At 35.3% G+C, this 72,089-nt stretch overlaps 1 protein-coding gene and 1 long non-coding RNA gene across 3 annotated transcripts; one reads left to right on the forward strand and one right to left on the reverse strand.

The window, feature by feature from the left end:
- Nucleotides 1-1,244: 1,244 nt before the first annotated feature.
- On the forward strand, nt 1,245-36,566 carry LOC127880892 (cationic amino acid transporter 3-like). 2 transcript variants are annotated; one of them, XM_052428369.1, is made up of 8 exons: nt 1,245-1,694; nt 18,706-18,826; nt 25,575-25,694; nt 26,370-26,565; nt 28,580-28,703; nt 29,636-29,773; nt 33,897-35,070; nt 35,580-36,566. In XM_052428369.1, the coding sequence occupies exons 1-8, from the start codon at nt 1,686-1,688 to the stop codon at nt 35,669-35,671; spliced, it is 1,974 nt and encodes a 657-aa protein (XP_052284329.1). In that variant the 5' UTR covers nt 1,245-1,685; the 3' UTR covers nt 35,672-36,566. The 2 variants fall into 2 exon arrangements, with proteins under 2 accessions (XP_052284329.1, XP_052284328.1); XM_052428368.1 differs by lacking the exon at nt 1,245-1,694 and adding an exon at nt 8,443-9,057.
- Nucleotides 26,422-52,221, reverse strand: LOC127880895 (uncharacterized). The gene is made up of 3 exons (XR_008049806.1): nt 52,141-52,221; nt 29,038-29,107; nt 26,422-26,538 (listed from the first exon to the last, which is right to left on the reverse strand). It is a non-coding gene; the product is annotated as an uncharacterized LOC127880895 (long non-coding RNA).
- Between the last annotated feature and the right edge of the window lie 19,868 nt (nt 52,222-72,089).

The raw sequence follows: 72,089 nt of genomic DNA on the forward strand, positions 1-72,089 counted from the left end.
GTAAAGTGTGGTTCCAGACTAGCCTGTGTAATCTGCACAGGCTAATCAGGGACGACCTTTGGGAATATTTCATTTAAAAGAAGTCAGTTATAAACAAACAATTCGGTCTAGATGGAACGATTTGTTTCGATAAGCCGGTGTTAGCTGCTCAGGCTAATCTGGACGACGATTGCATTTAATGCACATGAATTAAGCCTGGTTTCGTGGAGCGCGATGATGATACGTTGTGAATGATATAATTAGATTGAAACATAATTTTCATGTGATTCTTAGACTTGTGTGTTAATACACATTTTATGAAGGATTCTGTTACAGACCTTCTTCCCCAAACACGTGTTTACTATACGATCTGCAAAACATTCGTAGAGCCCTTAAATGGTCATAAGGGTTTGCAACCAGAACACGCCTACATAAACGCTTAGTACGCTTTCTACACCCCACTCCCTATGCATAGGCCGCAGAAAGTAGGTCCCCAAGCGGCTCCATCCTGGTCTTTTTGCTTCAGTTGTCTCCACTTGTATCCCAACCACTTGGTGTCAGCCTCCAGATCTCGTCACTAAGTCTTTCTAGTCCGTCCTCTGTTTCTTTTGCCTTATGGGTTCCCGGTGAGCGCTTCTCTAGTTATGTTTAAGAGTGGCTTTAGGAGCACTTTTCCTATCCATTTTCAACAGCTACTTGTTGCTTGAATGTATGCTCTCAGCGACATGTCCTGGTTGCTTATTTTATAAAGCGGATTTGAGTATCTTTCGCAGACATGAATTTATGAAAGTATGTAATTTGTAACTAAGTTGGTCATTTAGTTTTGAGCTCCCTAAAGTAGATCTGACTTGGCGCTTTACTTAAACAAATTACGTTATTCAGACTTTGATTTGTAGAGTCAGGTCCAATGAGGTCCAGACATTCTTTAGTTGTAGGAACGCTGTCCTTGCCCTTCCTATTCGCTCTTTCATATATTCAATGCAATAGTATGTGTTATATATATTGTGTTATATATTTATTTATCCTACAGCTAAATGATTTATAGAACAAATACGACTCATAAAAAAAGATAAGGTTTTCTCCACGGTTATTTTTAGATAAGGTTTTCTCCACGGTTATTTTTAGAACATGTATATAGGGACTACTTTTTTGGCCTTTCACCCCTGATTGCGTCATTCAGGTCATTGGGTACGCAGTCGTTTAACGAGTTAACGAGTGTGTGTGTGCTTACGATGGATTATTTAGAGGATAATACACGGCTGAAATGGGCCGAGCAGTGATAATCGGCCCGCAGGTGGCATAACCCTTGTTTGCGACCTGGGGCCGATTATCACTGCCCGGCCCGGCTCAGCCGTGTATTAACGTCTATAATATATATCTTACTGTTATACTAAATTATAGATGGGCACAGGTTTTGAGTCATACTATAATACTATTTTGGTTCTTCACTAAAATTTATGAAGAACCAGCTTTCCGTACTTTTATTTTCATTCAATGGATTACGCAATTTATGACGTATCTCGTGTGACGTAATTTAAATGACGAAACTAGCTAGACGCTTTGGATTTAAGGACAACATGAATTCGGACTTGGAGGGTTTTAATTTAACAAATATTTTTTAAGCATCGAACGATTATTGTGTGTGTTTACGATGGATTATTATCATATTATGAATGTGAATAACAGTGTTGGGATATAAAACTGGAATGAAACTGGTGAGACTCCATTTTCGATTTCGTTAAAATGTCGAATGTACTCGAATAACGCGATGTTTTGTTGAACAATTGATGGATTAAATTTAAGAAAAGTGTCAGTGAATTGTTCTTTAACTTTTTGAAGGAAATCGATATTGAATTAAATTGGTATTTCTTTGATGAATAAGTCGTTCCTTTGTCAGTCGATCAAAGAATGTCTATCCACAAAGAATTGCCTGCTTACATTCAGTGCTTTAAAATGGAAAAGATGGATTGCGATGAAGAAATGTGTTCAGAATTTTAACTCGTCATGGAAGCAAATTAAACTTTACGAAAATAAACATGGTTATTACACAACTTCGGTGAGTAGAACAATAACCAGTAGATGTTTTACTTTGTATGTCAGTAAGTTAAAAGTGTGTAAAAAGAAGAGTTGTTTACAGACTAAAATTAACAATATCGGCGGGTATAAATGCTGAATCATGCTTCACGCATGTGTCTTGAAGTAAATACTGGTAGTACTTACCTGAAAATAGAGATGTATCTGTTCCAAGATCCCTCAGGCCAGGAACGTAGACACACAACACATAGGATGATAAACGATACAAAAGTAGACGTCCGTCTAGTAATATGGCTGCAGTATGACTGTCGTATCTGCATTGGTTTCCGGTAAATCGATTAGCCTCCGCCGTACTGTTCCGGTTACACACCAGTAAATTTACCACACTCCCCCCCATTTTATCCAACGGGAAAGAGACATAGAATCCTTTTCAGTCTTGATAACGTGTTACTTCATCAAAAATTTGGCCTACACTAAAGTTCCGGGCCCTGGTGATACTTTATATTGTATTCAATTCTGCAATGCTCCATTAATTGTCCACTAGAACAGACTAGAGGAATAAACTGTGCCCAGCATATAGTTTTTCTTTAAACTTATATTTAACAACGGAGTTTTTCCAAACTTTCACTTCCATTCATTGTCTATACACTTCAGTTGTGTTTCCTTTCTGTTTAAATTAATGTCCTAAACATTAAAATATTAAAACTCCATATTCAAAATTCGATAATTGGCCAAAAAAATGTCATATTACATTATGCTTTTTCTAGCCCAAACAGTTGAGTGGAATTCCTCAAGGTTAGCTGGCACACGTCCCTGACCTCGCTATCCCGATATGACGCAATAACGTTGGCGACGTCCCCTAAAAAGGATGGAGTGCACATCCGAGCCCCAGCTGGTCGAAAGTATGGTGAGTCAGTTTCTATCAACAGCCTGTTCACCGGGACCCTCCGGACTGCTTGTTTCTGCGCCTCCGTGAAAAGCCGGGCTTGTCCTGAGTAACTGAAGAAACAATTAGGGAATGCCTTACACCAGCTGACCACTACCTCTTGCGCGCCGGTGAAACAATGCAGCACCACTTTCTGCGTCCGAGCAACATTGGGCTTTAACAATTCAAGACATTCCAGATAGAGCACTCCGGACTGCCGATCCTCCCCATCTCGAATACGAAGGATGATTGGTTGACAAGGGGATGACAACTCTAGTATCCTTGTCAGAACTTCCTCCTGTAACCCCCAAGTATCTGCTGGCTCGGTTCGGTCCAACCCAACTTCTCCCAGTGCCACTACTCGTTCATTCCTCAGGAGCTGCTTTAAATGACGGTAGAGCTCAGGGTTGAATCTTGCCGCTTTCCGGGGATGTAATCCTACCGCGACACCAAACCTAGCCTGAGCCGGGAAAGATGTCGGGTAGGTCTCGTGGTCACAATAGATCAAGACACCTCCTACCGCATCCACTTCAACTTGGGGTATGATCCCTACATCTGCATCCAGAACTGTCCAGATATCAGAGTAATATGGCATACCCATCTTCACTAGAGACCGGTCCAGGTGAAAATGGGAATCGAAGGCCGAAATCCTGGTCGTTACTGGTCGCACTGGCGCCTGGGAAGTGTTCCCCCTAGCCAACGAGAGGTTTGCCTGTCAAGATACTACCAGATACTCCCTGACAGACATGTTCCGTACTTTAGAAACAGCATGAGCCGTTCCACTTCCTGCAGGTTCAGTCACCGCCACAACCGGGGGTGTCGGGGTACTTTGATGCTCCACGTCGGGTATTTGAACATGTAACCCAGCCACAGCCGGGGCGGTACTAGAGGTACCCTGATTGTCCAGGTTGAAGAAGTAAACTTGTCGATCCCTTGGAATGTGTTTCAGCAGACCAACAAGGACACGCCAATGGGCAAGAAGAGCCTGCGAGTTCAGACGTTGAATGTCGAAGTCCACTTCCGGCCATCCTGATTGACGGGCGAACTCAGACAACCGCTGTCTATCTACTTCAGATAGAGATACTTCCGCGTTGATTCCCAAATCATGATTCTGGGCAAAGTCTAGCAGGATACCAAGCCTATCGTCTTCGACGAGCTGTAGAGCGAGCCATCTAAGCCCTCGCAACCGAGCTACCTGCCAAGCCGGATCTGCCAAATTACCTAGCTGAAATCGCTCAAGAAGGTGCCTCAAGTAGACATGTCGGCTTAAATGGCGAGACTCTGATGTACATCCCATCAACGGACAACGGGACGTACGTTTCTCTAGCGTGGTCTGTTCCATACGACTTCCTAGTCTGGTCAACACCGATGGTTTTAGTACTTTCCTTGCCGGAATGCACTCTCGCAAAGCTGATGTTGGTTCTACTGGTTCCTCCCTCATTTGATGACTCCTTTTCCGTGGCTCCCTCGCAACATAGGAACTATTGGTAAACACCTGTGTTGAGATTACACATGGTGCCAGGTTCCCAGCCTCGACCGGGACCCTAGTTACCCCAGTATTAGAGACTCCAACCAAGGTCGGGGTCCCTTCCACCGGAGCACGTCCTCCTGTATCAGAGTCGCTTGAAACAGAAATTACTTCTGTCTTGATCAGTGGGGTGTCTTCACACTGCCCCACTTCATCAACGACGGAGAACTGTCCCACTTCGTCCAACGCAGTGAAGACAGAAGAAGTTGACGGGTCATCTTCTTCCTGCGCTATAACCGAAAGGACTTCGGTTTCCATGGGCAGCACTTCGTCGTCCCCAGAAGCCTTCTCTATCTTGATCTCTCCCAGCGAAACAGTTGCCGGGACTTTTAATGCCGTAGCGGGTAAGGCTGGAAACCCGGACTGTAGACCCGAGAAGGTACTCAGCCGTCCAGCTGTCTGCAACACCTTACCACCTCTTGGACGTGCATTCAGTGACAATCCTAGACCCTTTTTCTTGGCCGCAGGTTTGCCGAATGCCTTCGAAACAAATTCCGTCGAGCATATGACATCCGCTCTGTAGCGTAGATCAGCAACAAAACGGTACTTCTGCTGCTTCACTGCAATATCATATTGCCCTTTCAGTAGCTCATGACGCTTGTCTTGCTCCAACCTTGAGGAGTGGACTTTGCCCATGGCATACACCAGCTCTCTTGCCATGCCATACTGGAGTCGGCCTTCTGCGTTAGCCTGTTCTATCTCCTGTACCACCCGGGCAGTCTTCTCCATATACTCCCTCCACCCTCTTTTAGGACTATCAGTTGCCGAGCCGGAGTCAGACATGCTAAAACAAATAACCACTTTTTCAAGTATTTCAGCCCAAAGTGTGAGTTACATTTTTACGCAATTTGGACACTTCATCCTCACACCTTCCTCCTCACTCACATTGACACATCTCCCATGAAACCAAATATCTCACCAATCGCACTTGGTCATAAAACTGTCATCTGGCTGTCTACACACATACAATATAAGGTTTCATCACTGTCAACACCTAATTGTCCAGTCAGTCGGTCAATTTCTTAACTTGCCCCTTTTGGGGATTAATTTTGACCACATTCTTATGCATTATGATGTACAGATAAGGAGATATTAGCCGTGTCACCATTCCCGGTCCGTCCCATTTAACCGATAGTTTGTATTATTTCACTCTCTAGTGCGCGATATCCAGCATATAGCCCGGATCACCCACAGATAGTTTGTGTTATTTCGCTTTCTAGTTTGAAGTATCCAGCATATAGACCGGATCACCCACCTTGTTCATACCCTCCTCCGTATTGACTATACCCGGATCCCATACTTCCCTAGTCTTGTCATGTCCTTTATCCCATGCTTTTGTTAAGAGGATCACATCATGTACGTCCTCCAAATCAAGATCCAGGTGATACTCGTTACACTCACCCACGATGGTTTTCCTGGCCAAAACATCATGATTGCCATTCTTTGCACCTGCCCTATGATGAACCATCTTTGTCTCGAACACCATGCTAATTTGCTCTTTAAGAAATAAGTCTTCTCTGGGAGTGTTCAGTGTGATGATGAGTTTGTCCATCTGCACTTGTCCCCCTTCCGGAGCCTTCTGTTACTCAGTGGCCTGACTGGCTGACTCACTGACCCTCGCTTGGTCTTCACAAGCAGCCTTTGTCTGAGCCTTGTATCCACTGACTACCTCCTGATGGTCTGCTGCATGTTCTTCAGCCTTCTCCTGCAAACTGGTCTGATGCTGGGTCAGGATCTCAGCTTCGTATTTATCATGGTACGCAGCCAACTGGGCAAGACTAGCATCTGACATGTGACCAGCTTCATCTACCGGTCTCTCGTATTCCTCCTTCTGTCTATCGGCTTCAACCTGCATCTGATGAACCAACATGTCCAACTCTCTTCTCTCCAGAATTGTGTGGTTGTGTTGTTCATTCATCTTTCTGTAATTTTCCTCACTTTGTGGCAGTCTCGTTTGCAGTTGGTTATTTTCTCGTTCCTTATTCTGGAAGTCATTGCCCTACTTTTCCAGGTTCTCCTTCTCCACTTTCATTTTGTTCTCATACTCCTTCAGTCTCGACTCCCTCTTAGAAATCGCCTCAGACTTCTCTGCTTTCAAACGCTTGAAGATTGCACGAGCTTTCGCCAACTGTTTTGAACGGGCTTTCTCCAACTTTTCAATGCGTTCCTTCAGTTGAGTGTTCTCCTGACCGAGTGACTGTGCCTCTGACCTTAATCTTAAGATTTCTCCCTCTTTTCTCTAGTTCTCTTCATGAACTTGCTGCTTCGCCTCTGCGATGGCTATTTGTCTGTCTGTCTCCAACCGTTCAATTCATTTCTTCAGCTGCATGTTTTCGTGACCAAGTGATTGTGCCTGTGACCTTGATCTTAAGATTTCTCCATCTTTTCTCTCCATCTCCTCATGCACTTGCTGCTTCATCTCTGCAATAGTTATCTGTCTGTCTTTCTTTAACTGTTCTATCATCCCCCGTGCCTGTTGTACCTGCTGCTGTAATTTACTCTCGAGGGAACTCTGCAGTTTTTGAAACTGGGCTTGCAGCTCCCTCAATTCTTGGTCAACGCGTGCTTTATCGGTGAGCATAGCCGTCTGCTGTTCTTTGCTCTCTTTCAGGAGTTCTATAATCTCTACTTTGTCCTCTATTTTCTGGTTGACTCTTACCACCAGGTCTGTCTTTGCCTGCTGTTCCATGGCTATCTGTTTTTTTCATCTCCGAGAAACGTCGGGAAGCTCGGTCTTGACACTGAATCATCGTCGACTTTAACTTATCTCGTTCTTGTACCACTTCTTTGTATACGGCCATCAGGTCCCTCTTAGAGACGTTGTTCAGGTCCCATCCCAATCTTATTCATCTCTGACTGTAGATCAGATGAGAGGCTGTCCTGCATGTGACTGAAGCTCATGTTGGTGCGGAATGAGCCCTTGTTTGTCGCAGGGCTGATGGATGAAGTGCTGGAACCAGAGGCCTGAGACGTGACATTACCTGCCCTTGTCTGATTGTTGGGTGAATGAACAGGTATATCAATCTGCTGCTTCACAGGTACTCTGGCCGGGGCTGACTTCCACAGACTGGTTAGCCGTAACATAGCCAGGCGAATGAAAACTGCTGAACTTGTTACTGTCTTCAGGGACTGCTTTTGTTTTCGGCGTGCTCTCTGCGAGTGGGAGGTCACCCTCTTTGATCTCGTCTTCTAACAATAACTGTGATTGATTTCTACCAGCATTATTTTCTGGAACCATTTCGCCCAGAGCTGCCGGTTGAACATTTGTGCCTGCCGGTGCAAATCCCTGGTTTGCTACACCAGCTTGTACTCCAATTCCTTGGTGCCCCTGCATACTGGTGAAGGGCAGGAACTGTCCCTGGGCCGGATACCAATGTGGATAAGGGTACCGCATGTATGTAAATGCAATTTGTGGCGGTCCTTGCAGCCATGGTGGGAACTGCATTGGTTGCCCAGGGTGTGGCTGTTGGATTTGTGGGTACGGACCAGTTGGTTGCACAGATGGGTACTGGTAAGGAAATGGTTGTTGTGATTGTGAAATTGATCGTGTCTGTACTTGAGTTGGTTGCACTGACGGGTACTGATGAGGAAATGGTGTTTGTACAATTTGCTGCAACGGTTTCATTTCCTCAAAATAAGCTGAACCTAAATCAATAGTTCTCTCAGCCATGGTCTGTCACTTAATGTCAATTTACTGACCAAGTCTAGTATAAGTATTTCACATAAAGTACAACACACACACTTATTTGCAATTTAAATGCAATGATATGTGAAACTAATACAAACAAGTATTAATCTAACTATTCCTGGCTCACAAAAACTTTAATTTTAATATTTATCACACTCACACCCCACCATACAATCAATAAATACTCTTTCTCCACCCAATCAAAAATGGGAGCAAATGAGCACAAGTGTAATAAAATAAATTAATGGCCATCACAACTCAAATAACATATACTAGAAAATGTAACACCCAGTATTTGGTACCGGGTGTTTGTTCTTTAGTGATTGTGATTATTAATAGGACCAAGTATAAATATTGTTCAATAGTGTGTGGTTATCTAAATGACTCCAGTGTAATGATATTAAATTGTTGAAGGGACTAGGTTTCAATCACGCAACAATACTAAATAGTAAATCTTTTTCTCAACCTGATTAAAATGGACACACAAAAATGGTATCAAATAGACATAAATGTAATAAAACAAATGGCCATAACACCAAAAATGTATGTATCAAAAATATAACACCCAGTATTTAATGCCGGGTATTATAGCCGTAGATAACTCTCAGTATTGATAGAGACCCAGTATGTATAGTATTTACTGGTATGCAATTCTTTTACTGACTTCAGGATAATAGGCAACTATTACAGGACATGGATTGGGTTTATACCTATAACCTCAACTCAACCAGACACTGCCGGTAAAGTATGATGCAGGTTATGCGCAATCCCCAGCGATGCCGGAGAACCGATAGTCCCTCTGCTCACTGCGACTGCGCGATCCCCAGCGATGCCGGAGAACCGATAGTCCCTCGCTCACTGCGACTGCCCGACCGCAATGCACGTCTCCTCTGTACCCTCAAGGTCAGATACCTCCGGGTGCAGGAACTCGTGCACTGGCTAGGCTAGGCTAGAACACAACTAATGTAGAAACAAAGACATTAAATGATTTTTCTCCAAAAACAATTAATGGCAAAGTTTTTAATCAACCTGATAGCACTAGCTTGAAAAGAAACTGAAATATTTTTCAGTGTATTTGGTTTACTGTACTAAATAATTTACTAATTGCTTTAGAGAAAATACGGTATTGCTACAGGTGCGCTCTTTAGGAAGTAGAAAGCTTTACGGTAAACCAAAATATGCTTGTAATATATCCAGTCGCTCAGAAAATTTACAGTTTCAACTATGCATACACCAGTAATGATACTAATATGTGATGAAGCAATAAAGCAAGTTGACAATATTTGTAATATTCTTACAATGAAATGAAAATGACACTATTTCCTAAGTATTTATCTTTTGTTTAAAAAAAATACAGGTTGAAATAAACTGCAATTGCTATTGCACTCTAATATCAACTAGCGCAACTAATTACAATTATAAGTTACACTAAATATCAATGAACAATAGATGCAATTGCTGGAATTCCAATCACCGGAAAGTAAACAATGGAACGATTTCCGTTTCCGGTTAGCTCATGGCAACAACCAAAGAAACATGGGGTATCCCGAGCTATTTATAGATGGTTGTTAAATCCGGGAAATTAAAAAACTCCCAGTAAAATATCAATAATTCTAATGAAAATACGTCTCAAAAGAATAAATCTTCAAACTTTCAGATAAACTAAAGATTAACAAGATGGACGGACAATTTTCCGCGAAAGCCTAAATAACAAAAATATCACAAATATCAAAATATTGTTGCACTTTCATAAAATGCAAAACTAAACGTCACCATTGTGCAGTTTCTGCACAATCTTGACAACAAAATGAGTCATACCACAGCGGAAACAATTATAAAATCAAACCACAAAGGCGGGTATGTTCCCGCAAAGGTTCAATTTTTGGAACTGCGAAAGTTGCAAAAATTATTGCTCGCAGCGCCAGTGAAGTAAATACTGATAGTACTTACCTGAAAATAGAGATGTATCTGTTCCAAGATCCCTCAGGCCAGGAACGTAGACACACAACACATAGGATGATAAACGATACAAAAGTAGACGTCCGTCTAGTAATATGGCTGCAGTATGACTGTCGATTATCTGCATTTGTTTCCGGTCAATCGATTAGCCTCCGCCGTACTGTTCCGGTTACACACCAGTAAATTTACCACAGTCTACACATTTTGTAAATTTCAAAATGGCAGCCATGTTTGTTTTTGGTATTTTACAGTGGTTAAACAAGAATTGTAGTTTGAACACAACCGTCTGTGTTCTACTTGAGTGTCTTACATTTGGAACGCTGATTAAAATTGAATCGAGGAGTATAGCGATATTTTGTCTCGTTTCTCTTCTTTTGCGTGGAATTCTTAAGGACTATTTCGAGTTCCGTAAACGGGAAAGATCACAATGAATATTACTACGCATTGTTAGATTCAGTAAATTTAATTCAATTTAAGACTACTATTTTAATTGCATCAGGAATAACTTAAATAAAAATATATAGTAGGATAAATAGAATACTATGTTAGTGTGATTGTGCACTAAAGTTTATCTCACTCGTCTCAGAAAGGCTTACAAGGCTCGGCAAGCCTCGCCATGTAAACCTTTCTTCACTCGTGGGATCAACTTAAGTACACAATCACACTAACATAGTATTCTCTATACCCCCATTACCATTGGTAACGGGGGCTATATAGGAGCCACTTTGTCGGTCGGTCTGTCTGTCCCGAAAATTTCATCCGATCTTCACTAATCTCGGTCAGAAGTTGTATCTAGATGATGTCTAGGTTAAGTTTGAATATGGGTCAGGCCGGGTCAAAAACTAAGTCACAGGGTCACTTAGTGCGTTTTAAACCGAAAGTTTGTACGGACCATAACTAAGTCATTTATCGTTAGATTTTAAAATGACTTGGTACATTAATTTTGTTCATCATTATGGGGCGGTGTGTCATGCGAAAGAAGTACGTCGATATCTCCAAGGTCAAGGTCACACTTAGATTTTTAAATGACATGGTACATTTGTTCACCATCATGTGACGGTGTGTCATGCGAAAGAAGTACGTCGATATCTCCAAGGTCAAGGTCACACTTGGAATTGCCCATAAATGAGCTTGTCCGGGCCATAACTTTGTCATTTATTGTGAGACTTTAAAATCATTTGGCACATTTGTTCACCATCATTGGACGGTGTGTCATGCAAAAGAATTACGTCGATATCTCCAAGGTAAAGGTTACACTTTGAGTTCAAAGGTCAAAAATGGCCATAAATGAGCTTGTCCGGGCCATAACTATGTCGTTGATTGTGAGATTGTACAATCATTTGGCACATATGTTCACCATCATTGGACGGTGTGTCATAGGAAAGAAGTACGTCGATATCTCCAATGTCAAGGTCACACGTTGAGTTCAAAGGTCAACAACGGCCATAAATGAGCCTATCCGGGCCATAACTATGTTGTTCATTGTGAGATTTTAAAATCATTTGGCACATTTGTTCACCACAATGGACGGTGTGTCATGCGAAAGAATAACGTCGATATCTCCAAGGTCAAGTTCTCACTTTGAGTTCAAAGGTCAAAAATGGCCATAATGATCATGTCCGGGCCATAACTATGTAATTCATTGTGAGATTTTAAAATTACTTGGTACATTTGTTCACAATTATTGGACGGTGTGTTATGCGAAAGAATTACGTCGATATCTGCAACGTCAAGGTCACACTTTGAGTTAAAAGGTCAAAAATGGCCATAAATGATCTTGTACGGGCCTTGACTAAATCATTCATTGTAAGATTTTAAAATTTCTCGGTACATTTGTTCACAATCATTGGACGGTGTGTCATGCGATAGAATTACGTCGATATCTCCAAGGTCAAGGTCACACTTTGAGTTCAAAGGGCAAAAATGGCCATACATAATCTTGTCCGGGCTATAACTATATCATTCATTGTGAGATTTTAAAACTTCTCGGTACATGTGTACACAATCATTGGACGGTGTTTTATGCGAAAGAATTATGTTGATATCTCCAAGGTCAAGGTCACATGAGGAGTTCAAAACCAAAAAATGGCCATAAATGAGATTTTCCGGACCATAACTATGTCATTCTTTGTGAGATTTAAAAATGACTCTGTACATTAATTTTGTTCACAGTCATTGGATGGCGTGTCATGCAAAAGAAGTCAAGAGGTCAAAATGGCCATAAATGATAATGACATAATTATTCTTAAAAATCGCCATAAATTAGCTTCTCTTGTTTTGTGAACACAGCATGCAAAATATTCTGTGTCAATTCAGCATGTGGGGGTATACGTCACGTCTGTGACAAAGCTCTAGTTATTATGTATTTTTCGCCAAACGACGTAACATAACTGTATGACACTGGCGTCACTTCTTTGGTATTTATTTACATTGATCCTAGATGAAGGCTATGGTCGAAACATGTTTAGTATTAAAAAATAAATAAACAAAAATAACCTGTCTGTACAGATTTGGTTATTTTATCAAGATAACAATGCAATTGTGCTTTTACATACGAGACGGGGTGTTTGAAATCCGAACGAAAACCCTCAATACTAAGGTAAAACGTCGAGGTCAGACGGTCAAAATGCACACCGATTATCATTGCTCTATATCTGAATCAAATCGGTATGTAAGGGGAGCTCAAGTTACACCTGTCTGTTAGTCAGAACTTCAACCGCACATACGCTCACAATATTCAGTGTTCTCCACACAATCTTATAGCATCTATACATTTTTATTCGGACTTGCTCATTAATATTCATACTGTTAATCAGGTTTGTCGCTTGCATCGTCGACTTCTATTTCTCAAAGATCAATGTTCCAATTCGGTTGTCACAATTGGTCGCAAGGAGTATGTTGTCGCCATCATTAGTCTGTAATGTATTGGGAGATTTTCAATTTACAAGGCACAGACATTTCATCACAGGATGGTGTGTCGCATGCAATGAATGTTACACATCTCCGCATCATTATTCAAAAACGGGCAGGCATAAAATCTCATAGGTAGTTATCTGAAATAATGCTGCGTTATAGAATATTCGTTCTATTTCGCCAAACATTAACATAAAGCATCTGACACACAGCCACAAGTATTGGACCATGTTGATGGCATTAACTAATCGCCACAGTATTGAATACTTTCAAATAATCTTCGTATCATGCAAGGGCAAACGCCCTTTAATATTATTAGTCTGATACACTTTCTTCAATAAAAACGTTATTGCATTTATTTAATGTTCTTGTTAAGAGAGCAACTTCGTTGGTATCGAAGGGTTTTATTTGATACTTAATTAGTATGTTATTTGCCTTTAAGAGGGAGTGCAATGAACATTTACAATAACTCTTCTGCCGAAACGTATTCTGGTGCATTGGTCATTTGTAATATCATCGTTTGATATATACATTTTATTTGTATATTATAGATAGATTCTGGTTAAAAGATTAATCGGATAAAAGAACATGAATGTGACACTGTACTTAACAGTTTCGGTGTTGTGTTCATTCAGAACACGAAGTAAATAGAGGTAAAATACTGGGTTCCACAAGGGATCTTTCTTTCGGACTTAGTGTGTGTCTGTATACATTAATTTGTAATATTACTGCAATATTATTAACGAAATATTACTACACATTTCAACGTACAAATAAGTATGCATTGAATGCATATATTTATGATATTAATATATGCAAGTGGAATTTATATAATACTACGTTAACAATTTCCGAGGTTATGCACTTTTTTATATTAGAATGGCTGTAGCATAATTTTTAGTTTTTTTTGAACATCCTACACATCTACACTTCATTGGGATGAGATAGTTAAAGTTTCAATTGATCGCTCGAGGAATACGAAAGTAGTACGATCCACGAATTCATATCATCATTTTCGGGCACATTTAAGGACGAACGATTGGATTCATCATACCATGCCACGCAAGGGTGCCAAGTAATTACGCCATTTGGCGTTGTGGTTGTGGTGGTGTACGAGTTTGTACTGTGAAAATGTTAATTTATTATTTATTGCGTATCGTATAAGGAGATTTAGTTGGAAGTATTATTTTGGAAGTACATCTGTCGAATTTTTAACATTTATTTAAAATTTAAAATTTTGCAAATGCCAAAACATATTGTCCGGATAATTATGGCATCATAAAAAGATATAAAAATGTGTTATGTTAAAAAAAGTTACGTGTGTCTGTTTGGAATAAATGCTGTCCCTAATCTCTTTCTATTAGCCATATAACTGGCGCATATCTCATCAAAATTAATGTATCAGACATTCTAAGAGTAATTTACGCCAATGTTTTATACACTGACATGATCAGTTTAATATTGCCGAAGAAGCTCTCTTTCAAAGGCGAAGAAATTAAATCACAAATGCGTTCATATAAATTCCTTACACTGTTTATTCGACAACACTTAATGATAGAAACAATATAAAACTTGTAACACTATCTTATTCTTATTTAGGTAACTGAACGAGTTGTTAAAGCGGAATATCACAAACTGGGAAGGAAAGCGCAATTTTCTTCTGTTTGTGCTCTACATGTGACCACCGAGTCGTGAATTCGATACACACATGGGATCTCTATATGCATGACAAGCATTTCACGAACTATCTCATTTTTTAAACTTTTGCTTTATGTACATTTTTTAACTGACAATTTGTGTCATCTTATATAACGGTTGTGTACAAAACGCTATGTCATCACTTTAGTTCGTTAGTGCTTTATATTTGTGTGCGTTTTTATGTGATATATTATGACGTAATTTTAATATTGCATGTTTTATAATGTGCAGATTATATAAGAAATATATATCACCACAAAATGCATATAAATAGATATTAATGGCAATTAAATTAACATAATATACCGTGTTATTTTATAAATTTTTTAAAGTCACAATATCAACGAAAATACCATCTCGACAAAGAATACATATTGAGTTGTTAAACTACGCATGAGCCATACAAAAACACCGCCAGCGCAGTACAATATTTCTCTCATGACAGTTGTACAAATAATTAACAAATATTGATGAAACCGAAGTTATTGTGCTTATTATAATTATTATTAGCGAACAAAACAACTTTTATCATTGGTATGCGCGAATAATAAATAATTCAGGTGCATATGCTTATCTATACATTAAACATCAAAATCGCTGTTAATTTGCCGATAAACACCAGTTTATTTATTTTTTTTAATCAAAATTTCAATGTTTTGCAATATGGGCTTGTTGTTTTTCCCCCCAAAAGTGTGTGCTTCATATTCTGCGCGGGCCACCGAATTTACCGCACCATAAACCGTTTCCAACGCTTGTGTAGCTCTTTGACAACTAAAGTGATTCCCTCAGCAGCCGGAGTTGGTTTGTCTTCCTGGCGTTTTATTGGATCCTCGATTTCCAATACAATAACTCCGCAGCGGTCTTCTTATAAATAAGATATCACATCAATAGAGTGATTGTGGGCCGAAATTACGGAATAGGCTTTAAAGAATATATCGCAAGATTGGCATTTTGGTTGTAAAGATTGAATAATAACGACTGATAAGATTCGGGAGTATTAGAAGCAGTTTTCGTGTGGATAATCGAAGAAAATTATTCATAACGGTAGGCCGAATACGGAATTTATTGTAGATATATAGTGTTTTGTTTTAAGAGTAATTATATAATGTCTTCGATGGTTGAGTTATCACGGAAATGCATATCAAACCAATATAACATAACATGTTAAATATATTCTTAGTACAATTTAAACGTATGGGAAAGCAATCTGTACATTGTATAGGCGACCTATTGCTGTGTAGATCTCTAGAGTGTGCAATATTTATTATTTATTTTCATATACTTAAAATAATCCGATACAATTTGTATCCCGTTTGATGTTTGATTTCTAACATGGTTCTTGTTTTTATACGTTTATGTGAAAGACTCCGCTATTGATTTTCGTTTTTTAAATTTCAATTACGATGGTCTTTTACCATCCAAATCTATTGCGTGTCTTCCTTTTTTGTGCGAACCATCATACCATTTTTAGAGTTCAGAATTAACGTTAACATCTAGGGTTTCAAGTGATGTTGTTTTTTTTAAATAAATAAAATGGAATTGCACCTGTTCTGAATGATCATGTTTGAATGGTCGATTCATCAAGTCATCAGATATTATTTGAGCAGCAGAAAACAGTCTTACATACTTTAGTACAAATGTCATTGCGCGCATGTTATTGTAAATATGGAGAGTATTTAACATTTATCTGAATCGTTCACAAACGTACACTCTTTGAGCGTTTGCACAACGTATTCACAAAGACAATTGATTGTACAATGATTTTCTCTTTACCGCTACAAGTATATGTTTTATGTACATAAACAATTCAGCGCAACGATATGGCTTCATAATGAAAGTATTGAAAGCAATTTTGTAAAAGCCTTCTCTCAGTCTTGAAACATTTTCTCAATTTGATTGAAAGATCCACTTTGTGAATCTACTGTTGAAAATAAAAACAAATTACCGATGTTGCTTCTGATTTCATTATGATACGAAGAATCGTATCAGGAAATGGATTTCGTATTAGATTTTTAATGAAATTCTTCATGAAATAGGCATGTTCGCACAAGTTTCGCCATTATTACGACATAGCTGTCATGATGTTTAAAATTGCAGAGTCAATCATACAATTTTTTAACGTTTAAAAATGTCACATAAAGTCCATATAGTTGTTTACTTGATCCCCGGCCCGAATTCCGTTTGATAGTTTTACCAACAAACGTCGGTGCAAAATAATCCTCGTTTAAATTCAAATTGTATGAAGCGATGTAATAAGAGTGTTATTTAAACATCAAATCCAATTAACTTCTCTGTTTGTGTGTGAAAATCAGATTACAACAGAATGAAGGTTATGTAATGGATAAAACGAAACCAATGTTGTCACGTTTATTTTGCTACAGCATATCATCGACATGTAATGAAAATGTTTAGCGATAAGTGGAAAGTATTTTAATCTGGTAGGTCGTTCGTAGATACGTTTGTTTGTTTGATCCATTTACAATTTAAAATAATCTTGTCATTAGTCAACAACTGCAGATTTATCAACTGTTTTAAGCAGAAATAGCCTTGACAGTTTTGCCATGCGTGTCGTGTTTATGTGTTTGTGTGTGTGTGTCTAATTAAAACTCTCTCTATTATTGTTTAGACTTCACCATTTAATCGAACCCATGAGAACTGGCCGTGAATTTCATATTGATGTGTTTGTCGATACGATCACAATGAATGTTCGGCACTATTATGTGTCAGTTAAAAATGCATGTAAATTTACCTGATTGGATGATGGAAACAAAATATGCAATGTATGAATATAACTCATGCTATTGTAATGTTCTCATAAGGACCTTCATGACCAATAATTCACTTGTGCGCTATGTGAGGAAAATAAAGCCGATCCATTCAAATTATATGATCGGCCATATACCTTAGTTTAATAAATGACGGAGTTCAATGTTGAATAAATTAATAATAGATTAATCACTCCAGGGAGAGGGAAAAACTATTGTTTGATGAACAAAATTGAACCCAACAATTGTTATTGACGGCCATAATTGACGTCATAGGTAAATTAAAAACTACCAGCTGAATTTAATTTGTTTTTGAAATATTAGTCCTTGTACAGTCAACAACATGTAAATAGAAGTGTTTAAAAAAACACAAACTCCCAGTTCAATCACAAAAAGTTAAAATCATTATGTTGGATACTCATGTTGCTATATTTTGCCGATTGTAAAGATTATAATATGCTGCCTTTATTACATTCTGCAACACAGTCACTTATACGTAAGAAAAGACCATAACTGTAAGGAATGATAGTACGATTCAGCAAAGTTTTTTCACTTAGTTTCGTCACTTTTGCAGACTGAATACGCATTACCGAAACATTTAGTGTCAGCAATAAGATGCGGGCCAGAAATAGCCGTTCAAAATCTTAACAGGTTGTAACAATGTTGTTGATTACTCCGTTCCAAATACTTTTCTCTAATGTCATGCCTTCTTGGCTACCAATACTACCCATTTACTAAATACTACTGTTAATGCTGAATTTATCTTGCTTAAGACGACTGTCCATCTAATGTCACAACATAGAAACTTCTCTCTAAGAAGTAAAAACTGTCAATGAAAGCATTGCTGTTTTTGTAATACTAAAATACCTGTTTATTTTGCGTCGTGGGACCGTCTATGCAGCAACAACAATTAATTAATACAAACTGGATACAAACTGTAAGAAATGGATACGTGGTTTAGAGTTGCTACTAATTATTGGCTCAATACATTTTACCCTATGTCAGACAAGCATTGTGTACAGTATATTGCTAAAGCAGAATATGCACAGACTAATGCAATAACCGATACTTTTGAAAATTTGTATAAACTGTATAATCCTTTTCAATGGGATCTATCCTATTATTAATTATCTAATACACATAACTGTAAGAAATTAAAACTTGTTTATCAAATAAAGTGTGTTTCATACCTTCAGGGTTACTCTATATTTTACAGAAGGTGATGGGTATGCCCTCTGTGTGTTCGAACTTGTTGAGGAGGAAGACTGTCGTGACGTCATCGCTCCATCACACCAACCTGACTCGAAGTCTGGGATTGCTCGGGGCGATAGCGATCGGTAAGCAAACTGATGGCATATATAAAACATAAATCTGACGGTGCACTGTGTTGATTGCATGTGAATAAACACTTTTAAGAGCTCGTTAACATGGCCTCAGGGCTAAGCAGCCTCTACGTATTGTACACCTATTTCGTTATTCAGCTTAAAGCGTAAAGTAGAATTCAAGAACAACATCACAATATTATCCAAGTAATAATAAAGCATCCCTTTGTATGTTTTAATCTATGCAAAAAAGTCATCGGGAATTCGTTTGAAACTAGTTGAAATACCCTTCTTACTAACAAACAAAACATCAAAGCGAGTCAAATTATCATCCTCAGAAAACATGAACGGATGATTAATTCGCTGTACAGATAATAATGGATAGAGTTAGGGGGTAGATGAATGAACTACTTTGCGGGCAAGTCAATGTGATTGTTATACAAGAGGTCTCCAGCGAATAATGAGCATTTTGAATTGTAATATTCGTGACGACATGTATGCCAATAATTATGTCCACTCAACATAATTAGTGCGTAATGACGTATTAAATTTGTGGTTTGATAATCTCTATCGAAACTAGAAATGGCGCGGCATAGGCCGACGCGTATCCCCACGCCGCATAGACTTTATATTAAGAGGCAATTTTGGGTCGGCAAGGCCTATGTTGGTGGGCCCCCGGGGTGAGTAACGTGGACATGGATGGTCGAGATAGACCGTGTTGTCATAAGAGATGTTCAGTATTAATTTGAATTCAATTGGTGAATTAATGAAGAAGTTATGTTAAAACTAAATTTTGGGTGGCCGTGGTCTATGTGGGCGGGGCGCCCCATGTTTGGTAATCGAGCAATGCATAGATTGAGATTGACCGTATTTCATAAGAGAAGTTCAGTATCAATTAGAAGTGAATCGGTGTAGAAATGAAGAAGTATGTAAAATGAGTGTTTAATGAGTGAAAATCTCTGACCCGGCCCCATCCCAACCCCCATAACTTTTGATCCAGGGGTCAGATAAAAATTCCAAATACAGAATCGTCGCACATATGCTATAGCTACCATTTGTGTAAGTTTCAAGCTTCTAGTGCTAATAGTGTAGGAGGAGATAGTGACCAGGACGGACGGACAGACGGCGGAGATCAATACAATATCCCCACGCTTTTAAAAAAAGTGGGGATAACAATAATTCCTGTAAAAGTCTGCAAAATATATTTTCAAGGTTTGTAATGTGGCGTCTTCGTACGAAGTACCGGTAAATACTCCATATAGCAATACAACGTTAATGTGTTGATGTCTATAGTGACGCAATCGTAGACTTCAGTTTAAAGAAATGAATTCATCTGTGCGCACAATTTGCCAAGAATAATAAAAAAAAAAATACAATTCGTGTATTTTATTTCACATCAAAATATTTTAGAAGAAAAAAACAACATTATTACCAACAATACAAATAAGTGCCTTTATTAATGATCGGTGTTTTATTTTGAGCTGAAATTCCAATGATGAATAATTTAGTAAGTTATCAACTATACAGTTCTTAAAAAACATACTACCTAAATTACAGAATTTTAAAAACTGCTTAAAATCATGGCATCACCGTAAACTTACACTTATCGGAAAAAACACAGTATTAAAAACGTTTGCACTTCCTAAATTAATTTATGTATTAACAGTCCTCCCAAATCCACCAAATGATATTATTAACGATATAAAATCAGCAATATTTAATTTCATATGGGACGGTAAGCCTGATAAAATAAAACGAACTCAGTTAATTCAATCTGTAGAAAATGGAGGTATCCAATTAACGAACATTGACTCATTCTTGAATGCAATCAAATGCAGCTGGGTTAAAAGATACCTAGATAATGCCAATACAAGTAAATGGAAATTATTCTATCAGAAAATCCTAAAAAAATATGGTGACTCCTTACTCTTTGAATGTAACATCAGCAAATCTATCTTACATGAAATTGCAAACGAAAACATATTTCTGTCTGATGTTCTATCAGCATGGAGTGATGTCACGCATAACCTAGAAACCCAAACAAGCAGTAAAACTATTCTATGGAACAATAAAGACATAACTTCCAACAATTAGACGTTTTTCTATAAAGATTGGTTTGAACGAAGCATTAAATATGTCGACCAATTATATGACTACAGAATTAAGGATTTCTACTCTTTTAATGATATATGCTACATATACGGAATACCTTCAAATAATTTTCTGAAGTACTACACATTAATCAAAAGCATACCCATACATATTAAATCTAAAATCAATACAAATAATACACCATGTACTCAAACAACATTCGTAGAAAATATACTTGGAAGAAAAAACAAAACAAATAAAATATTTTACACACTACAAATTAAAAACCCTACAGAAAACTCAAAAACCCAAAATAAATGGCAAGTCCTTTTCGGAGTACATGAACTTAATTGGAAACACATATTTACCATGCCATATAAAGCAACTATTGAAAGCACTCTTAGAAATTTTCAATATAAATACATACATAGAATTATAGCTACAAATAAATACCTCTTTAAATGCAAATTATCTAACTCAAATCTGTGTGACTTCTGCAGTGAAAACATCGAAACTATAGAACACCTGTTTTGGGAGTGCAAACACATCCAGCCTATTTGGAATCATTTAACATCTTTACTTGAACAACAGCAACTAAACGTTAAACTATCTTTCTTAAATGTAAGTTTCGGAATTTACTCATTGAAATCAAAAGATTGTAATAATATTGTGAATTTTATTCTTATAATGATGAAATTGTTCATCTTTAACATGAAGTTCAAACAACAAGTACCAAATTTTAATTGTTTTATCCATAGTCTTAAACTTTAAGTCCAGATTGAGAAAGAAATAGCCCTCAGTAATGACACATTACAAAACTTTGAACAAAAATGGAATCGGATTAAATTCTCATGATACTTGTCCACTTATATACATTTCACTCTAATGTAAGTTTATCTTTCTAAAATATTTTTGTATGTTTTTTTTTCAATCTTATAAGATCATTTTGAATATACAACGAAACACACAAGTCCAGTATGCTTTCTTCCGACTTTATACAACTCATCATTTTTCATAACAATTCTTCTATTATTTTTTTCTTTTCTCTTTAAAAAAAAATACATATTAGCATATCTTGTATAACATGTCTGAACTTTATTGCTTTGTACAATCACTATGTTGTATATATTCATGTATACATTGTATGTATTATATTGAATAAAAAAAAAGTTTTCCACTATTTATAAGAAAAAAAGTGAATATTATTATTGTAACTTCAATTTGGATGTGCTGTATTGTTTATACCGTCGTGAAACGATTTCAGAAACCTAACCGCAGTGAAAAGCAAATGGATTTTCAATAAACGAAGTCAAATTAGATGTAATTTGCAACTTTCTTTTACAATTTATGACGATTAACAGGTGAATTTGTTATTCTGCAATTCGCGATTCAGAATAAACCGAGGTTTTTAATTTTGACATGAAAAGCTATACACATGTCCTGTTTAAATGAAATTGAAGTCGTTTAAAATGTGGCTTAATTAGTCTTCGTTGCGACCTTAAAATTGCAACGATTTAATCAAATGAATTAAAATTTAACAGCAGTTAGTGATCATTCCTTGAAATTTAGATAGCTATTTAAATAATTAAAGAAGCATTAAGCTGCATCCAAGTATTTCGACCATTACAATCGCATTACAGGAATTGTTGAGATGTAATATTTAAGATGCATGCTTTTGTTTTTGCGCTTCCTTTCAAAGGCGTCTAAGATGAGTATTTGGTCTCGTAATAATGTACGTTTTCTTATACGTTTATACAAAGCCAAGTCTATTCCCTTCTGGATGTTATGTGTATTTTTAAAAAGGCTTTACAAAGTCGTGAAGAGGGGGGGGGGGATGCTTGAAGTTCAAGTTTACTGAGAGTGGACAGTTGTCATACTGCATTTTACTATGGACTCTAAGTTGGCATTCAAAAGAAGGTTTTTCTTGTAAATCTTTCGTCTTGTCTCATTTTCACTGTTACAAGTTTTTATTTATGCGAATAGGTGTATATGATTATGGTAATAAATAAACATGCTGTTGAAGAACTTTCAAACTCTTTCATAATCATGGTGATTGAAAGTCATGGTCAGGGTCATTTAAATGTCAAATTAGGAAAATTTAGTACATAATAATAACCTCGAATCTATTTTATTTTACGAAGGCAAATATTATTTAAGCTCCTGTAACTTTGATTGCAAAAATTGTATAGCAGTTTTAGTAACTAGGTCATTCACATAAGTTTTTATACCACATCTATTTAATACCAAACCTGGTAAGTCAAACCAGTTTTTTGTTTGTTTTAAATGCATACACACAATCATTAATGTCTAGGAATTCAAAGGTCATCTTCGTGTCAAGTTCAAATAATAAAACATATGTTAAAATGAATAAAATGCCTATATTTTGAGAGTGTTAGGTAAAGTCATTTAAAGATAATTTTGGCAAATGTACACGTATGGAATAGTTATATTATTAAAGTTGTCTTAGATTCATGGCATAAATTTTAAATGATAACATTATTTCAAAATATTGTTTTAAAAGCGATTATAGAATTAATTTTCATAACCAAAACGTGTGATTTACAATGAATCTTGTTGCTAAGTGATACAACTGTTTCAATCACATATCTTAATCGAAGATGCAATTGTTTAGTAAATAGTGACAACATAGTATGAAATGTAAATGCTTTTCAGGGAACAGCGCATCTAAGATGCAAAATATGAAAAAGTGCTTAAAAAATGTAATGAAACGAAAGATACCATTCTGCGACCGATTGTATAAACGGTGGTTAATATAATGTGTAGCAATACGAATAACACAGTGATGTACATGGTTAGGTAACTTCAGCATATTTTCCTTTGTATATACAATAGTTCATACAATAACTGCGCGGTTACATAACCATAACAACTATTTAATTTAGCGCCTTAAAATTACCTGCCCGGACTATTGCGCTATCACATTAACGTTTACACAATTAAATATGTTATTTTCTTCACAACAACGCGTTTTTAATATTTCGTAAAATGTGAAGCTTATTATAGATCATACTGGTTGGTGCATCACCAAACATAAGTGAATTTTAGTTTCAATATGTGTCCAGAATAACTAAATATTGGTATACAAATTCAGTTGATACAATTAATAACATTAAGGTATTCATTTGCGGCAAAATACTGCTTTCGTTTCAATGAAATTTTTTGTGCTGCGTGACTCTTTGAAGTTATATTGAATAACCTTATACTTTAAAAAAAAAATAAGCCTGCAGTTTTTAACAACATACGTGAGATTCATCTTTTGTTATACAGTGTATTCTTAAGTGGTATGGACATTATTACATGTATCTTCACTCACAGGAATACTTTAGGCATTATTTAGACCGATATGATATTTCTGATTGATAGATAAATACATTGATACATTTTATATGAAATGTAAACACACTGTACAGTTGAAATTATGACGTAAATAATGTGAAGAAGTTATGTAGTATATAGATATCCCCAAGAAGTAAAATAATTCTAAAAATATATTGAATAAATTACAGATAACAACTATAAAGTCTTTATTATAATACGGACTAATTTTAATCTTCTAAAAGCCTCTCGAAAAACGAAAATAACTAGAATGGCGTCTTAGTAGATATTAACATAGTTAGGTTCTAATAGCATATCTTTTTAGTTGAACTATAATGTTTTTAGTCACTATACATGCCTAATAATAATAACTTATATGTGAATATCGCGATATTTAACATATTGGAATAGAAGAAACATAACTACTTTTAAAGAAATTAAATGGTTACTACCCAGCAAGCAAGATGGCATCCATATAAACCAATATGAGACCTATATGATGAACGATGATGGGCCCACTTGGGTTTTGAAACTCGTAACGATTAGGCAGCAATGTGTGCTGTAATGTATGGGTCATATATGCTTCCCATTTAATCTCTTTATTGGTCTAATATGGGTCCAATGTGGGCTGAAAATATGTATATCTTTAAGAAGCTTTCCGGTAACTAACTTTTATATAAATAAAATATTTCTATATCTCCAGCGTTATTTAATTAAAATATAAAGCCAAATGTAATGGAAGATGAGGTTCTCTGCTTAATGTTCCATGATTGTGACTGTCTGCATCTCATGCCTGTTGGCGTCATGGACTTATCTGCCGGCTTCGTGAAAAACTTAGGTGTCAAATCTACCAATTCGTTGACGATAGAACATGAAAACAAAATTAACGGATACTCTTTATATATGCATATAAAATTGTATGTGTAATTAGTCCCATAAAAACGGCATTGCGTAAACAACGCTACAAACGTAACACTTAAGCGCATACAATTATAAAACATGCTGTCAATTGTTCTTTACATACATTATGCGTAAACATTTATACGGAATAGCGAATTATCGTTATAATAAAAACGATGCAACACCACAAATGGTATGATTATTTAAAAAAATAAGTTATTTATACAACTTTTTGCATAAACAACTCATATCAGTTCAAATTAAAGGTGATACGTTAAAAACAACCCATCTTTTGGACGCCATCTTGTTAAAATGCAGTGTGTCAACTGTCCACCAACACCACTAAATCAGGCACTCACCTACACGAATTCCGTCAGGAACTAGACTTTACACGGCGGAAATATGATGTAAAAAATTGGTCTTCTGACAATTCCAGGGATTGGCTCTTCACTCGGCCTTGGAGCTTTTGTTATAACATCTTACGCGATTCAAAACGTTGCCGGTCCCTCTTTTGTGATATCCGTTATCATAGCTGGTGTCGCAAATCTACTAGCAGGTATGAATATTTTATAGATACTTATTGTTTGTTCTCTTGAACATATGTAAAGATACGAACGGCAATCTCAAAATATATGATATATGATAGCTTTTGGAACTTATTTTTGTATTTTTTTATTTAACGCAATAACGGCCCTTCGAAGTTATGGGGATATACAACTTTGTCCAAATACGAACGGCAATCTCAAAATATATGATATATGATAGCTTTTTGAACTTATTTTTGAATTTTTATTTAACGCAATAACGGCCCTTCGAAGTTATGGGCATATACAACTTTGTCCAAATCAGTTAGTCGGTCGGTCTATAATTGAACCATTTTGTTTCCACACGATCTACAGAGAACACTTTGACCTTTTATCTTTAATTTGGTTTGCTGATTTCTTTTTTTAGGGGAGGAAAGAAAAAGGTCGTAGGTCAAGGAGTTTTTACAAACACTTGTTTCAGAATGTTGTATTTAGACCAGTTCGGTAATTATTATCAATATCCTTGCTAATCACTAGAAAAGTAACGATGATATATATCAGACATGAGGTCAACAAATCAAAGTCGAAAGTCACATTAAAACTGTGCTTAATATAACAAAGCTCTAAGTTTAGATATCTCTGAAAACAGATATCGTGAAGACAATGTTAAACGGACATCTTTAGCAAATATGTATTGTTTGTTCAAGGGTTAGCATATGCTGAGAACAGTGCACGGCTTCCTCGTGCTGGATCGGCCTACTTCTACACGTATGTCGCGCTCGGTGAGCTTTGTGGCTTTGTAGTAGGCTGGCACCTGCTACTGGAGAACGTCATTGCAGCAGCAATAGCCGCCAAAGCGTGGAGCCAGTACGTCAACTTTATAACAAATGGGACGATTTCCAGGTATATTATTCTGATACCAATGATTGATACGTTAAAAACTAACAAATACCGTGTGTCTTAAATTATGCATGGCTCCAAACAAGAAAGAACCAAATCGACGCCTGTTAAAGACCAATCTTGGCCAAACGAAATTGGGTCAAATAAGCTTGCTTTGTGTTTACGTTTGTGTAAAAAATATACACACCAATAATCATTATTTATGCCATACAGTTAAATTTGTTGAATTACTGGTATTTGATATTAAATGAAATTTACCAATACTCATTATTTCTATTATTCAATTAAATGATTAAGTAATTAAAACCCCATAGCTATAGTTATTATAAACAGATTTTAACAGCACTAAATTGTTCAGGAAAAGACATCATTATGAGAACATAAGTTGGTTATAAACATATAACTAGTATTACAATTTTCTGCCCGCAATGTTATGTTTAAAAGAGCTAATTATTTACGATGACAAGAAAATTAACGAACGCAAGTTGTTTACAATATTTACAATAACTTCAATATAATTTGCCTTATTAAGATCATTAAACACTGAAAAAATGGTAACTCGAGTATTCATAATTAATTTTAAGGAGCCGCTTAATTGCAATGGGGATAACAGGAAGATATCTTTAAATCAAAATAAGAAAATAATATTTATATCCAACGAAAAAGGTATTTAACAGTAAAATCAATAATCTGCATTCGAAATTTTGAAATAATCAGAATATATTAGCTCCTGCTAAGAACAATTTGTAGCTAGAAAAGTCGAGATATAACGAGAATATTTAAACGAAATAAACGCTAAACACTCTCTTACTGATATGTCTGGAAAGTTAGCGTTTGAAATTCGTGAGAGATATTAAACATTGCCGTTTTTTAGTTATTTGCGTTTGTTTTTGCTACTCAATGTCTCGGATTTGTACAGCGGACAGGCGATATTTTTTATTCAACTTGCTTTTATAACTTGTTAACACTTTTCCAAATATAATATATTTGCTAGTAATTTGTTTAGCAAAATATGAAAATCTGCAAACTAGCATTTGAAAATGTGGATGTTCCATTATCGTCTTGATCATTAGAATGCGAAATATTTTCTTATGCCAAATTTTAGGAGCAATTTCGTCTTAAAGATTTACCACGAGAGTATAACGTAAAACTTCTTTAGAATAAAATGGTGTTTTAATGACCGACGATACCACGGTGGTTGCTTCAGCAATTGAACACTTAATTGATTGCGCGGAAGCGCACAGAAATCAGATCCGATAATTACATCCAGTATACAAAGCACGTTTCAATAAGACATCTCAATAACAAACAATCGATCATCCCGCTATACCTACAATACGACAATAGACTTGAAGATTCGTGTCTGTGCCGCAACAATTAGTCATATTTCACAAAATGTTCGACCTACCAAAAATTGCTCAGCTTTCTAAAGAAATGCCTCAAGCAAAGTACTTTTGTTGTGAATAGAAACATTAATTTTGTATGCCGTCTGCGAAATCATTTGTTTATGACCAAAACGTAATATATCATGAGTGATGTGTGTAATAACTAAGCAAAGTCTTTAGATGTAAAATTGTACTGCAGTTATGATTAACGATTTAGAATATTCAATCAATCAAAACCACACCATGTTCCAAATCCCGCTGAACACATCGGCAGTGTTTCCAAATGTGTGCCAAATATTCAATCTCGGGATTTGGTAAAAACTACGAACAAATGCGAATGTTCAATAAAAGGAGGCTAAATCACATATACACGAATGAATTTCAAATGTGGAGTGAAACAACGCTCTTCCGGTTATAAATATTATATAGGTAATTCCAAACTTCTGACACGATTGTAAATAGAAGCATTGTTGTAATTTAGCTTGATTGCATATGATAGTACGCAGAGCTTAACTGCACATGATATAACGCAATGTTTAACTTAGACAAATAACGTCTATGAACAACCTTTAGTATTACATTTTGATTGCAATGATCTGGTCCAATTGTAATGTTTTCTTGTTTACTTTTAGTGCTTTCCAATTACATCAGATGACCATTGCGTCGAGGGAGAACAGCATATTTGTTGAGACACCAGATATTATTGCTTTACTGATTGCACTGGTTGTCAGTTGTTTATCTTTCGCTCGAGCAAAGGTATTCCTGGCTTATTGGTTTAACTTATATGATAACAAGCACACAATTGCGAGCTATATTTCAAAACGCTGTAATAAATTTAATCTCGTGGGTATATCGTTTCGCTGAAACGTGATATCGGTTATATGAATTATATAATACACAGGGAAATGATGCTAGGGATCAATTACTGAATATAAACTAAAAATAACATTAAATCCCTTGTATAAATTGCATAGCTATTGTAAGTAAAAAATATTTTCCAGGCATAGTCTTTCGAATATTCTTAGAAGAATAATGTCATAGAATGCATATACTAAAAGGTACTGGATTATTATTCTAGTCATTAAAATACCTTGGCTTGTATTACTTTCTCTGCCACCAGGTCATATGTCATTACTACATCAGACGCGTGGGGCATCAGTCTGCAATTTAATAAACTTCATGCAAAAAAATAATCGGAAATCATCAAAATTATTTTCCTTATGCATGTTAATAATTAATGAAAGCTACACATGTTTATGTATTTGGATGAATAAACTTTTGAAGAACAACTTGGATTACAGTTTATAAGACAATTTTAATCGTCTTTTATTGATTTGGATTTGATTGAATAATAGCTTCGTTTGACCGCATTCCGAGCACGACTATTAGATACCGTGGCACTTTAAGTCTTTATTGAAACGAAAACCTCTACACACTTTTATCTTTAAAAACTATCCGAAAAAATAATTATTAAACCGACTTTTTACATTTAAATTTGTTTGAAGACACATGTGTATGTCATTGTTTTTGCGAATGGTGTTTCTTCCTAGATCTTAATATTTGAGGTTAATGCGGCAATGTCATGTATATTTTTGCAGATATTAAAAGGACTGTATATTTGATGGAAGGGATTTGCACTTGGGTTTTCATTGTTGCTGTTTATATTGAATTGTCCTTTTCGTTTCCAGTACACTGTAATTGTATCGATGGTATTGGTGTTGCTGAATGGCTTGATCATCATGTGTTTTGTGTGCATTGGATACCTGCACGTGGACCACAATAACTGGACCGGTGGGCTGGGCTTCTTTGCACATGGATTTTCAGGGGTATGTATTGATGTAAATATGCCCTTTATGCGGATTTAGAGCCATTCCAGAAAATCCGATTTTTTAAATTTCATTACGGTCGAAAGTGGTGTTTCTTAACAACAAACACAACATAATTATGTGATGAGTTTAAATTGTCATCCTTATTACTTTATCATACACAAATATTTCAAACATTATTAATAAATGTGGAAGTTTTCTGCATTGAAAATTGTGTTTAGATTTATTTGATTTTTTTTCAATATATATTTTCATTTAAATAAATACAACTGTAATCATGCAAACTATTTTTTGTAATTGCAATCGAGGCGAGGGGTAACTAAACAAAGACTGTTTGTTTAGAATTACTTCGCGGGATATATTCAATCGTTTTAGCCGTCATTCTAGTATTAAAAACTTCCTCTCTCTGAATATTATATATTATATAAGAATGAATTTTATTAAGCGTGTGTTTTAACATACCTGGACAGAATGGAATATACTCACATTTTCACGCCGATAACATGACCATTTATCGCAGGTACGGAAACTACATGTATATGCTAAAGTGTTCCAACCGATATGAAAAAATAATGTTTCATAAAACTTTATTATTTTGCAATACGGTGGTTATGTATTTTCATTTTTTCTATGTACATTTAAACAGGTTTCGAAAAATGTGTTCCTTTTTTTATATTTTACTTCTGCGTTGAAAGTCATTGCGTTTACTTCATTACTATATTATACCCGAGATTTGCAGGTCAGCAAACGCAATGTTTTATTTTTCCATTGTCAGTGACACATTTTGTCTCTTTTAAATAGACAACAACACTCTTGTGTATTTGAGGATACATTTCAGCTTGTAGATGTATTTAACAAAACATTATACACGAATTGCCTATCGCATTTATAAATGAAATCAGCGGGAAACAAACATTTGTCTGAGATAGATACGGCGTGTTATGGAAGGGACTGATGCCTAGTACAAACCGATCAGCGCTGATAAAAAGGACATTGGTAAATAACTGGTCGATATTTGTTGATGTTAAAATTTGCAGTGTCATTCGTTTGTTTCTTCAGGCATTTACAGTCAAACAAAGCACTAATTAAAGCTGGGGTAATTGCCTTGTAACGGCCACTGCATTGGGGGACTATCGCCTTTTAACGGCCACTGCATTGGGGAATATCGCCTTGTAACGGCCACTGCATTGAGGACTATCGCCTTGTTACGACCACTGCATTGGGGACTAACATGGGCTTGTAACGACAACTGCACTGGGGACTAACAGGGGCTTGCAACGGTCACTGCATTTGGGACTATCGCCTTGTAACGGCAACATCATTGGGGACTAACACGGGCTTGTAACGACCACTGCATTGGGGACTTACACGGGCTAGTAACGGCCACTGCATTTGGGACTATCGCCTTGTAACGGCCACATCATTGGGGACTAACACGGGCTTGTAACGGCCACTAGATTGGGGGCTAACACAGGCTTGTAACGGCCACTGCATTGGGGACTAAAACGGGCTTGTAACGGCCCCTGCATTGGAGACTAACACGGGCTTGTAGCGACCACTGCATAGGGGACTATCGCCTTGTAATGGCCACTGCGTTGGGGACTATCGCCTTGTAACGGCCACTGCATTGGGTACTATCGCCTTGTAACGGCCACTGCAATGGGTTCTATCGCATTGTTATGTCCACTGCTTTTGGGACTATCGCCTTGTAACGACCACTGCATTGGGGACAATCGCCATCTAACGGCCACTGCATTAGGGACCATCGCCTTGTAACGGTCACTGCATTTGGGACTAAAACGGGTTCTGGCACTTAGGTCAGAAGTTATCAAAAAACACACGAACATATATTGATGGAGAATTAATTTTCGCATTTCAGTTTGATAATTCCTATGCTTTTTTTAAACTTCGCCTTAGGCGTAAGAATTACAAGCTTCTCAATAATTGAACTAACTTTTAAGACTTCTTAATCGTCATAAAAACAACTTATGATTTCATTTACTTTCTGTCGAGCTTCTCGAAGTTTATAGATAGTTAGTTTCATTTTCGTATAATGGCAATTTTCTGGGGACAGTTTATTTTGTTTATATGCATTTACATTGATGACGGTTTTCAAAACTGTTTTTTAAAGTAATGTTATTATCTTTCATCATTAAAAGTTGTGTTTAATATGTCTAAGAACACTGCTATTGATAAGCTAAAATGATAAGCGTGAATAAGTGCACTTAACAAATTGTTGTGTTTTTAACCGATACATATACAACTTAAAGATAAAATGTTCTTTATAACATATCATAATAGCATGTGTAAATAAGGTTTGAAACACGTCCCGTTTATCATAAACGATTGTATAATAATAATAAATTTAGGACGTCGGCAGCCACGAATGACCTGCTTTAAACGAGAAATAGATTTCTGTAACTTTCACACATGCAACTGTGGTTATTGAAGAGACGCTTTTCCCCGTCATTATTAATTAATCCTTTTGAGATTTTGAAGCACAATAATTTTTTTTTTCACACACAACTTGTTTTATAAAAGCCGATCGTTGATTTATTATTTATAAATGGATGTTTATTTCATGGTAAATCTATAATTGTTTCCACGTTTTGATTAAAATCAACAGATAAATTCAGGAAATTGAACCACATGCGTCTTTACACAAGCCACACAGCATTTCCTGCAATAATCCATATGGTATTCCTCATTATCCAGTTTAACAAATATTGCACTACGTGTCATACATTATATCTTTTGTTTAATCAATTGATTTAATGATGGTGACTGTTAAAAAAAGAAATGCTGTCTGATACATTTCCTGTAGCATTTCGTTTTATTACAAAAACTATTAACAAAAAACATCGATAAATAGGAATTGAACTTCTAGCATTTCTGTGTATTAAAATGTCTATTGTATTAAACATGCCCAGCTTTTGATTAATTTTTCTAATTAAAATATGGATCTGAAAGCCTAATAAATGATAAAATTATATTTAAACAACACATTAAAGGGATCTTTTCACTGTTCGGTAAATTGACAAAATTGAAAAAAGTTGTTTCAGATTCGCAAATTTTCGGTTTAGTTATGATATTTGTGAGGAAACAGTATTACTGAACATTTGCCATGGTCTAATGTAGCCATTATATGCATCTTTTGCAAAAAATTATAAAGCGTTGCAACGCGAAACCACAGGCAGCAGTATCATAAATTTGCCCCCCCCCCACCCCCGGGACCCTACCTCCCCCGCCCCCCCCCCCGAGTTCGTGGGGGGGGGGGTAGGGTCCCCTGTATGATACTGCTGCATGTGCGCGAAACGATTAAATAATTTGGAGAGTTCTGTTGTTGTCGTTTAAATTTGTGAAACTACGAAGATTGCGTATATAACGTATAAAATACGCTTCTTTGTATGCTTGACAGGATAGCTCAGTTGGCTAATGCGTTTCTACTTCAGGATTTCGGGAGTCACTGGTTCGAGCCCTGCTGCGGTCTACTTGTTTTACCTTTTTTAAATTTTATTTTTGATTTTTTACTGGAGCTTTTAAAATGTAATGTTTACATTTATCAATATAAAGTATTTAATGATTAACTTCAAAACATGCCAAAATCTATGAAAAGGCCCCTTTAATAAATGATTGTATATATGCTGCATTGTTTTGAATCTGCGAGGTAATTTGCAACATGCTTGTTACATGTTCAACATTGATATTTATTTTCGGTTTTGAATCAATACACAATGACGAGATTAATTGTGCAGACACGCTCAAAAACCGACTTTGATTAACTGATCCATCTTGTGTGCATCCCCAGGAAGAATTACAGTTGCTTAAAATGAACTAAATTAAGACGCAGAACGTGTCATGTAATACGACTGTAAATTAAGAATGCTGATCCATCAGCGATTTGTTGCGTTCAAGAAATTAATTAAAAAATGTTCTTAACCTGGTTGACCTTATATATGTAAGATGAATGTTCTCCGAACCAGAGAATCGAGAAACTAATAACTATTGGTGTAATTGCATTTGGCGTAACATTCAAAAGTTTTAAATTGCGTAGATATCTTTGAACAAAAACACTTCATTTACACATATTTCTATGTTTCATTGAAATAGTTCTTCTTTTCAGGTTCTTTATGGGGCTGCATTACTTATGCCAGTGTTCAGCGGAAATGAAACTATCACCGTAGCCGTCGAAGAGACGCGAGAGCCGAGTAAAACCACTCCGACGGCCATTATGTACTCTATTTGTGTGTGCTCAATAGTGTACTTCTGTATCGCCACATCGGCAACTCTCGCGCTGCCTATGTCTCCCAGCATGCACATCACTGACTTACCAGACATGCTAGATGCGCTACATATATACGGCGCTAGTAGTGTCATTGCAGTGGGGGGTTTAATAGGCCTCATAGCTTCTTTGTTAGGACAGATATGCGGCATACCTCGACTTTTATATGCCATGTCGGTGGATAAATTAATGTTCGATCGTTTTTCGCACATCACACCAAAAGGAGGTTTAAAACCATATGGGGCGATAATTGCTGGAATGTTCGTTTCAGTTATATCGGTGTTTGTCAAATTAGAGGCACTGTTACAAATTGTTTCCATAGGTACGCTAATTGCCTACACTATGGTATCTATAAGTGTCATATGTTTTCGTTACCAGCCCGACACTGATTGCTTGGGTCTGTACATTGAGTATCGTGACATTGATGAAGATTCCGTGTTAAATCACATGAATTTGTTCCACACTAGTCAGCTTAATGGGTCTAGCCAATCATCGACAAATTCCAGCGCACGAGATTTCTACTATGAACTTCAGAACCAAACAGAAAAATGTCGCGATTCACAAGATAACGAGCACACACATTCACGTCAAGGATTACAGAGTATTCGTGGTCTTCCAAGTAAAATCAGCAACACTGCAAATGGAAGCGTCACCTCGCTTTTGACAACACCTTTATCAGACCTATCCACGCCCTCCAGAACGTCATGGTTAAGGACAGCGATTGGCCTAATAGTGTTCATACTAATATCAATATTGCTTTGTACATTAATGAAGATTAGTGAGCTCTTCAAGTCCGTTAACAGCTGGTTGATACTGCTTATCCTATTCATTGTTTTAGTCGCTCTTGTCGTCTCCATCGCTGTTGTTGCTAGCCAAGCGCAGCATAGAACTAAATTGCATTTTCGCCTTCCATACGTCCCATGCATTCCAATGATGTCGATTTTCATCAATATCTTTCTGATTGCGGCACTTCCGAGTGAAGCCTGGATTCGGTTTGCTGTTTGGACTGTTTTAGGTAAGTCACAAGTTCTTTAACGATAAGCTTCTCGTTTTTAATTTTGTTAATTTTATAGCATTAATCTTTTTTACGACATATCCACGATACGCACATATGGACGTAAATATCATATTTACGCTATTGGTACTAAATTTAAATTGGCCGTTTTTTTCAAAACGGATTTTTTAACGATGATTATAATTGTTTATTATTGCAAAATGTACACATTAATCACGTGCTTGACCTCAGCTAGAGTTTGACATTGTTGTCTTACTGTTATCTTTGTTGTACTGGACTCAACCAGTAACAAAATAGCCCGTGTATTATATCCATGCGCATAGGCAGAATGCTGTGGTAAAAGTGCTGGCTACCAGATATGATTAAATATTAAGATAAAATATTGTATGGTAAACTAATACATTGCGTGGAATATTCCACGGAAATCCATCAGGCATAAAAATTAAATAATAGAAACACATAAAAAATGCGCTGCAAATATAATCAAACTTTTTCGACTACATTGACAGGGCTTTTTATGTATTGCGCCTATGGATATCGCAGTTCCCAGATGAGCAGATGCACTGACAACGCCGTGATACTTTCTGAGATGGCAGACTGAGGCAATCACAATCATCAGGCGTCAGATGCCAGAGCAGTGACGGCGATTTCATTGATATGCAGATACTTTTAACACCTTCAACCGAAATCAATTGTTACATGTATTACACTGCAACAAAGCAAACTTCAAGTACATATTTTACTGCTGATAAAGATGTTCACTATAATTAATCTGTTAACCATGTTTATAATGCTAATACTGTTTTATTATGTTGTCGATATCCGTGCACACTATTAATTTGTTGAAATATGCTAATCTTAGACTAGTATCTTTAACCATGATTACACAGAGTTTAATATAGTTTGTAAAAAAATTAATTAAGTAATTTTAACTACAAAGGTCTTGTTCAAGAAACAACATTGCAACAACATTTGGTATTTCGCTAATCTGGTCTACCATTAAATCCTACTCTTCTTTTCAATCACTTTCCTACCAGCCCGTAAAGCAACTAATAGTTCCTCACATTGGACACAAACAAACAAAGGTGGAATCCTACAGATTGTAATAGGGGAGGGATTAAACATGAATTGATTTCAATATAGGAACCTTACAAAATAACCAATAAGCATTACCTTATTGATTATTATTATATATAGTCCGTCTTCGTTTCACTAAGTTGGGGCCAATTTGATATAGTTGATATTGCATTCTGACATATGTTACGACATGAAGACTTGCCAAAACATTCACCACTTGTCATGCAATTTATAAATTTACTCAGCACAATGCTATCAATGACAGTTTCCATTTTAATAATAGTAGAGTGTTTGCCAGGGACATTTTTAGAAACAAATTATTTGTTACGTTTATCACAAGAGTTTCTTGACGAAAACATAAAATTAAATAAAGCCTCAAAGTCCAAACAAAAAGATTCCCACGTCGGCCGTGATGTTGGAAAACAATACCAGACGTTGTACAAAGCAAAATATTGCGTCTAGATCTATATGAAGTCGCATCGACAAAAAAAGACAATATATATATATATATATATATATATATATATATATATATATATATATATATATATATATATATATATATATCCGTTACTTAAAAACATATTTGCACATACATTGACTGGAATATAATACACCAATTCTGTATCAATGGTTTGTATTTAAAACTACAGTCTGCAGTAGTCGTGTACAACGTACGTTATTTGTTGAATTTAAAGGTATTTTTCAACGACATTAATAACAGTTAACTATTATTGAAAAGATTGAAGCGAAATTGGAAATACGTATAATGCATATTGTTCTCTACCATGAAAATTTTACAAAGTGAAATGGAATATAACGCCAGGTGTATAAATGGGTACATGTGAGGGAAATAAGTCAATGTGCCGTGGCTGCCTTCCGGCGCAATATGTATACGGACGACTTAAATCCCAGTGATCGGGGGGTTAATGTCGAAGTCGGCTAAAGATGCATACGTATTCGAAGCAGACTATTAACCGCACCTTTAAACTTTTATTTCTCTGCGATTGTGCATCAGACAAGAATTCGCATACATCGTCACCGCGTGGAAAGTCTCATCCATTTCATTAACTTTGGAACACCAATGCTGCACCAACGGCTTATTTAACAATACTAATTCGATTAGTCGACTTTTGCTAAAAACATAGTTGATTGCATTAGCCTGAGCCTACATATATATCAAAATACACGCAATATCAGTTGTTTTTTCTAGCTCGATAGGCTTCCCCACTGTTCCTGTATGTGTGTGTGTGTGTGTGTGTGTTGTGTGTGCGTGCGTTCGTCCCTCCGTCCGAACGTATGTGGGCTCTTACATCATCACTAAACTCGCATTTTTAAACAACTTATCACTACTGTTCTCCATTCGGAAATGGTGTAAAATATTCGCATGGTGCAATGTTTCAAACAGTATTGTCCTCATTCATGTGAAGACCAGTTTGCAATATTAAAAATGTGACGTAATTATACCGCGACCTAAGGACTATAAATATGACAACATTAAAGATATTTAGGATATACGAAGGCCTGCATTAAAATAGAGCACGCAAACATTAATAAGAAAATGAACACATTTCCGCTCATGTTTCAACTATATAAGCACAAATTGTCCAAGACAATTTCTGTCAAATAAATTCGTAAATTCATAAATGCAGAACATCTTACATTATGCCTATAGTAATAAATGAATTGTTCATCCATTCAAAACATAAGTTCGAAGAGTTGATAATACAAAACAAGCAGTCGGAATTATTTGATTTAAAATGTCTAAAAATTGTTGTAAGTATGGTGTATATGGATTGGTCGTATACATGCGAATAGAATGATATAATTTGTCTGCTGTACAGAATTTAACAACAGAAGCATAACATGAATGGATATAATTTTCACTGCTGTAGTCGTATGGTGCAAACTTAGTTCAGTGTGATCAATACATGGCCAATGTGTATCAAATACTTCTTCCTCTGCGCATATGACTCGATGTTTGGAAAACGACACATTGTTTTCTTAACAATGACAGACAGAAGGCAAGACAGACAGACAGACAGACAGACAGACAGACAGACAGACAGACAGACAGACAGACAGACAGACAGACAGACAGACAGACAGACAGACAGACAGACAGACAAGACAGACAGACAGACAGACAGACAGACAGACAGACAGACAGACAGACAGACAGACAGACAGACAGACAGACAGACAGACAGACAGACAGACAGACAGACAGACAGACAGACAGACAGACAGACAGACAGACAGACTTCTTGTCCTTTATTTCAAAATACTTTACTTACTCAAGATGTATGCACATTTTGTTAACACATTACAGTTGGGCACTATGGGTATTCGCAATAAATGAAGTGCAACGCATTAATGATAATATTTATCTCCAGTAGTTGCGTCTGAATTGTCAGTGCTACATTCTTTTTTCATAGCCTAAAAACAAAACAGAAACAAATTTCCTTTGTATTTGGCCATTGAGTTGAATGATTAAACATAACACGAATGTACTGCAGACTTTTATTTAAGGATCCTTCCGCCGGTAAGTGACTGTCCGACTTCTGTTTTCTACACAAAGTGATAATACGGTAATTTTTTTAAAGGATCGTTTTAAAATACTAAACATATAAACATTTACTTTATGTCCCGATATTTTTTTTTAAAGTCATGATTTATGTGAATATGTGTTTGAATTTATCTTGGCAAGACGTTTAGAAATGAAGTAATCGATGAAATAATACGAATTTGTTTGTACAGGTTTCCAAACCATGCGTTTATTTTTTTCGGAACAAGACGTCCATTTCTCCAACTTTTACATGTACACAGAACATATTACGGCAAATGATAAAAGATAATCGATATTAGGCTATTCTTAAGCCTAAATTAGCATCAACAGTTAGTTAAATTCAGGAAATGGAACCCCATGCATCTTTACATAAGCCACATAGCATTTCCTGTAATAATCAATATGGGATATCTAATTATCCAGTCTCACAAATATTGCACTACCTGTTATACATTTGGATCTTGTTTGAACGATGGATTAAATGAGTGCAGGTTAATTATTTTATGATTTGTGACGGGGACGTTTTATTGAATATCGAATTACTGTTTGATTAATGTCCTGTTACAATATTCGTTTTAGTACAAATATAGGTGGTCTAAATACGTCGTTAAGTTACAGTTCAATTGTATGCATTACCGAATTACACTGAATAATTGATTTTTTTCATATAAAAATACAATTTCCTCCTTTGTGGTATGTGGCTGTATTATTCAGTGCTATGGATAGCTTAAGTGTTATGATTAGATACGTGTGATAGTTGATTAACGTGTCAATTAAGGAAACGCACAGAACACAACGACACGGCTCTGAACATCTTTTAACATGAATGTCAAACGTAAACTGACAATTCGGACATCAGATGATTCAGGAACTGACCTGATAACTTCTAAAATGCAAATATTAAACTAAATGTTAAATTTATGATTGGGATTGCTTCATAGGCAGTCAAACACTCAAGAAAAGCTTAACATGGCGGACTTGCATAAGTTTTATAATAGATAAATTAAATTCTGCAATTACAAAGACAAATGGTAGAAAAATGGATACATCGATTCGACAGAAGTTGTCAAGTTTTCTCTTTGCGAGAGTGTTGCAATGATGTTTATTAGGATTGGCTTTCGAAGGAACGGTAAAAAACTTAATAATAACCTTAGTATGGTGTATATAAGAGAGCTAGTTTAGTTCAATACATGAATCCCCCTTAGTTGTACATACCATTACTACTAGTAAATGTATATATTAAGCACATGTAAATGTAAACAAATACAAGTACCCCAATACACCGAATACTATTAAATCATTTGAAAATATCTGACCAGATTCCTTACAGGTTCCCATTTGACAGATGATATGACTTGGTGTGAGGCATTTATAGCAAATTAGATTTATTACACGAACTAAATACTTAAGTTCTAAAATACTAACTGTACGCTTAATAAGCACACATTGAAATTGTCCATAAGCTTGAACATGTGTGGGTGCGTGAGTGCGTTTGCGTGAGTGTGTGCGTGTGTATGTGCTTGTGTGTGGCAGGATGGGTGGTTGTAGGGTTTGTCTGGGTATCTGTGTGTCTGTGTTTGTGTGATCTAATCGAGTATAGTGCAAAAATGTCTTATGCGGATATAATAAGTGTAAGGACGCAAGAGTTACCGACTATTTATGTAATTTGCCGACCGACGTTTTATTGCACGGATATCTAGCTTTATTATGGTTCTGGTATGTTTTTCATCAATTTGTTTCATACGTTATATGCTGCATCAAAGTTTAGCTGATATATCATAAGGTTGGTTTTGCTTTATGTTCAATACCCAATATTCATTTTCGGTTGAAAAGAATTATATAAAATGACGAAATGTACGTGACCGACACTGATCGACAGATCCATCTTTTGTGCAACTCCTGAGAGAATCACAGATACATAAAAAGAACCACATTAAGACGGTGAACGTGTCTAGCGATACGTTTGTCAAAAACGATAGCTGGTTTATCATAAGGACTGCTTTTCACGATTACTCGAAGGCAGTCATTTTTGAGGTAAATAATTTGATGTAGAGAATTTCTTATATTGTAATTAGCCTTATTTGAGATAATTACACCCGTAAAAAGAACATACAGCAACTACTTGTAATTAATCGAAAGCGTTTTATTTGACAATTAGCCATGGTCCATGAATGAAGGACTGTTGCAAGACGTAGGTTATGTCAAGGTGAGAATGTTATATACTTTTTTTACGATACACGCATACTACTAATTTGTCGACGCGTTTTTATTAAGTACATTGTAAAAACAAATTCTGTTTAAAAAACAACAACACATAATTGTTATTGATTGTATCGTGTTTCTTTCATTGTTGTTCCATGCTAGTATTCAAAATAAGCTTTATTTATAAACATTAAATTAAGTACAAATATCGAAACTCATTAAAATAAACAATCTTTTTCAATTATCTTTCAATTGAAGTTAAACATTTGTCTCATATTTTTGATACAGAACGTTGAAATAACATAAGTGTATACTGTGTGCTTGGGTTTTATCAGTAAAACATGAAGCTGTTGATAAGGAATTTTAAGCAATGGTTTTTAATTATGTAATTTATTAAACACTTTTAAAGAGTTTTCGTGAAGTCTCGCTGAAGTTGAAATGTTGTTCACTAAATCTTTTTAACAGTATAACTTTGGAAAACAATTTTACCAGTTTGCTCCAAAAATAATTTGTCTGCAGTTAGCATACCTCAAAATGTGTAAGTTTTATTATCTTATTAAATTATTCCTATAAACTGAAACTATGGGGAATCACACAGCTTTGGTTTGTTGTGAAACACGGATAAGTAATGCTTCTAAGTATCGTTAAGCTAAGCATTACAAATCTTTCTTCTTAATGAAATAATTTTAATTCTTTCGATTTAAAGCCTGTACACGGTGCATCCAAATTTAACAAAAAATAATGATTTAGCATAACAAAAGTGTTGGTTAAATTTATTCGGAAAAAGTTGACATACATAATCGTTGCAGTTACATCATTACGATAGTTTGACTTTACTGAGGAGTTCAATGACATGCTGTGGTACCTGACAACAATTCCTTCTACAAAAGTAGATTGCACAATAATACTTTTATGGCCTTCTATCCATAGTATCGGTCTTGAAGCAAACACACTTACATTGTACTACATGTAATTGTTTTTTTTCGTAAACTACAGGTGACCATTAAGATTTAGAATATGGAAGTGTAAAGCAGTTTCCATTTAGAAAAGAATAACTTGCATAAACAATACTGTTTCGTATTATGCTGTTGCAACATACACTCCCACACAACCTGAAGGAAGCATGATGTGTGTTAAGTGAGGACAACATTCCATATTATAATAACGAGTTGACGTTCAAAACAATATAGAGGGAAAAGATAGGGGGAAACAACATGAAGGCCTTGTGAAAAGTCATTCGAGTTTAAACCAAAGTAATAAATCTGCGTTCATGTGATTAGAATGACGCTCTTTGGAAATGTATAGTCTCACGGTTTAATCGAAGTACTTTAATTTGCGAAAGAGTTATCTGCTGTTTCTGCCAAGTTACTTACAATAAAATGTAAAATTTCCTTGTGATTTTAAAAGCAATGTTATGATTAAACTGAAACAAAAAAGAGTTATTTTGAGGTCATTGCCGCGACTTTGATATGCAAAGTGATTTGCATCAATTTATCAAGTCATTACTGTGTTTTATCGAAAGCTCACACAATTGTAAGTGATATCGGTGTTGTAGCAGATACTTGTGTTTATATATAAGTACAGAGTTATGAATCACCCTAGTGTTGTCGTTTTAATATGTTGCAATAATGTGATAACGGTACATAATTTTACCGGAGCAATAGATATTACAATCATGCAATAACATCACGTCTAAATATTTTGTGGATGAGTTAAAAAAATGTATGTTAAAAGAAATGCGCTCCGAAGATTTTAGTAAAATTAACATGATGACAACGCCGTGAACTGGTACCTTGTATTGATTAAGTACATACAGATACGTGATGTCCTTATGAAAAGTGTTACTGAATTTTACATATTTAGTTACATAAGCAATGCGCGTTAGGCATAAAACGTTCTTTTTTTCCATTGGCATTACAAAATAGAAAGCATATTGCCTTTTCTTTGTTATCGTATTATCTTGGTCACATTGCTTGTTTTGTTAAGTATTTTTTCTTAACTTGTTCTTTCATGCGACTTGTAAGAAGGTTCTATCACTTCAAATGGTAAGTACTGAATCACTTCTAAAAACATGTTTGAACAATTGAACGAAATACTGTACATGACCTTCTTTGACCTAAAGTGTTTTTAAGATGTTCTCGCACGGCAATTTTTGCGTAAATTACTGAAACAAGATTCCTTATTATACGCAAACACATTATATATTAACTCAATATAAGTGGTATCTTATTTTGTACATTTTAAAAGGAGTATACAATATTGAAATAGGTAAGATATTAATAAAAACCGAGTTTTACCGTAAAGATTATCACGATATTCAGGTCTCATAAAAAACAGGGTAAGTATGAATTTTTGGAAACTCTGCGTTTCAGCAAAGGCGTGTTTTCAACAACGAGTACGATTAGCTAAATAATACATTTTGCATTTGCTTTCAGACAAACAATAAGTTATTTGTGTGTGAACGCTACCATTAGTGTTCGATATGTCTTGTATTTCATACTGTTTGGCATGACATGTTTTTCGTTTTCGAACTTACGTCAAATGAAATTAAGCATATGCACAGACATCGACTGAAATTCAATACATCAGAAATCAATATTTGGTATCCACGCAACGTTCAGAAAGAAGAACATTTAATCGTGTACAATGCACAATGTATCTTATATGTTTTACCTATAAACGGTTTAAGCTCTAACAGTAATAACATTAATACGTATTAATAAACTTATATTAATTTAAAGTGAAGATATGAACAAAAAGATGTGTTTGTGAAACTTTATGTCCCCCAATATACTTGACCTTTGACCTTGAATGATGACCTTGACCATGACCTTTTACCACTCAGATTGTGCTGCTCCATGAGATACACATGTATTCCAAATATCAAGTTGCTATCTTCAATATTGCAAAAGTTACGGCCAATGTTTAAGTTTGACGCAAACCAACAAACAAACCATAACCCCCCCCCCCCTCCCCCCCCCCCCCAAAACAACCAAACCAACAAACAGACAGGGCAAAAAACAATATGTCCCCCAGTATAGACTGGGGACATAAAAAGTACTCAACTTTATTTTTTATTGGACGGTCATGTCTGTTGCTGAGTCAATAATGTATTTCAATTTCAAGAACTTTGCAAAATTAGTTCAACAACCGACTGTTTTGTAACACATTCTGGTTAAGAACTTAAGTACAATGTTTTGATAGCGTGCATTACTAGTTCCATTGTTTGTTGAATACGCGTTATCTTATTAATTTTACTAAACGATATATTTCAACAAATATGATAACGTTTTTATAAACCATCTTCAAAAGAGATTGCCATGACGTAGTGGATATGGTGTCCGCCTAGCGATCGGGAGGTCGATCGGGTTCGAATCCCGACAGTGGGAGTGTTCTTTAGATTTCCACCAAAGACACCAAGTATTGGTTTAAGTCCCTGGAAAAAGACTAGAGAGCGTTTGATATAAGCCTTAGGGTCAAACTAATCTTTAGACATCGTTAATTGATTAACCGTACCATTTATGTGAGTTTTGTCTTATACACAATATCTTTGTGAAATCAGGAGTTTTTATTCGCAACATGGAATTATTGGAATTCCGATAAACACACTAAGATGATTTTAAGGTTTATAATTTATTAAAGGGGCATTTTCACGTTTTGGCTAATTGGCAAAATTACAAAAAATGTTTCAGATTCGCAAATGTTCGTTGTTGGTATGATATTTGTGATGAAACAGTAATACTGAACATCTAACATGCTCTAAAATATTCATTATATGAATCTTTTGACGATTTAAAAACCTGGAAATTAAAAAGCGTTGAAACGCGAAACGATTGAATAATTTTGAGAGTTCTGTTGTTGTCGTTATATTTTGTGATACTACGAGGATTGCTTATATACAGTATAAAATTCATGTTTCATAGTATGAGGAAGGATGGCCGAGTGGTCTACGCGATAGACTTTTACTCCAGGGATCAGCGGTTCGAGCCCAGTTGAGGGTTACATTCTTTTTCTTTCTTTAACTTTATTCTTGTTTTTTACTGAAACTTATAAGATCCGATGTTTACATTTATCAATATAAAGCATTTATTGACAAACTTTAATACATGCCAAAATATGTGAAAAGGCCCCTTTAAGTATCCTTTGTACATGTAAAACACCAATGGGCTTTCATGTTTGTTTTCCTTTTTACGTATTCAATGTTTATTCTGAATGTTTTTACCATGATGCTTTGCTGTTCGGTTTGCTATACTTATAAACCCATATTACACACGTTACTCAATTATACTCTATCTGGGATAGTGTATTTTGATTCGTTTGAATACTTTCCTATGTAGGCAAATAATTATCCACAAACGACAAAATGGTCAAATACTGCACAATATAAAATAAAGAATTAAGATTAAACCGCATCATCACACTTGATGATTTTACGAGTTGAACATACATAACGTCAATGGCGATTTAACTAAACATTTAAATCATCAATCGTCTCTATGGCGGTACGTTTTTGGTTTATTATACTTGAGTTATGAGCCGATGTATATTTGCTGCATGCATGATAATTATCGAATTTAAGGTTGATGGAAAAGGAAAAGAAAAATAAGTGAAAACCGCATGTTTACCGGTTTCCGACAATGCACTAAAACAACACTATTCATTCCCAATGTTTGCCAGCAAAAGAAATAAATCTCACTACTTAATCAGAACAATATAAGGGAATTATCTATTTTGAACTTTGAGTGTAGTTCTGGTTACGAAAACAATGCTTCCAATGATACAATTTTTAGCAATATCAACTATAAAATCAACATCAAGAGCAAATTTGTTAAGTACCTAAGAGTCAGAGGGCATTGCCCAATCGACAAAATCACGGTGGTGGCACCAGCAATTGACGACTTGATTGATTGCACGTTACAGCACGGCAGTCAGATCCAATAATTATATCAAGCGCACAAAGCGCGTTTCATTAAGACTTCTCAATATCAAACAATATATCATCCGACTTTACGCACAATACGACGATTGATTCGTAGATTCGTTTCTTCGTTATAAAATTAGTCAGATTTTGCAAAAAAAGTTCTTCATACCAAACAATACTCGGCTGTCTGAAAGAATGCCTGAAACTAAGTTCGTTCGTTGTGAAAATAGCCATTATTTAGTCTGAGATTCGCGTAAAAATTTATGTATTACCTTAACTAAATACCTCAACGTTAGTAATGAATTAAATAATTTAACAGAGGCATTGGATGCAAAATTCGATTTCAGTCAGGATTAAGGATGGAGAAAATTCAATCAGTTTTAAAAGGCGACTAGAGTTAGGTATCCCACAAAACAAATTCACATGTCGGAAATTTCCAAAAAACACAACAACTTCCGAAAAATCTTATCGTTATGACAATGGTGAAATTCATTTTACACGAGTGACAACATTGTAAAGAGAAGGATCATACTTTATTTGATTGTTATTTCCACGCTGTACTTTCAGAATTGTGAATTACCTAAGACGACTATTTTGTCTGAAAATGACAGCATATTCGCTTAACTGAATGCCTTTCTTTTTTTTGTTTATTCCTGCACTCGAGCAAAGGTGTGTCTCTTGTCTTGTCCTTTCTTGGTGTGCATAGAAAGGCACTGAACAATTCCTTATCATCTTGTGAGTATTTTTCGGAATGAAACAATAAATTATACGAATAACGTATTGAATATAGAGAGAGCGATGCTAATATATTATACAAAAATGAACTGTTTACCAGGAATAGTATCTAGTCTTACACGGAGGCGAAACATCATCATACGCATATGAAACAACAGGACCTAAGTGCTACTCTGCACATTAAAACTGCATTTGCTTACATTCATTACTCTGTCCCAAGACTATACCTGTTGACAATAAATCTTATTGCTTACATGGTTTCTATTTTAGATATTGCTTAACGGCTCCGGTGTCATCAGACTAATATTTTATTAAGTATGATGTAATTGATATTCAGAAAATAGCAAAATTAATGTTCATAATTGATGATGAATATCGATGACTATGCATAGCTTTTGAATGAAAATGTATGCTGCCGTCATTTTAAAGTCGTTTCACTGTGAGAGCCTCATTTCAGGCAAGATTTTGTATGTATTCCAAAGTATTTGTTGCAATATTAGTTTCCACTTGAACTTGTTTCACTTTTAATTACATATGACGTTAAGCCAAGCAATATTTCAGCGAACATAACATGCGTTAAAACTTTCCGATAACGGGCATCAAACCAACATTTAAGATACATTAAAATCTCTAGCAGTTATATAGCAAATGCGTTTTTTCCTCACAGAACACGTGTGGTTTTACTTTCCATTATCTGTCCCAATCATTAAGAAATGATTAACAATATAATGGAAATGATTAGATACTTTTTTATGTCCCTCAGTCTATACTGGGGCACATTGTTTTTGCCCTGACTGTTGGTTTGTTGGCTTGTTTGTTTGTTGGTTTGTTGGTTTTCGTCAAACTTTAACATTTGCCATAGCTTTTGCAATATTAAACATAACAACTTCATATTTGGCATTCATGTGTTTCTCAATGAGCTGCAATTTTCAGTGGTGAAAGGTCAAGGTCATCCTGCAAGGTCAAAGGTCCAATAAATAGGTCAAAATCGCTCATTCAATATACACTATAATTTCGTTTTGCAATATTGAAGATACCAACTTGATATTTGGCATGCATGTGTATCTCATGGAGCTGCACATTTTGAGTGGTGAAAAGTCAAAGTCATCCTTCAAGGTCACAGGTCAAATATATGGAGGGACATAGTGTTTCACAAACACATCTTTTTTATTTTAACTTTGGTTAGTATACAGCAATGCTGACAATTGTATTGGTATTACTGAACGCCAAAATTATCATGTGCTTTGAATGTATTTAATACATGCCAGTCGACATTAAAAGGCTTATATGCTCACGTGTTTTTAGGGTTATGTATATGTTTATATGTTAGTAATGCGCAAAGTTTATCGTGACATATCATAAATGCTATGTCTATTCGTTAGTAATGCGCAATGTTTCAATCGTGAAATAACATAATTGCTCTGTCTATATGTCAGTAATGCGCAATCTTTTAATCGTGGACCATGTTATAACAGAAGTGCTCTGTATATATGTCATATATGAGCAATGCTGGAATCGTTACTTAAGAGAAGTGTTCTTTCTATATGTAAGTTATTCGCAATTTTTGAATCGTGACAAAGCAGAAATGCCCTGCTTTTATGTCAGTTATTTGAGGTGTTTGAATCGTGAATCGTGACACAACACACTTGATCTGCTTCTATGTCAGTTATGCGCAATGTTTAAATCGTGACATAACAGAAGTGCTCTATCTATACGTCAGGTATGCGCAATCTTTGAATCGTGACATAACAGAAGTGCTCTGTATATATGTCAGTTATGCGCATGTATGAATCTTGAAATAACAGAAGTGCTCTGTTTATATAAATGTATGTTTGAATCTTGAAATAACAGAAATGCTCTATGTGTCAGTTATGCTCAATGTTTGAATCGTTATATCACAGAAGTGCTCTGTCTGTATGTCAGTTATTCGCAATATTTTAATCGTGACATAATAGAAGTGCTGTGCCTATATGTCAGTTATGCGCAATGTTTGAATCGTGACATGACAGAAGTGTTCTTTCTATATGTAAGTTAATTGCAATTTTGTAATCATGGCAGAACAGAGATGCTCTGTCTTTATGTCAGTTATGTGCAATGTTTGAATCGTGAATCGTGACATAACAGAAGTGCTCTGTTTATATTTCAGTTATGCGCAATGTTTGAATCGTGACATAATAAGTGATCTGTTTATATGCCAATTGTTCGCAATGTTTGAATCGTGACATAACAGAAATGCTCTGTTTATATGTCAGTAATGCGCAATGCTTGAATCTTGACAAAATATAAGTGCTCTGTCAATACGTCAGTAATGCGCAATGTTTGAAACGTGACATAACATATGTGCTCTATAAATGTTAGTAATGCTCAATGTGTGAATCGTGACACAACATAAGTGCTCTGTCAATACGTCAGTTATGTGCATTGTTTGAATCGTGACATAATAAGTGCTTTATATATGTCAGTTATGCGCAATGTTAGAATCGTGACATAAAAGAAGTGCTATACGTCAATACGCAATGTTTGAATTGTTACATAACAGAGGTGCTCTATCTATACGTCAGTTATGCGCAATCTTTGAATCTTGACATAAGAGAAGTGCTCTTTATATATGTCATATATTATGCGCATATATGAATCGTGAAATAGCAGAAGTGCCCCGTTTATATAAATGTATGTGAGTAATGCTTAGGTTTGAATCTTGGAATAACAGAAATGCTCTGTCTATGTGTAAGTTATGCTAAATGTTTGAATCGTTATATCTAAGAAGTGTTCTGTCTATATGTCAGTTATTCGCAATATTTCGATCGTGACGTAACAGAAGTGCTGTGCCTGTATGTCAGTTATGCGCAATGTTTGAATTGTGACTTTACAGAGGTGTTATTTTTATATGTAAGTTAATTGTATTTTTTTAATCGTGGCAGAACAGAAATGCTCTGCCTTTATGTCAGGTATGTGCAATGTTTGAATCGTGATATAACAGAAGTGCTCTGTTTATATTTCAGTTATGCGCAATTTTTGAATCGTGACATAATAAGTGCTCTGTGTATATGTCAATTGTTCGCAATGTTCGAATCGTGACATAACAGAAGTGCTATATATATGTCCGATATGCGCAATGTTTGAATCGCGACATTACAGAAGTGCTCTGTCAATACGTCAGTTATGCGCAATGTTTGAATATTGATATAACAGAAGTGCTGTATATATGTCAGTTATGCTAAATGTGTGAATCGTGACACATAACATAAGTGCCCTGTCAATACGTCAGTAATGTGCATTGTTTAAATCGTGACATAATAAGTGCTCTATATAAGTCAGATATGTGCAAAGTTTGAATCGTGACATAACAGAAGTTCTCTGTCAATACGTCAGTTATGCGCAATGTTTGAATCGTGACCTAACAGCAGTGCTCTATATATGTGTCAGTTATGCGCAATCTTTGAATCGTGACGTAATAGAAGTGCTCTATATATGTCAGATATGTACAAAGTTTGAATCGTGAAATAACAGTAGTGCTCTGTTTTTATGTTAGTTATTTGCAATGTTTGAACCTTGACATAACATAATTGCTCTATATATTTCAGAAATGCGCAATGTTTGAATCGTGACATACATAAGTGCTTTATATATTTCAGATATGCGCAATGTCAATCGTGACATAACATAAGTGCTCTATATATGTCATATATACGCAATGTTTGAATCGTGACATAACAGTAGTTCTCTGTTTTTATGTCACTTATTCGCTATGTTTGAATCGTGACATAACAGTAGTGGGGTCAGGTTATATTAACATTTGCAAAAGGCGCGATTCCCATTGATAGAATTAGACATTCTGTGATGGCAATACTTATGATTGAGATCCACATTTATCTAATCCGTGTCGCCTTAAATCACATATCTTACACATTAATCAGGTAACTAGGGAAAGAGATTAATGCGGTGTTGCATTTTAAGGATATTAATCGAATGATGTTTAAATTACATTCAAATTAATTTTAAACAATTCATTTCTTAGAGTATTAGTTTGCTTATTAGCACAAATATTGTTTGGTTTCGACAACGTTATTGCAACAACAAAACAAATGGTAATTATCAGCTATCAAAGTTAACACAAACAACCTAATTCATGCAAAAGGAAATCGTAATTACAAATGAAATCTGTAGCAAGCAATATATTGTCTCTGATGTGGTTAAGCAATGGTAGTTACAGATGCATACTGATTAATCTTGACACAAAGCTCACTAGTAATTCTCTGGCAGATATTACTAATGTGTTTTAATGAAGCATCACATGGGAGCAATTTAACAGTTTATACTGACATAATTAACGAAATAGGTAAACAAAACTGCCAAAAAGGCAAATATCATCAAGGCGAAAATGTTTAATTTATTAATTTAGTACACACTAACTTGATACGCTGATACGCAAAGGTTGTTTGTTGATTTATGCTATATAGGATAATACCATTTATTATAATCATCATTTACTGAAGCTCAATCCTTTAAATGGGAAAAAAGAAAAACAGACGTTTATTCACTACCGTTTATTTATAACAATTACTTTTTTGATACATCTGTACCTATTTTAATAAATACAGGATATTGCAAATATATGTTTTAAATAACATTGTACTTGGAAACAGATTTTATTGACCCATTTATAAAAAATGTACACTCTCAAGTTGTGGTCAACAGGCAACGAAGTAACGTTGCGTAAATCAAGACAAACAGTTCTACGAAACAATTTGATAAACACGGCCATATCTGATATTCGCAAAATAGTTACAGAACACAAAATGTTTGAAAGTCTTAAAATAAGCACGATTGGTTCCTTTTAGCGGAAATAATGACTTGAAAAACACCATGACGCGCATGCATTAAACAGTCCTCTTTCTGCTAATGCATATAATGCCACTTCCATCAGTACAATCAATATTGAACACTCTTTTGTCAGAATGGGTCGCTTAAGCCTTGCTTTGCGTAACAGGGATTGATCACGCCAAGGTTTTTCTCACTTTGCCTCCGGCGACAACATTACATGCTTGTCAATGATGATATCATATAACACTTCTTTACAAGCTAAAATTAGGTATTTGATCACTGTTCTATCTAGAAACCCGCCGTTTGTTGCATTTTTATTTCCTCTTCATTAGGCATTAGTGATAAGTCTATTGTATCTTAAATCAGTTGACATTTTAGTAAGTGTTTATATTTTGTTTGATTAAAATGAATCACGTTTCACCATATGATCGCCTGAATGGCAGTACGTTTAAGCTGTGGTAACATAGCCGTATACTAAATAAAATATATTAAGATAATTTAGCAAACGGTATCAGTTGTTTTAATCATTTCAAGATTAAATAATACAAGCCAACCGGCTAATAACACATAACTTAGCCTCTAAACCTATAAGTTCGTGCACCTTTAACTTCAAACGCATTTATTTTTATGACAAATCAGTAAACACTACCTTAAAGTGATATATGCTTTTAGATTTATCCTTCGTCTAACCAATAACGAGTGAATCAGTTTGCTTTTCAGATAAAATAACGGAGATACGTACCTTTAAACATGTGTGTACATCGTAGTCTGCGTCACAGGAAATTACCCTATAAGATCGTGCATTGAGTTTGATGACGTCATAGCGAGGCCCTGGCATGTGTTTATAATAAATAATGTGGACCTGGAAACATTAAGTTAACAACTGAATAAGGAGCAAAGAACTATTCATTGAGTGTATTTGTTCATGTGATATTACGCTAAATTAAATTTAGATGATGTTTCATATATCTGGTAAAAGATGCTTTTTGATATTGATCAGTTTGCTATATATTTACGTAGACGTATACAGTTACAACATTTTAATGTGACTGAATAAATTTCTTTAGATATTTACCAACTTTGGTCAACAACTAACAAATAGACATCATGTTAACATATCTCGCAATATTTTAGAACGAGCATTTGATTATTTAAAACACCATTATGTATCAGGAAATGATAATTTCAAATTAATCCGAATCGTGAAACATATAGTAGTGTGTTGTAGAAGTTGTGCTAACACTTTTATAAGCAATATATATAATTTATATATAAATATCATAATATATAATAGTATATATATAAACCTAGAATAAAAAGACAAACCGACAAATCACAAATCTCCAGCAAATGGAAAGGATTGGTTGCACGGAAGCGAACGGCCGTCATATCCGATAATTACATCCAGTATACAAAGCAAGCTTCATAAAGTCAACTCAATATCAAACAATCGATCATCCAGCTATACGCACAATACGACAATTGATTCGTAGAATCGTGTCTGCGTTATACAATTTGTCAAATTTCATAACAAAGTTATGGATACCAAGTAATGCTCTCGGCTTTCTAAAGGAAAGCCAGAAGCGAACAACTACTGTGTTGAAGTTTACCATTAATTTTGTCTGACAACGCTAAATCATTTGTTCATTACCAAAGCTTACTATCTCAACATGAGTAATTGATGAAATAATATTACATGCAAACTGAGTTTAAAATCTAATTTCTGTCATTATTAATGATGCAGAAAATTAAATCAATCTAAAAAATGCATGTTTCTAGCATCTCGCTGAACAAAAGTTAGTATTTCCGAATATGTTCCAACTATATAATGTCATGAATTTTCATGAAATACGAACACAGCAATAATTACACACAAAACAACTACAAAAGCATCACAGTTAAAACAAATAATTGCGCTGAACTATTGCATTTATGTATTGAATTCAAATGCTAAATTAACCATATTTTATCTTAAAAATAAGTTTCACTTTGCATAATAGTAAGGATTGAATTCGTGAACGTACCATTATATGTGATTCATATGGAAATAATCGATCTTCGCGTTATACAAATATTATAGTTATTCTCAAAGCTCAATCAGAACACTTTAGGGAATTCGTAAAAATCCGTAGGTCTTTGCATATTTCATGTTTGTTTCTTTTGAATTTTTTTTTGCAAACGAGCATTGCTGGCGATAGTAATATCGTTAAAATTATACGCAGAAAAGTTTCGGATTCCCTATTAAAATTTGATCAGAAATTTAAAAAGTAAAACTAGTCAAGCTTTAAATTATGAGCTTTGAGCCTCCTTTGTACGTTTTAACCTTTTGTAAATGGTGGAATTCATCAACTTTTCACTTAGGAAAGTTACTTATATCTCCGAAAATGCAATTGAACAAGAAACACAAACTTTGCAAACACAAGTTCCTTTTAATAGCTATTGTTCACTATTGTAAATAATGTTCTGTACTTTGAGCGTTGGAATTAAAACCGATTTCGCCCGTTGATGACAACATATATGTTGAGATATTAAGGTATTCCTCATTGCAGCTTGTCTCAGTTGTTGATAGGTATTTATCCTGCGCTCAAGCAAGGTATATATCCTGTCCCTCTTTGCTTGAGCCACAACGAGACTAACTGACATGGGTAAGTCATACAAAAAAGCTGTTATAAAGTAAAAATCGTTTCCCTTTAAACATAATATCGGTAAAAGTAATAACGTATAACTAAGAAAAAGATAAGTGACATTAATAAATACATATAAACTAAAATAACAGCAAATTACCTATATACATGCATTTGCTATTATAAGTAGTTAGTATTTTACAAGAGTAGCGTACGTTTATTCTTAAAAATAAAACGTCATAAAATGCATATGTAATCAAAGGAATGGATTCCTATTTAAACCATTGAAAGTACATTCTCCCGTACATATATCAATATCACAAGACCATGCGTGCAAGGAAATCGTGAATAAATCTTGTCAGTGTTTAGTTGGTGTCTATTGTACATAGAGAGTTTCTAGTATCTACAGACCTGGTGGGCATAAGACTCATATTTAATTTAGGCACTGGTTCTTTAAAAAGTTAATGCCACTAAAATCACGACACAATCTACTTTAATAGTGCATTTAAATCGATCAGAAAATACTCGATATACACAAGTGTGTACGTAATAACGAATTCAATCTGCGGAAAGCAATAATTTGTCTAAGAAACAGTACCGCATTGGGAGAAACAGATGTCAAGTGCAGACAGAAAGTTCACTGATGAATTGCTGATGTTTTAAATGGGTTATCGCTTAAATTTCATGTTTCGTTATCGCCATTTTAAAACACGTGCTCAGAGATTCGATCACTGATTCATTCCTTTAATTTATATCGAAAATGAAAAGAAAGTAACACGCCGCTAAATAACTCTTCTGATAAATTATATCATACTAATAGTAATCAGTTTCATTCCTTCCACAATTGCAGTTGTGCAAGGCATACTTGGTTTGAGTTGCCATCGAAGAGAGTGTTCGTGTTCAATTTTTTGTATGAATTTCTTCATGAAAGTGTTTTTTTTTTTTTAAATTTCCAAGTAGTTTACAAATAGTTAAAAAACAGAAGCATAATATACGCATACATGCGCAATTTAATGATTCATAATTGTTTATGCTTCAAAGGGCGTTGTAAAACTGAGCTTCGAAATAAGTCAATATTTGACTAGCGGACAAAAATCGTTATCTACTGACACTTTTTCTGGAGTGAATTTTTCGAAATGTATGTAGAAACTAAAGCAACGATACATGTTTTCAAGAGCTAAACACGTTTGTGCAATTTTCACACATTCCAGGTGTTTTTTAGCAATTGATTAAATCGTTCTAGGTTATTAAATTCACGATTGGTGGATGTGACTGATTATGGCATTGCGAAATAGTGTTTGATTAATTTCCTGTTATATTATTTATTAAAATACACACATTTCCAAACGTATCGTTAATTCTCAAACGGAAATCGATTGTAAGTATCACTATATAATACTCTTTTCTCCATTGTATTTTGATTCGAATTATTTATGTGATATGAGTAGATTATTTCTAATGTATGAGTTTTGTTGTAGTGAATTAAACGTTATAGGAACATTTTGTAATACTGTGATTTATGACATATAAAATGACTTGAACAAAACTAAATCAGCATTAACCAATTCATAATTTATCAAGACTCTGACTTTTATCATTAGACTAAATATATATTTGAGATATGCAAGATAATTGAGTTTCGATCCAGAAATCTGTTTGCTAATTTTTATTGATTAAAATGCAATTTAATCCAGTTTCCACAATTTCAAGTAACGAAGATATTTATTAATTGATATTTTAACAGGTTAATCATCATCTGTCCGCCCTTTTCGTCCATTCATTGACTTTTGTGCAATAGCCCTGTTTACTTTGAAACTTTACAAAGACATTAGCAGACATGTGCACTTGTTTGACTCGCTATTTGGATTCAGAAGTACAACATAAATGACAATTTACAAACAATACAATGAGCTTTCGATCCGGTAACTTTTCGTTCAGGTGATTGGATCAAGAAAAAACAATGCAAATCATGTTCAAAATTGTGTTTTCTGTGACTCAAAACGTTTCGCATTCCGTATTTCTTCCCCTGCAGTGACATTACTGCGGAATTTTCTGCTTAATCGCAATAGCCACCACGCCGGCGTTGCCAGTAACTCCTGGAATGGTAAACACAAACATGCTAAATGCGCTACATATGTACGGTACAAGTGGTATAATTGTTAATGGACTGGGGTAGCAAAATGCCCAGTAGCTTTTTGTTAGGAAAAACTACATGCCATTACAATTATATGCTCGGGCGTCTTCGCATTTAACATCGAAAGGAGGTCTTATAAAATACGGTTCGGTTATGGCTGGTCTTACCAATATTTGACAAATAATAGCAAACAAAATTATGATCATATACATGTATACATTGTATGTCGTATATTGAATATAATTTTTTTTAAACGCAAACAAAATGTATACTCAGAAGTTAGGAATCTAACTTAAAATTATTGCATTCACAGGATAATGTGTACACAGCACACATGTGCGCGTAGTTGATTACATAGCATTCATGGTGTACCAAGTGAAAAGATCAACACTCAAACGTTAGTTTCAACTCGCTATCGACTTCCTTTTCATCAGATGTACCCATGCCCTCCTCATATTTAAGAACACAGATTGGCATCATTGTGTTCCTAATGAGATTATTAGTCATTTATACATTTATAAAGTTTTTGGTATCTGACAATGTAAAAAGAACAGGTGGCTGTTCTTTAATGTGTTTATGTTTTGGTTATTTTAGTTGTATCCGTATATATTGTGGTTAGACATGCGTTGAATATAACTAAATCACATGTTCACCTTCAAAACGTCTCGTTTATTTCTCTGATTTTCGCCATCAACTCATGATTGTGACACCGAGTAAATACTGGGTGCGTTTTTCAATTTAGACAGTTTAGGTAGGAAACGCTTGCTTCTACATATCCTCTGGAGAGCTTCGTCTTGTCTTCATTGAAAGTTTTAACCTGCTCGAATGACACAACCACACTCCATGGGTATGTACATATTAAAATTAATAATTAGTGCAGTACATGTACTTCAAGTCATAAAAGGGTTCTGACAAATGTTAAAATTTAAACAAGGCTGTAATAGTTGCAAGACAAAGTGAAGCAATCCGAATCAACCGGCGTCAATATGACAGAGAAAGTGATGTCCAGCGAAGTCGATATAAAATCAATATGTTTGATGCATCTTTAGATATATACGTATTCCGGCATTAAACGTTAAAACTATTGACCTGAAACAAAAGCAATTGCAAGCAATTTCAAAGTAAGTCCGTAAATTTACTTCAGCAGTAGAAAGCAACTTTAGTACGTTGTTATCTAATAAATAACTTTAATATTCATATACAAAATGTTTTTGTTTTTTTAAATGCTTCACCAGTTGTTTCAATTTATTGTCTAGCGAAAATGGATTTTGATCAACTTCAGTGGGCTAGTATTGCAATCAAAAGTTATGTCTGGGTACCAATCCTATCATGTTAACTTGATCTAGAAATGCTACCGTTTTTCGACGCGTTTTTTATTAATATTAAATATGCACCTTTAATGTGAGCTTTCATTTTTTCCTAAGCACAAATTAATAACGAAGCTTTTTTTTAGGTTTGGGAGTATCTTTTATTAATTTGATAGGTTATTATTCTGTTAATTAAGTTGTTTATTGAACAACGAATGAAAATGTATTAAAAAAAAGTTTGTTCGGAAAATGTTGTTTAAACATGTGAAGTCCTCGTCCTTTAATAAGACAAAATCTCCAGTGCACTGTGCCTTATTGGAGCATTAGTAATGTCTGAATAATTCAGCAATATCACACATTTGTCAGAGACATTTATAATAGTCTCATGTACATTTATACGTAGACCTGATCTTCTATGTGCACGCTATAGTTAGTGTCGTTTGCCTTTGCAATATAATACAGCTGCTGTCATATTAATTTATATCATTATCAACGTTTAAAATGAGAAAAGGATTGTTAATAATTGTTTTACATAAATAATTGGGGAAAACAGTATAAAAGCGGCGTAAATCATTCTTATGCCTACTCCTACGGAAGAGGTCATTTACGTTTTCTGCACAAGCCAACTTTAATACATCGGAACAATGAAACTCGCAGGCAGATTACAAAGCAATAAAGTAACACAAATTGGAATCAAATGACATCATATTTCATCTAAGAGTAAGATTCAAACAGTGTAGACGTAATAAAACCTATATCATGTTGAGTTACTTTTTTTTAATTACTTATTTTATGGTGTATAATAACGCACTCGACAGGTATTTTGAGCCGGTAACACAAGTCCGTATGTGATTTTGCACGCGATCATAATACATGAACGAATATCAATACGTAATTTGAGCTAGAGTTTATGAAAAATATTGCGTCAATCTGAAGTACACTATATTTATTGTTTCGAAATCTCATCGATTAAGCAGTACATTATATTTATATATGAAAAATAGCGAACGATAAGTGGTGCATTTTTTTCTGATACGCTATTTTAACAGCAAAGCAACAGCAATAAATATACAATAATAAAAACTGGGATAACATACTTGAAACTGTTGATGCTAAGTTTTCCGGGTTTAAAGCGCATGTAGGACTAGCAAAATCTCGTACTTGCCCCAGATTTTTGTTTATCAAGTATTGTGTGTAAAACAACAATCCAAAAGCTGTCGCGGTAATCTTCTGAATGACCGCATTATTAATTCTCACACGATAACATAGTTTAATTTCTACTTTCAATATTACAATGAAATAGAGATACGGTTTTGGAAGGAAACAGTAATGAATGCACATTTTTGCATCGCTGTTTTTATAAAAAAACATATTTTAGCATACGCACGAAATGGCAGATCGGGTGGTTTCGAAGTAATTGCAGCTTTTTGTATTTAAATGGGCCTGCACAACATAAATACATATTCAAATTCATGTGATGTGATACTTTCATGGTTCCGCGTTATTAAATTCATTTTTACAATGTGGTAAGATACCTGTGATTATTTTTTATACATATACATATTTTCTAATGTATCTCCTTAACAAACAGGGATATTTTTGGGTTAATTTTATGTATACATGCACACAATTTTAGATTGTTTCTTAATAATACCATTAACGAGCATTTTCTATTATGTGTCATAAGCAGCAATTTGGTAAAATAAATCGGTTTTTTTTATCTGCAAGCTTAAACTGATGCATCGTAAAGGATCCACAGCTTTATTTTCTAAAACATAGAGTCACTCTCTTATTCTAATTTAAACGGATCATATCGAATATCATGCGAAAGACGAGCTGTAAGAAGAGACGCAAAACAGCAAAGACTCAAACATTATTCAATAATGATACTCGTAAAAATGCATTTTAACATCTGAACAGAAATAACATATGTCGTACCCGTATTAAAATGTTTGTTTATTTTGCCAAAATGAACATAATATCAACGTAAAAACATTAACATTGTATAATTGTTTTCAAAAACACATCAGACATGGGTGTAACAATTATAGGAAATTAAAAATCAAACTTGTATTCACTTTGTTTAATACTTATTGTTATTGTGTTATTTAATTATCAAAATTGTCAAAATATTTAGTGTTTTTTTTCTCCAGCACAACTCGAAAAACATAATACTCAAATAGTGTAGCTTTTCATGATACTAATGTAAACAAATAAAATATAAAGCCACAATCAATGGAAATAATTAACATGCATTATTAACGAAAATGTTTTGTGTTTTAATGGAATAAGCTTGATAATGTATTTTGACGTGTATAATTTAAGTTTCTTTAATTGAAAGTATTTTAGAGCCTCTTTTAAACACGATTTCAACGAAATGTGGGGTTTTGCTGGGAACGGGTGGGCTTCTTAGAAAATACTATTTTTAATACTCACAATGTTGTATTTTGAGTTTGATTCAATACATGTCACGTACAATCGTTAAGTCGTTGTCGAAAAGTTACCGTTGCTCTGCTTTAACACTCAATAAATGTACAATAAAATATGCAATGAATCCACATTACCTTGCAAATGAAGTTGTTTCGTAACATGCTTTTATATTTCTAGCGGTTATCTAAACACAACACTGTTATCGGAATTAGGAATGCACATGTTTCACACATAACTGGTCATTGCATTGCATTGTCATGAGCGTTTCATGCTTTTGGTTGATTAAGCTTTGCTGTTTTTTTTACTCTTAACGGATGGCGAATAACTCGAATGTCGTTAATACTGGTTACCAGTTCACATGAGAGTAAATCAAATAATGTTATGTCATGTCTTCAAAATAAGAAATGGCCTTTTTCCAGATTACTTGAGTGAACACTTTGTTTCCCAAGATTCTATGCATAATTACAGCACTAGGCTTAGTAAAAAGGTTGGGTATTGTTTACCCAAGGTCAAATGTCATGGTTCCAAATCCTTTTTATTTTAACAGCATTAAACTCTGGAACTCTTTACCCCTTACAGTCACTTACAGAGGTCAACAGGTTAGAAGGCTTTAAGGTTGCCATTAAAAGTCATTTAATAAATAATATTTAATTTTTCATATATGTGTATTTTTTCACTTTTAATAAGCAGATATTAACTTCGGCTTAGGTTTTTATTTTTAATAATTATAGTTCATACTTCATAACATATATTTTAGCAATATATTTAATTTAGATAATTCATGATACCTCATATCATCAAATTACAACTGTCAAAATATTTATGTGTTGCAATAATTGATAACATTATCAATTGATCTTAGTTTCCAGCTCCTGTAATTTTTTCTGAGCACTACTGTGAAAATTAGTTTGATCTCTTTTGAACGGTGATATATATTTTTTATTTCATTAAATAATTATTTTACTATGAACATAGTTATGTTTAAGGTCAACATAGTGATGTTTAAGGTCTGCCTCTTTTTGTCATGCCACCAATAATAAGCACCACAATGGAAATAAGGGCTTGCTCTTTTTTGTGTTATCCTTGGTTTGGTGAGCATGCCATAGTTTATTGTACATGATAAAGTTTTTAATAATTGCTTATTATTTTATTCGATGTTATGTTGTGAACTGTGTATATGCTTCCTATGCCGAAATAAATCTATCTATAATCTATCTATCTATAGCCTACTTCAAAGACAAATCCATAAAACATGCGTGCAGGTCTTGTTTCATAACGTGAAATTTGTCATAAAGTATACACTTTTTTCCGAACAAAATATCTGACCTATTGTATAATTAAATGTTAGATGCTTTCGTCAACCACTTGTAAATGCAAAGTAAAATTACATTTTAAAGAATCTATAAAATCATCAAAATCAACATCATTACTTTGTTTTGAAAATATGGATTGTCCTACCTTACAGCAGCAGCTACAATTGAAATTGAATGAAAAAGAAAGAACAATACTACCGCATAAAACTCTTCTGATATGATACATGTTTGTCATAAATGTTTTCTTTATATTCTAAAGCACGTCTTATTCTTCTTCTTACACAATAGACGCAAACATATTTATTCCTTGACAAATGGTTGCAAAACAAACGTTGATCGCTTTTATTTTATTTCCTAAAATGTCTAATGGTTTGGATATATTTACGGTACAAACTTGCCACTAGTTTAGAAAATGAAAATTAAGTCAGGGGCGGTTGTGACGACAAATTGTACTGTATATCTTGTTACATAAGTTTTGAAATAATTTTAATATTCTCTAAAGCAATGTTAATATTATAAGAATGGCGTGAGCCTTTTTAAAATATATATAAAAAAAGCATACGCATTTGTCTATTAAGTTAATTTTATTAACACATTATTTAAATTAAAGGAATCTTTTTCTTCTATCGAATGAAGATGTTTCATTTAATTCGTAATACCATTCAATCAAAGATATACATATCAAATTTAATATTATGTAATGACAAAACTTTATTTTCGCGCTTTTGCTTAAGCAAATGTAGAAGCGTGTTCCAACTAGTCAACGGGTTGTTTGTACACTTTGTTACATTATACTGTTTTTGATCGTCCAAAATATATACTAAGATAAAACTAAAAACATTTATAAAACGCTTGAAAAATCATGAAATTAAAAAGAAAACCACCACAGTTGTTTCTACGTAAATGTCTTATCAGTAATTATATAAGTATCATTATACTGTAAATTTGAAACTTGCTGAAGTTATTAACTTGCTGAAGTGAATGCGACAGATTATGACTGTAAAATAAGCAACTTTCAATAAAGGGGATGGATCGTAAAATAACAACCACATTTGAAAATAAACATATCAGTGTTCGTTAACTCATAGAATTGGTAAACAGTGATTACCATTTTTAACGGTGTCAAACAATCAAATACATTCTTTTCACACGGGATAAATTTAGTTTAAATCTTAATAAAGCAATGATATGCATATGAAAATGCGTATTGTTATGGTTTGTTCTGGTTTAGGTTGTGTACGCGGGGAGCGCAAACCGATGAATTGGAATTTATCAAAGACTCAGATGCATCCGGAGATAACGTAATTATACAAATTAGCGTCGTTTAATTAACAATAGCTTCTTGTCCATTTGCACTGACCTTTCGAAGGCTTTGGAACGTATTAACACTAGGGGAGGCCGCGCAAATGCTCTTCTGTTTTATCTGAATATGTAAATGCCGTTTCTGTGAATCGACTGAAAATAAACAAAAACTTTGACACATGTTCTCAGTAACATGAAGATACGTAACAATAAAGAAAACATCAAGCTGGTTAGTTTGGTTCATGTGCTGTTTTGTGTAGTTCCTATATAACTGCGTTTTTGTTTCATGTTACACCTAAACGTCAATGAAAAACATATTTTAAGTTGACAAACATGAGCTTTAGGTGTTCATATTTATAACGTGTAACTTGACATAAATAACATTTGTAAATGTGAACTCTGTGGAAGAGATTCAGTGTTTAATTCTAGCTCATTATTAGCAAAAAATCTAGTAGATATTTTAATTTAACGCAGAAGTGTGTTAGTTTGCTTGTGTATATTATACTGCAACACGGTTGACTCGCGGTACTCGAGTAATATTCACTTGCGTCTAGAAACGATCTTCATATATCAGATAATTGATTTAAAGGACAATCCTATTTAACTTAACTTTATTTGACAACTGCAATGTTAAGGCGCAAATCTTTCAATATTAACTGCCGTAGAAACAAATCCAACACCACTGTTTTTCTCCCGGTAGATTCGCGGTAAATAGCACCAATTTTAAATTAAACATGAGTTATCAAAGATCTGAGATACCCTTCAAAGTAACAATCAATAAAGTATCTAACAATTTAAATATTTGGAATATAAGACATCAAATAAAATAAATAGCACAGTTATTTTCAGGCAATGTCGTATTTTTTCGGTACGACAATTAACTGAACGATACAAATTCAAATCTTGATAAAGTCTGAGTTTTACAACATTTAATTACTAAAAATCGATTCCAATCTGTAGCGAGAGATGTTTGTTGTCAGATTTAACAAGTAGGTCACGCAGGTTTGTTTATAAACAAAATCCAAAGGGCGCTTATGAAATACCGCGACTCAACCCGACCCGCGAGTTAACCGGGTTTGAGTTGGTGATAACATCTATATCGACGTCATATACGATTAGCGCGTATTGATTCATGACATGTATATTTGAATATTGAGTATGAATAATAGTATTCACTTAACTGAGTATGTTTATTCCAATATACATTCTAACCGATAAACGTATGACTTTCCTTTTGTCTTAAGCTCGCAATTAACTAACCAGAGTTTCCTGTTTACAACAATCAGCAAGCTATAAGTTCTCAATCTCATGATAGTTCATGCGAACACTTTATGAAACATTTGGACATACGTCGTATCTAATTTTATTGCACGTTTGATTATCTTGCTTGATTTGTATAAATTGTTATTTTTGTAAAGCTTTTTACAAATTGTTTATCATAATTCATCGTTATAAATTATATCTCAATGCATTATCACAATACAAATTTAAATCAATATGACATAAATGAACAAATATAAGTGATGAGATATCTTAATACTCGTTAACACTGAGACAGAAATCTACAAGCCATGTATTTTGTGTCAACGACTGTTTAAACACAGTTTATTATTGTAAAACTTCACAGGTTTACTGTTTAAGGTTTTCACAGTGGATTACGTTTACGCTTATTTTGAATAGTGTGTTTGTTTACAAAGTTTTGTTAATGTATTTGTCGTCTAATTGACAACGAAATATCTTAAAAACAGGTAGTACATGCCTATAACAGACATTCCTCTTGACGGTAAACCGACTTTATTTTCTCAACGAGGTCGTGTTTTATAACATTATTTGGAAATCATATTGTCTTTTAGTGCAAGAGCAAGAAGTAAAAGGCAAGTAAACCGATAAAGATAGCCTTACAGCCACAATGAAGAAGTCGATGCGACATGAAGGAGAAAATGCAAATTAAATTTCTCTTTAAATCTCATTAATGTTTGGCGTAATTTTTTGATATTTGTTTCCAAAGTTAAATATGTGACGTGTTGTAATTTCACATTGAATAACTAAAGATATTATTCAACGGCAAACACCAAGAAAATATTTAAACACAATGTATTCGTTAAAAAAAGGTTTGGCATTTAAAAGCCAATGCTGGGACGATTTGTATTAACAGATTCCCACGAAAACGGCGGGAAAAAGCAGTATATAGTGTCAAATCCCTGTGACAAGAAGGGAAGTGTGTTCATGGAAACTATGCCGATAAACATAAGTCTTTGTTCTCCAACACTGGTACAGTACATTACACAGGATCCTGTCGTCGGGAGTTGAAGTCTGTACATATTTGACCTAGCCTTGACGATGTATGTTTCTAAGGGAGGTTGACAAACTCGCCAATACTGAAATTTAACAAAATCTGGCAAGCATCGCGTAACAATAAGTAATATAGGAGGAGGGAGGGTGGTTAAATGTAAAATTCTGAAAGCAGTGACTTACTCGGTTTACTGGTCAACTCGAAAAGGAATGACTGCGAGGAAAACAAGCGGTTTATATAATTGGACGAGTCTAAGTGATACATTGGAGTATAGCATTTCATAAAGAGGGGTGTTTAGAGTTAGAGTGGAAAATAGCCTTTGCGTTAAGCGAATAAACATTATTATTCAACGAAAAACACCAAGAAAATATTTAGACACAATTTATTCACTAAAAAAGGTTTGGCATTTAAATGTCAAGGCTGGGACGATTTGTATTAACAGATTCCCCCGAGAACGGCTGGAGGTTACATTACACTAAATCATTGTGTATCCCTCCGTGGTCCATTCGAAAGTAGTGCCTATTACTAAAGAGTTCCTTTTCTCTTCTTGAATAAAAGCCATTTAACAATGTGAGACATGTCTTTTGTGGATATTTGTAATATCCTGTATGTGTCTGGAGTACTTTGATGCCTTGGATTGGTAGCTAACTGAAAAGATGAACTTTTGGGGGTGTCTTTTCTATTGTGTGGGGCATTTGTCGAAATTAGGCTTGCAAAACAGGTTTTTCTACGGTGGGTGCATTCAACAGCGATTTACTTTCTTAGAAGTTGCGAGACGGTATGTTTTTGAATGCAATTATTGGAAGAAGACACATCCATCTTTAAAATGATACCAGGTTCGGAAAAATTGATACGTCGGAAAGACAAGAAAAATGCGTTGAAAGTTGTCAGTTTTATAATGGGACCCTATGGGAATCCGAATTAGTGTAATATAACCTTTAAAAAGCACTTTTACTGCAATGTCAAGGTCACAGAGATTCGTCTGCAGACAAGATAAGTAGAAAATGAGTTTTAATGATTTTTTGGATGATTTGGGTGCAAGAATAGATGAAAGATGCCAATATTTTGGTCCAAAGGGGTGTTTTAGGTGGTTTGGGACTGTTCGGGATGGGAAGGGGACTCGGTATGGAAGGATAAGGGTTAAATTTCCAACTGATCTTGTTAGTAAATATTATTATGTCCATAGATTGAAGTTTCAGGTGGAACACAAGATGCCATATATGCCAAATGACATGCATGTATCTCATTTATGTCACTTTTCTCTTTGTTGTAGGCCTGACCATTTGTCCCTTGAGCCGCAGATAGTGAACAATCAGCGGCTGTCTTGCTCTGACCGGTGCATTGGACATGATTTTAATGGGCATCATTATCCTGATTGTTTAATTTAAACATGAATTTCTGTTTTCTGGTAAAAGCACTTACTAAGTTGTGTATTTACAGTGGATATATGGGTGCGGTGCATGCAGTAGACTACTTATTTACATATGTACACTATTTACAGACTTGCGGCCAGTGGAGCAACATAGCCGATGAGTTAGTAGCACTAGTTCTTCAGAAAAGTAACTTTCTTTTCTATTTATATAGCACATTTAGCTGTAGCTGTGGTCATTTAGCTGTGAGATGTCACTGAAATCTGGCTTTGGATCTGTCAAGCCCTTAGAATAATGAATTTCAGAGTGAAGAGCATAGCGCCTTTTCCTAGCCAAGTACCGGGCAGCCTTACGTCTTCTCTGAAATGCACATGTCTTCTTTAGCATGTCATTGTGTTTGCTTTTAAGAAGATAGGCAATAACCCTAGAACCTTTAGACAAATGAGCACCTGTAAATTCAGATTTTACTATTGCAGAGTCAGCCAGACCATGATTGAGCTTAAGGATTGTGCTGTGGATGCGGCCTGTGCAGTTACGGGAGAAAGTCACTGTCTTGGGCATTGCGGTCTGGTAAGCGCGATTGACAGCCTCACACTTTTGGGTTGAGGTCTGAAGCCTTGTACTGCCAATGCTTTCAGGACCAAGTACAATTTGGATGCATGTCTTAAGCAGAGCTTCATCAGATATTGCTATCTTGAGCTTACAGTTCTCTGGCAGATATAACTTTGCTTTGTTCTTGCCGCCAGCAGAACCACGACAGGCCAAACTATGCTTTGAGCAGTATGCTCCACAGTAGCCCTTGTAGCATAAAATAATACTTGAAATTACTTTGGGCATATGATTTTCAATTTCCTTTATATTACCTTTGTATTTCTTGTGTGCTCTTGTCAACTCAGACATGCATCGTGCTCGGATTGACAGAGCAAACCTGTTTTGAAAGTTTGCTCTCTTCGAAGCGGGTCCAGCAAACATTCCACTGCTAAATTGAGCCTTATTGATAGCTCTCTTTAGAGAGTTACCTAAGTGCCTCAAATCTTTGAAGTGAACTGTTTGCTGGACCTGAGCCTTATCAACCCCACTGTGGCCCTTGGAGTCACCATCCCCAGTGAATGAGGCTATGTTAAGGTCTGTGTTAATTTTCCGGGCAACCTGCTCGTTCCACTTTTCTTCGTTCCCAATAACGTCCGTCTCAGACATGTTTGCCGTACATTTTCCGTCATGATTTGGACAATCCACTGCAATTCCTTGGTTACGAAGGCGGCTGGCAACCATGCATAACTTGTTAGCGACATGAACACCAATGATCCTTTTGGACCGGGTGTTGTTTTCGCACATGGTTGTAACCGCAATCGTACCACCTTGGAACGGGGTGTGTCCACCAGAGTTGAACAGTGGGTTGTTATAGCAAGTGTCACCCTCCACATTCACTTTGGTTCCATCCTTTAATCCACACAGCCTATTGTCTTGCTTGATCTTTTCCCTTATGTCATGCATGTCTTTCTCATTGAGGGCTACCATTGCCTTAGACACTTTACCGGCAGCCCGATGCATCGCGGATACATTTGGGGGGGCAATATTAGCGTGTGCCAGAATGCGACTCATGCCAGTATTGGATATGGGAGTGGTCATGAGACCTGTTTGTAAGCCGACATTGATTTTGGCAGGTTTTCTGCCCCGTTTGCCGGTTTCCAACTCCTCATACAGCCTATAGTACGGGCTTACATACGAGCACGAGTCACATTTTAGCCGCTCACTAGAGCCAAATCCCCAGTTCCTCGAGTTTGCCGTGTCAATCATGAGAAAGCCATGGCATGATGTATCCTCTATATGTTTCCTTATTTCAGTATTGAACATAATGCCAAGTTCCAGGGGCCTATAAATTTTATTTGTTAATAGGTCTGGATGAACCTTACCTGACTCCGGGTTTGTGTACTCCTCAATCCTACTCCGTGTCCTGGACCGCGGCCGCAGTGGTGCAGCGCTTGTGGACGATCCATCAACATCCTGAAAGGTCAACACTTCATCAAGCTGGGAAATTCGATCCTGATAGTCATCCCCAGGTAGTCGAACGAATGAACGCTGAACTACAGAGGATTCATACCCAAATGACTTTCCCATCATGACACTAGTGTGACCCTTCGCGTAGGAATTCTTTAGCAAACATGCTTTTTGCTTAGAGACTCTGGGCATTTTTGCTACAACTTAAGCCATCACCACTGGGTTTGAGAGAGAACACTGAATGAAATGTAGCTAATAAGACCTTTATATAGGAAAGAGACTATCTGGATGTGCAAAAAACATCACATTGCATTGTAAGCTGTCGAAGAAGCAATTAGCACCTTTTTGAGTGATAATTTTGGGTTGTAGGCTTGCATAGGCTTGAAAGCTGCAAATTTTGCCTCTTATCATCATTCCATTCATTCTTTTAACTGCAGTTTGAATGTTTTAATTGTCATTAATGCAAATAATAACAATTTTCTTAAAAAACATGATTTTATAGGCTGTAAGTGAGTTTTTCATTGAAAAAAAAGGCTTAAAATTTAAAAAAAATCTCATTTTTCATGAAGAAAAGTGTACTGATTCACAATTAATACATTTATTGGGGCCTTTTCCTGATGTATTGATTAATTTCGCATGCAATGGTACCATTTTTTGCCATTAAAGTTACGCGTAATAATTATTGGGGACAAAAAATCAGCTGTCGTGACTAAGACTAAAAATCATGCATTTCGACACTGCTGCGGCCAATTTAGTCGCCTCTTTTAATCGCCATTTTAAGGCCTTTATGCCCATCCGAATGAACTCAAATTGCATATTCATTGTACAAATAGTTCAAATCTCATGTGGAGAAAGTTTGAAAAAGATAGGACAAGGTTGAGTTCCCTTAAAGGTTACATTACACTAAATCATTGTGTATCCCTCCGTGGTCCATTCGAAAGTAGTGCCTATTACTAAAGAGTTCCTTTTCTCTTCTTGAATAAAAGCCATTTAACAATGTGAGACATGTCTTTTGTGGATATTTGTAATATCCTGTATGTGTCTGGAGTACTTTGATGCCTTGGATTGGTAGCTAACTGAAAAGATGAACTTTTGGGGGTGTCTTTTCTATTGTGTGGGGCATTTGTCGAAATTAGGCTTGCAAAACAGGTTTTTCTACGGTGGGTGCATTCAACAGCGATTTACTTTCTTAGAAGTTGCGAGACGGTATGTTTTTGAATGCAATTATTGGAAGAGGACACATCCATCTTTAAAATGATACCAGGTTCGGAAAAATTGATACGTCGGAAAGACAAGAAAAATGCGTTGAAAGTTGTCAGTTTTATAATGGGACCCTATGGGAATCCGAATTAGTGTAATATAACCTGGAAAAAGCAGTATATAGTGTCAAATCCCTGTGACAAGAAGGGAAGTGTGTTCATGGAAACTATGCCAAAAAGGACCACGGCCACAGGAAGTGGTCCTTCCGCCACACAGCGGCTATGAACCCACGCCAGCCCTGACACGCACATATCAATGAATTAAAATCGGTCTTGAAAAACATAACTTTGCTCAAACAGAAAGCTATAAATTGCCCCGGACAAAGTGTCCAACATGATATCGCATCCCAACTCGGACAGATGAGTGTCGTCGGATTTAAAAAGGGTAGGCGATTCGACAATGTCAGGGTATTTGATATAGCAGCCCCCTTTTTCTAAGAACAGTGCCGCTAAACGAGAATTAAGACGATGTCTACATTTGTTAGCTGTTTTGTTATTTTCAATGTAGCGCCAGCTTATGCGCGGGAGGATTGCAGAACAAACTAGGGTCGTACCAGGAAGAAGCTGCTGAAGGTAGCCTACTATGCAGACGTAATGATTATATATACCTAGTATTGAACGGGGACCGATCTCATTACCACCACAATGGATGATAAAACGTTCAGGTTGCTGATTAAATAGCAATATAGAATTAATGGATTCTTGTAAGTCTTCCAGACGCATGCCGCCTTTAAAGTCCCAGGTGATGTTGATCCCAGAGTCCTTTAAGCCCAGATCACTACCGACTGCACTGCCTACTGCCCTATGATAAGCGTCTCTTATTATCGATGGACCAACTATCCAGACGTTCCTTATGCGACCTCAAATACCCGATAAATATGAAAGTTAATATCAGATGCTCAAAACGTTAAACGTTTACCTGTGCCAGCCAACAGTTTACCTTTATATTACCAACTTCGTTCTTCCGAGATAAGTTTCCGGTTCTAGTAGATAAATAAAAGAACTTGCATTTTATTTTATACATAGCCTAAACTGATCACCAAACATTTGTACCATGAGCAATATGCTTTGTAAATAAATAAGCACATTTAGTGAACCAGCAACCAAACATGTAACAGATATACATAACCACCACAATGTTCTTCCGGGATTAAGTCCCGGTTCCGGTAGAGACCCGAGAACGGCGTTATCTACCAAGAACTTGATATTTATTTAATATTTACTTATCGCCAAAAATGATCACCGTGCTTTTCACCATAAGCCAATTTGGGCGATCGTGTCAACGCCATACTTTTGAAAATGAATAAGCACATTTAGTGCACCATCAACCAACCATATATCATTATATATAACCAACACAATGTTCTTCCGGGATTAAGTCCCGGTTCCGGTACAGACCCGATAACGGCGTTATCTACCAAGAACTTGATATTTATTTTATATTTACTTATAGCCAAAAATGATCACCGGGCTTTTCACCATAAGCCAATTTGGGCGATCGAATCAACGCCATAATTTTGAAAATACATAAGCACAATTAGTGCACCATCAACCAACCATATACCACATATTCACCATTATAACCACATTTTTTTTATTTTCTTATTACGACTATGATCCTATCTGTTATTCTTGGATTAAGTTTCGGTTGCAGTAGAAACCCTGGAACGGTATTATATGACAATATGCTTTCCCATATTAGACTATTTGCTTTAATCAAAAGACTCAAGTGTAAAGCCAGCATGCTTTAATATGTGTAGAATTTTACCTTTCGAAATTTGATATAATTAAACCAATTAAAACATATCAGAGCAAAATGCGTATACAATGTTGGTGTATTATAATAAAAATATCCTCTAACGAATGTAAGATTTGTATGCATCCGATTTCCATCTGCCCGTGGCTTTAATCTCTGGTACCGAAGCGCCCTTGTTGAACATGCCTGATGCACCCCCTATCCGAAATGAGTGAGATTTATATCGGCTATCGTCTAAGCCCGTTGCGCACACAGTTTTCTTTAAAACTGCATTGAATTGATAAATTGTAAGTGGGCTGCCATCAAAGTGACAGAATAGCGGGCCCTGTATGTCTGGACGGTACTTCAAATAGTCTAGAATAGCACTATAACAATTCAGGTCAGTGGGGTCGATCTGAATGCAAACGCACGAGCCATCTCTGCGTTGATCAGTTTTCGAAGCCCTGATGCATACTGTTATACAACTATCCCCAATTATGATATCTTCCGCCATTATGACCTGCACCGTTGACTTTGCGCTGGCCACGGCAAGCTCGCTTACGCGTAGAAGTGCTATGTAAGCCAACGAAAATGCAGCGCTAAACAGTTTTACTTCGTATTGTGACCGACAAGTGAACTCTAATTTTTTAGCAGCATTCGGAGAACGGACTGACAAATGGGAAATCGGGAATATTTTCTCACATGGGTACGCCTTAAATCTTCCAGCATTTTACGCACGATGTATTTCCGCGTGCAGTCATCGATGTCATTTATTTTGTTGATGTAGCTCATTGCAGACACATGTTGGCTGACTGTTGAACTCGCGTATTGACGGAGAGATAAGAATGCTATTTATTCGGTTACAGTTTCCACAGACGTAGGCCATGTTGAAAACTTATTGGTGATCCGACAGAATTCTTCAAACA

Source organism: Dreissena polymorpha, chromosome 5 (assembly GCF_020536995.1).
Source record: "Dreissena polymorpha isolate Duluth1 chromosome 5, UMN_Dpol_1.0, whole genome shotgun sequence".
NCBI classification, from domain to species: Eukaryota; Metazoa; Mollusca; class Bivalvia; order Myida; family Dreissenidae; genus Dreissena; species Dreissena polymorpha.

Bases quoted from the DNA above. Each gene is read 5' to 3' on its own strand.
- LOC127880892 (XM_052428368.1), top strand. From the start codon at position 8,902: ATGATGCAGGTTATGCGCAATCCCCAGCGATGCCGGAGAACCGATAGT. The intron at 25,695-26,369 runs GTATGAATATTT...TGTTTGTTCAAG, and splicing joins TGTCGCAAATCTACTAGCAG to GGTTAGCATATGCTGAGAAC. The intron at 29,774-33,896 runs GTATGTATTGAT...TCTTCTTTTCAG, and splicing joins TTGCACATGGATTTTCAGGG to GTTCTTTATGGGGCTGCATT.